This window comes from Cygnus olor, chromosome 4 (genome assembly GCF_009769625.2).
Source record: "Cygnus olor isolate bCygOlo1 chromosome 4, bCygOlo1.pri.v2, whole genome shotgun sequence".
Taxonomy (NCBI): domain Eukaryota; kingdom Metazoa; phylum Chordata; class Aves; order Anseriformes; family Anatidae; genus Cygnus; species Cygnus olor.
In genome coordinates this window covers 37,945,432-38,017,520 of record NC_049172.1, presented here as the reverse complement: position 1 = coordinate 38,017,520, position 72,089 = coordinate 37,945,432, and the positions used below count along the sequence as shown (strand labels likewise).

Genomic DNA, 72,089 nt, shown 5'->3' with positions numbered 1-72,089 from the left:
CAGCTGATCTGACTTGATTTGCCCTGGAGATCTTTGCTTTATGGTATGAGGTTCACTTTTTGCTCGACCCTATGCTTGACCAGATCTGCTCCAGCAGAGCATTGTCATTCAATTTCTCCTTTCCTGTGACCCACCTGTTCCTTACAGCGAACTAGATTTTGTTAGGGAGGGAAAGAAGAATTGCTGGAGAGAGGAGGGACACGTAGCAGAGCTAGACAACTCCACAGCAGACAGGGTACAAGACTACTGTCACAACATATGGTTGTCACTTGTGTTTACGATCACAGTGGTATTGTGGCACACTGGTACTACCGCAGCATTAGCCCACCACAATATCTGAACATAGCATGGTGCAAAATTCAGAACTCTCTAATAACCTGTTATTTGTTACCTCACAGACATTGATGTAAAATCTTTGGTAACGTTCTCATATGTGCCTGGATCAATGATAAAAATATAAAGTTCTCCTGGCCACTAGGATATCATGGCAGAAATGGCATTTCTCATTGATCTCTCCCCATTAGCAACTACATTTTGATACCTGTCAGTAAGCCAGCGTCTCATCCATCTGATGTGTAGCCTATTAATGCTATACAATGCAGTGTTTTTAAATTGAAATGTTATGTGGTACTGAATTAAATACCTCAAAGAAATCAAAGCATCTAATATTGATACAGCTGTCTTTATCAACCAGACCTCTAACTCTGCTGAAAACAAAAACAGCATATTTGTCTGAAAAGAGATTCCACATTGACAAGCCCAATTATATCCTTAGTTTCTAATTCTTTCTTAACAGAGTCACAGAATAGCCGTTTCATTACTCTACCTTGGGCTAGCATCTGGCTAATGGTTCCACTACAGTTCCACCAACTCAGACTTTCTAACCAACAAAACCATCTTCACTGTTCCTTACCATCTTTTTGTCAGCTTTCCAGGGAGTACAGATAAATACCAGGGCAAGACCAGGTTCCTCAGTTCCTTACAGTCCCGTGTGATTTAGGCTTAATGCTCATAACATGCTTTGCCAAGCGTGCTTTTGTCCTCCCCTTGTGCCTTATAGCACATGGTTACAGCCATGTAAAAAGATCAGGTTGGATATGGAAGGAAAGGAGAGGAGGTCACCCACAGGACTAAACAAAAGCAATCATTTGCTTTTCTTCTTCTAAAGCCAAATCATGTAAACTGGGTAGAAGACCCAATTCAACCTAGGAACTAGTTTCAAAGCAATGGACTGGCTTTTGACTTCTCCTAGCAATTTGTCAGCTGGGCTGCAGTAACAGCTCCAGTACCGAACAGACATCCCTGTAATCTCCAAAACGATCCTTTCACACTCATGACATACACACTTTAGCTCCACTGCCAAAATCAGGGCTAGACCTGACGTGTGGGTCTGAGTACTGTTTTTTCCCCCTTTTGTTCCAAGAGAACTGAGGTGCTCTTTCCAACTTTTCTAAAAGAACGTGAAAATCTCAAAGTCCTGTACAAATGAAAATTACCAGTCTCCTGACAGTTCCTAGAATCATTTCCAGCTTCTCTCGCTTAGTTCCCTGCTAATGTTTTAAAAACATTAAAGCCCTGCTCCCAGCTTGTAAGTTATTTTGAAATTCAAATCATTTGACTTTTGAAGTAGAATTGTTTCACATCTGTCACGAAATACAGGGAAGCAGAGTTATTTTCCCCAAGTCACACAATGGTTCAATAGCTTATCAAGAATAAATATTTATTTGTAAGTCAGATCATGATCTTTTCATTCTTTCATACAACTATAGACAGGTAAAAATTCATGTTTAATAGAAAGGATGTTTAACGTGAAGGACTAAGTAAAAATTGAGTAAGTGCTTCAAAATCTGATCAACAACATCAATGTTCATATAATGCAGCTTTATAAAGACAGTGGAGTGTTCATACTGAAAGATTTTATTAGAGTAAAAATATCCTGGTGCTTTCTTTGGATGCTTTACACACTTAAGAGAAAGAAAAGAATCTCAAGAAGAGGAAGTCAACATTTAAACATCTATGCAAAAAGGAAGAATTAGACTTCAGCCTTTGCTTTTCCTGAGGTACACTTCAGGGAAATGCACAACAAATATGCATGTATTTATGCAAATATGCATAAAGCCTACACATCATTTTACACTGCAGCTTTCATTTAAAAATCTGGAAAAGACAAGCCAAGCATCTCTTCACCATTTGCTTTTCCTGCAGCACATATGGGATTTGCTTTTAAAAGTTATTTCACTCTCAAGAAACTGCAGTGTCCTAATTTAACTGTGCCACTGGGAGCCACCAAAAAAACTAATTTTGTCAGCCAGCTTGGTAGCTTTACACCCTACCTCTTAGTGGCAAGAAGTTCAGGTCTCCACTGGCTGCCTGTGACAGCTCTTGACACTCCAGCTCCAGGCACCTCTTTCTACATTCATCATGGAAAGAAACAAAGGAGAGTTCTCACCTCAGACCAACACAAAAAGGATACTCTGTAGTTTGCAATGAATCTGCTTTATATAGCATTGGAACCACATAAAGTGGCATACAGTCAGGTGCAGATTTCCATCATACAAACAAACCTCAGTCAATTAGCCAAAGGAAATTTCCAACAGAGGAAGTCAGGTGGCACATGTCCGTATATCATGACACTGCTCCAGTGTAGCCTTCAGGTTTTTCCCCAGTCAGAAGGATATGCACAAAACCATACTTCCCGCAATAGGTTCTGAAATGAGCCTTACCCACATCTCCTTTACTGCAGGTGAAATGGGAACAAACACTGAGGACATCTGTTTAGGACACCTAGGCATGCTAAGCAGTAAATTTGAGGACAGTGGAAGACTTCAGTATAAACTTCACCTGCTTGAGTCAGACAGCGAGAGTAAAGCATTATAGAACTAGATTATGAATAACTTAAGTAGTCCTTTTATGTGAAGTACTTCTGTACAAGTTGAAGGTTTTAAGAACCTGGTTCAGTGTCTAACGTATATGGGTTCAGGCTCAAATTACTACATACTGCTGAAAGGGATTTTTCTTCAATCTTGCAAGATATTTCAACATTTCTATTTTGTCTCCAAAAGAAACTGACCTTTCAAATTTCCTCTTCTTCCACTGATAAAGATCCAGCACAAAATTGCATGTGCTTCCCAACAGTCACTTCTGAACAGAAAAGACTGAAATGTACATGTTCAGAATTCCAGATTTAAGTCAAACACCAGACTTCTGGCTATTTTAAATGCCTACCCATTCCCTTAGGTTTTTCTTTAAGCATGTTTTAATCCAAAATTCAGTCTTTGAACTGAGTAACCTCTCTTCACAGAAGTTTAACTGAGCATCAACTGGCACATGCTGGGAGAATAAAGGGTATAAATTGAAGTTTTATCCATAAGTTCTGATGAGTACCTCTCACAGAAATCAGTATCTTACAACATCAATATGTTATAAAATTAAATATGGGAGACACTAATCTGATATTCTGTGTTTCAACAAATCCACTCTAGTTCTCAGACATGAGTTTATTTCATGATCCTGAATTTCAAACCATACACAGACTTGCCAGACATTCCCTATGCCCCTTTTTTCTCACTACTCAGAGACCAAATCATGAAACACGCAGGAACCATATAAAAATTGAAGTCTTGAAAATTTTTTCTTCTGAAACTTAAACAAAATCTCTCCAGTTCTATTTGTTCAATTAAGAAAAGCAATATTAATGAAAAATATTTCTCCTTACCTCCAGGTAATGTGGAAACAACAACAACAACAAAAAAAATCTTTCAACCTGCCTTTACCCCTTAAGCACTCAGGTTTTGGCAGAGTTATAGGCTCATTTTAAGGCTAATTAAAACTGCTCGGTGTTTCCTGAAGGTACCTTCCTGAAGGTTTCCTTTAAGAGTACTCCTCCGCAGTATCTTATCTTCTGAAACAAACAGCAGCCAGGATAACAGTTTTACTAGGGATAGAAAGAGCCACCAAAAATGAAGCAGTATATTTTAACTGAATTTAGATTACAAACCTAAGTTCATTCCTCATGACACAGACTGTTTTGTTGTGCTATGAATTAATTTAATTTTTCAGAACTTATACAGCAGAGACTAAACTTTCTTTTTATTTCACAAACAAATTAAATTACCTACTTTCTCTGCATACACTGACTTTCAATTTCATCTGAAAACCTTTTATTCTTTCATTAGAGAAAGGATAACACCTCAGATATCATATTTGTATATAATCTAGTTCATTTACTTTCTAGGTTATAAAGCTCTCAGTTCTGAATATCTCACACATCAGCACACATCTTAAAAAAAAAACTTTCCCAACCATTGAGCCCAGTCCCATGCCACAACTGTATAGTTCAAAAGCACAAAATCTACAAACTCTGCAATTTGTCCAATTTTATGAACTGATAGCATCCCTCCCAGATTCCACAACTGGAGCCATACATTCATGTGCATCAGAGCATCATATAGAGTTTGGGCTGTAAATTCAGAGAAAGATGGAACAGAACGGGAATACCATTTTCCACTACCCACTGATGGTTGGAGATTCAGCTCTCCATCTTTAGGACTGCACCAAGTTTCTCATGTTCTCCCAAGGCAGCAAAAGGCAAGGGAACCCAACTGCACTTGTAGTCAGACTCTACTAAAAGTACTATGCTAACATAGCAGGTCACAATAATCACTCCTTTACCAACTCATTCCCACCTATCCATTTACCTATAATCTCAGAGATGCCTTTAAAAACTCTCATACATAAACAAATTCTACCAAAAAAAGTTATCATCCAATTCTGAAATTCACATCAAGCTGAAATTCACATCAGCTGTATTGTGGAATTCATGCGTTTCCAAGGACACATTAAATTTTGTGTTTCCAAAGCCCAAACGTTGCTTGAAGACCTTTTTTTTTTTTTGCAAGTTGATTTGAACAGGAAAAAATGTAGTCTTAAAATTTTTCCGTGACAGTTAAATGGTTCTACTGTCCCTTGTCCCTGGCCTTAAATACTTTTTTTTCCTTTCTGATTTTAGCCAATTAAGACCTTTTTACTTGTTTAAGTCTCATCTGGAAAAACAAGGCAAGTTCTGTTACAATTTATGAAGCTTTTAATACAATTCCAACCTTATGTCAAAAGAACTGATTTGATATTGATGGAGCAAGTCTAATCACTCAGAGGTTATGACAAAGGAATTTTATTAAACTCCCTTTCTTCATGAATTTCATCATAATTTTAGACAGCATTCTTTCTAAACCTCCAATTCTTCCAAAAGCTCTAGAAATCCAGCTTCTACATACAATTTCTTCAAACTAAAGTTTCTTCAAAATATTTTCATGATTGAAAATTGCATTTATTGTGCACCTCTACTGTTCTTTTTGCTATCATTCAAAATTACATTTCCAAGTCATATTTAGTCCATACTAAATGCTGAATAATTAACTTGCTCTGAGAACTCTTACTTGCCAGTGGAGTCATAGAATCTGGCTCTTAATTCACACATCTACAGTGTCTGGATTACTTGATACACTTGTTTCTCCAAAGTATTTTTAACTTTGTATTCCAAATATATACCATGCCAAGTGCAATAAATAAGAATGGCAGTACAGTTTTCCTCCAAATGTCAGAATCACTACAAGAAAGATCAGACATTCATGCATTATGGTCAGAAAGTTTATTTTTAAAATCTAGGAAGAAAAAAAACACAACATGACTGTTTTGTCTTTCTCTGAAGAGATCCAATTTCCCCTGAGTTCTTTGCTCATCAGTCCTACTGGTGATCTATCAAAGAATATCCTATAGTTCTGCAAAGCTTCCTACAGAGAGCCATACAAGGCTGCACTTATTTGGACAGCATCAGAAATCAGGGAGACCAAACCATGCTCCTCAAAGGCAGACCCTCCAGTAGACCCAAGAGATAAAACTAGCATTCAGGTCTGAAGTATTGGCTAAACTGCTACCACTAGCATTAGCTACCACTAATTAATCCAATCAAAAATACTTCAATCAGTTACTGGGTGACCTCTGAGATATTGTACACTAATTCAAATAAGCACTTAGAAAACTGAAGTTGTAAATGTAAAAAGAACATCAAACATTTCTAGGTAAAATTATTTACTTCATGCCTGAAATTGTTTTCTCTCCTTTTACATCATTTGTCATTGACTCTCCTTTTGGAATGACTCATCAGGTTTGTTTGCTTCAAATAGTGTCTAATTAGTTTATTGTTAGAGTAATATTGCTTCTACCCATGACACCAGTCCAATACAAAGTTAATGGAAGACCTAAACATACCTCCCCCTCTTCAGTCATATTCTAGCTTCTGGGAGAAGGAAATTTGGCCATGCAGACCAAATAGAAGACGGCTAGTCACTCCATCAGAACAACCACAAAAAGACAGACACAGACCTGTCACGTTTGATAAAAACACGTATATAAGTAGCACCACTCCAAAGCATAGCAAGAACACAGCACTTCATGATTTTTACAGAACTATTTTACAGAGCACAAATCTCTGCAGCTAGTGCATTTGTTAACTCAAATTAGACATCAGTAGAGAAAAGAAGTCCATGCAGAGGTATGTGCATTAGGTTATTATGAGATCTTGGCACCACACAGTACTACTTCTTAAATTATACACCACAGTAAAGTTCCCCTTGGATATTTGGGCACATACAGGAACCTTGCAGATACCTTCCTACTCCAGTTGATCCCAATTTCATAACCTAGTTTGTGCTGGTGCTCTTAGACATCTGTTTAATGACTTTATTAATTTAATTAAACATAGGCAAAAAAAAAAAGATTCCTCTCAACTTTCTCTCCACCCCAACACGAAATTTCAAATGACTGGAAAAAACACATTTCTGATTACAGGACAAAATCATTATGCTCCTGTATAATGCCTTTTACTTTTTTGCTAATCATGATTTTCATGTGTGAAAGCTAGATGCTCCAGAACTTATACATCCATACCAAAGAAGAATGGAAAATTTCACAGCTGCTCATTCATTGACAGTTTTCTGAGAGTATGATTGTTAAACAACAAATTGCAACCCTCCTTTAAACTTACACTGGACCCAGACCATAGTAGTATTGTCACAGACAAGACCAGTAATATTTGTACTACCACCATACCACCAATACCACTTTTTTCTCCCTCCACAAAGCTTCTGTTGAAGTGTGAATAAGCTCATCTTGAAGCTGCCCTTGGACTTCTGCAAGGCAAGGTGCTCTACTCCAGCCTACCCTCTATGAGGAGCAATGCAGACTCGTTTTAAACATACAAGATCCAACACATTCAGCTTACTTGTTCTACTGAAGGTTATTTTTCCCCATTGTGAATAAATATTATATAAGATAGGTTAGAAAAAGCTGTGAAAATTAAGCAACATATGGCTCTTAGAGATACAGTATTTAACTTGCGGTGTAGATTGGATATTCTCTAGTGATAGCTAAAGTTTTTTTCCCACTGAAATCCTTAAAATAGAATCTAAGTCCTTTAAACTGGTAATGTTTTTCAAATGCCCAACAAATTGGTTTTTTGGTTAATGACTAATTTGAATACTCAGGGGTAAACTCCCCAAGCACTCTGTATAAACAAAAAAAAGTATTCTCTGTACAGTTCTGTAATGATGTAGTTTAGAAATTTACCCCCTAGCATTCAGGAATATTCAGAGCTTGACTCAGAATATATGTAGAAGCCCTAATGACTTTGTTACCAGTATCATTGCTTAGGAAAAGTATAAGGGGTTGTTCATTGGTTTACTTTCGATTTATCCAGGGGAAAAAAAAAACCACTGAATTTCCAAGGTTTACTTTAAAATCATGGACTCCAAATAAGTACAATCAGAACAAAGTTATTAATTCTCCAGATACTTATTCATTACTATGGTCTTTAACAGAAAGACCAGAAAACATTACAGGATTGGTTAATAATTTTAATACAGAAACACCCCTGGGGAATCTTTTTAGTACATACTTTATTATTGTAATCCAAGAAAATTAGTATCAGTCAAACAAAAGTCCCTGCATCAAACACATCTGCCCTGGACATTCATCACAGATGTGCTCTGCTGGGCACTTGGACTGCTGTTTTTGCCCCATGCACTGCTTTAATTCAGTTTTCATTCCAATTGTGGCCTCAGCTCTGAATTTCCAAGAGTGCTGCTGTGATACAGATCCTCCTTCCAACATCCTCGCAAAGCTGGGAGGCTGCAGCCCAGTTGCCTTTGCTGTCATCTCTGAAGATTCACCAGTGGTGAAAAACCACACCTTTCCCAGAATTCAAATATCATATACCCACTTAGCAGTTCCCTTGAGGTATTCCAATAATACCAGACAAAGCACTGTCAAACCACAAAACACCAAATAGGAAACGTGCCCTCAAACGTTTAATTGGGACATGAACTCAGGTTCTGACCAATTACTCTAGCTTATTTGGAAACAAAACATTTTGGGAGTAAATCCATGTTGAAAAGGTTTCTCAAGCTCTACACCAGACAAATTTTACTAGTGTAAAACAAATTGTTCTTTTCCAGGTGTGACAAGTTATTGAGAAGTACTAACATTAAAAGGCAACACCATTCAAGCAACCTCTACCTTCCTTTGAGTGTCAGTGAACGTCCTCCTGAAGTTTCCTCAGCTAATTAGTGACAGCAGCCAAGTGACTACAGAGAGGCAATTGAGTTGTCATTTTATGAAGTTTATGATCCTCATTCAAACCTACTTTATCCCCTTCCATCAATCACCGCAGTTTACTGAAATCCTTCAGTAGGTGATCTCCTGCTTGCCTAACAGTACTTAGAAGAGAACAGTTTCTGTGCTTGGCTGGCTATCTATGCAAGGATGCCTATCTTGGAAATGTTTTAACACCTCTTACAGCTGAACCGTATCAGAAATCACTGGACTATGATCATAATAAAGTTGTTTGTAACTGGAAAGAATGAGTTGGTTTTTTTCCAAACACATACTTACGATCAGCAAAAACCACTGAAAAGGTTATTCCAAAGAAGCCCACAAAAACACAAAGACCCCCCCCCCAAAAAAAAAAAGATGAGAGGAACACTGATAACATGAATTTAGACTCCCTCTCTCAGTAGTAGGAGACAGTGATGGTAAATGAACGCAGATGTTTTTCTTAGTAGCATCAAGTAACAGCAAGTTATAACAATCAGAAACAAGGAGAACACAAGGCATGTTCTGGCTCCCAAGCTGCCTTTCTATACCTGCTGCTGCTGGATCAGAACCTCAATGCTATTCCTGGTCATTGACCAGAAACAGTCTAAATCTGGCTTAAAACAAAAGGCAATATTGCCATGAGATTTGAAGTTCTCCAATATATTAAGTGTCTGTGACTTGTAACAATATTGGCTGCACTAAATCATAAGCACAGATTTCTATTGCAATCTAGTTAAACTAGAAGTCCCTATTTTCACAATCATGTCTGCCAAATTGTAATGAAAATCAAAATTGTCAAGGAAAATTTACTATCAAAAACAAGTTACTCAAGACAGAATAGGTTTCACAATCTATTAAGTTTACCATCAGCATCCTGGTTAGCTTGGCAGTAAATAAGCTGTTCATCTTTAAGACCTATGTTTAAAAATTCAAGTTCAGCATGAATTTATGCTGTTCACTTGCTAATTTTTCTACACCATACTCTTAACATAAAATGCTAGTTTACTATGAATATGGGCTATTTGATCTTTCTGTATATTCTCCATTCTGGTGCAACAGCAACCCATACATTATTTTGCCTTCCACTGAGTTCCCCGTATACCAACGTCTCATTCTGAGCTCAGTATTACAGATCTTGTTGAGAACTACATCCAATTAGCAGAAGCTTCTTAAACCCTAAACCAAAAGGTTTGATGGCTTATGTTTAATGGGAGGATATCTTGTTTATGCTTGTGTGCTTTGATCAGCTATAACAGTTGATCTCATTTTGGTGTTTTGAAAAGCTTACAGTTGCCACAAAATTACAAGTGATATCTGCTTAAGGTTCTCTTCTATTAAACTTAGACTACAGAGGACTGGACCCTAAATTCTAGGCAAAGTATGTAGAAAGATAGTCTAATTGTGCCTCCTACCATCACATTCAGAATTGATCAATCACTGAATAGGCAAAGACTAATTGAATAGTAAAGTATCTTATTTATGATCTTGACTAGGTGGCTGCTTGCTGCCTTTGTTACATAGCTATTAGAAAATAAGTCTTTCTAATGGTTGCACACAAGTACCAACAGTTGATGGTTGGGTTGTACCTCCATGCTGACAGATTTACTACAAAGGTGCAACAGATTTGAATGTCAGCTTAACTCTAATATCAATAGGAATTTTGTTAAGCAAATAAGATGTATTTCTCCCTCTATGTAATGGATTATAGAGATGGCTTGAAATGCATTAACTATGAAAACATTAAATATATGAACTTTTAGATACCAGATGCTAATCCCTGAGGTCTCAAATCACAAACTCCTTAGTACATTAAGGAACAATCAATTTTATGTTCTTGAGGTTTGTGAACTGAGCCATAAACCTTTAAATCAGTGAACTGTAAACACCGTATCTATGAAAATGAACACTCTGTACCATTTATAACACACTGCAGTCAAACTTCCTGGCTTGTTTTTAATCCCCTCAGACAGAAGATGAGGGAGCCAAGGTTGCGAGAGCAAACAGCAGAAGCGATTGTTTACTTTGTGAAAAGTTCCTCACAAAAATCAATGGGAGCTTGAGAAGTACCTTCTTTGAACATTTTATGTTGCCATCTCAGGCCTTAGGCAGGCCTTAGGATTTCTAGAAGTTCTGCAGACATCTCTTGATTTATGTTGTCATGATCTATGCCTAGACTGTGGGAAAGTGATGCCTGTGCCATGAATCCCAGAGGTGTGGCTGAGATGATCCAGATCAAGTGAGCCGTCAGTTTACTGCAGTTCTTTTTCTACCACTGGAGTCTGGAGACAAAAGAACCACATATTCCCATTGTATAACCTTAACACTTAGTCAGAAACCAGAAACCTATAGTAAATGATATCAGAAATAAAGGGTTTGGAAGGGACAATCCTCAAACCATAATATGCTTGCTTAATCCATAAAAAAACGCCAGGAAACTGAATTGCAACAGGACCAATAGAAGAGAAATGTCTCTGCCCTGAACCCTGTCAAACTTGTTTATTACGAAAACGAGTCTGATTCTGATAGATCACCCTCACTTTCAGCCAATGTAGTTATTTTACTGAACCACCACCCATGAGTCAGAGTTCAACAGTTCACGTCTTTTTGGTCTTAGATTATGCTGCCCAGCTGTCAGAACTTCCCTAAGAATCATACACAAACACCAGTCATTAAATGAAGCCACAAGTGGATTTAAGATCAGTCATAGCTCTGAGCTCTAATACCTTGACTGCTCAGTCCTATGGAACTAAGATTCAGATGACTATCAGTGGGCTTTTATATGAACAAGGAGGGAAGATCTGGCCTTTAACATCATTCTGTCTTCTTAATTAACCTTTAGATAATTCAGACTCATCCCTTTGTTTCTGCAGTCAAGCATAGCAAACAAAAAGCTACTTTCACTATTAGGAAAATGTCACCGTTGCCTTTCAAGGGGAATAGAGTAGGTGCCAGAGCTCTAATTTGATATTAACTGGTCGATTCATAGATCAGTTCAGAAGTTCATCTGGTGTGCTTAATCCAACTTTGTTACCATTCACAAAGAGGTATTCTTTAACACACAGCCACATTATGATTAGTTCTTCATACCAAATAGTTATGATTTGATGTTCTTCTATAGGTATTTTTTAGTCAAGTCTCCTCAGATTGACATTTGTTAGAAAAAGTTTATACTGAGAAGCATTAAGAGGAAAAAACAATGAAAAAATACGTATTTTTCATAATAGACTTTAAACAGAAAGTACTTAATTGAAATAGTTGTCAGCATATTCTTCTATCAGGAGGAACATTACCAAAGCAATTACTGATATAACCACCTGGAAAATGATTTCTGAAGTAGGTATGGCCAGTAACAACAGCTCAGTTTGCATAATTCCATTTTTCACTTCTCTGACTTCATGTCAAACATCTCATCCAAAAATAGCTCAGTTCAGTGGAAAATTTCAAGTCAGCAAACAATGACTTTACCGAAGACCCCATCTGCTTCAGATTAGGTACATAAACAAGCAGCCCACAGAATCAAAGCCAAAAGAGCCATACAGGTAAAGGTCCTCAAGCATGGATTAACTTGTCCACCTGGCCAGGGACACATTTACCAGTTTATTTTATAAAGTTATGAGCTCATTTAATTAGAACTAAGCATACAGTTGAGTACATCTGTTTTAAAAATAATTTTTTTTTTTAATCTGAAAGAATGTAGGTCTCCAGTAACATAGAGCAGAGACATTTAGAGAGAAATCCTACTTCCACAGACTTCCTATGGCCAAGACTGACTCCAAGGGGCACAAAATTTCATCTGAATTCTTGGATGTTAAATTGCTTTCCCAAGCTTGGACTAATTGATGCTGCTGCTTCTACTTCTCTCTGCTCATCTGCAAGACATTTCCTTTTACGTGCATTCACTTTTAGCATCTTGGAAATGCTCTTTACATGCACTTTTTCTCCCATGTGCGCTTTTTATTTCTCAGTGCTTTTACACTGCATCCGGTGACTCCATCTCTTTGTATTCATTGTTTACTTGATCAAGTTCCCAGAGTTACTTTATCTACACTACAGTACTCAAGTGCAACTTTCTCATCTCCTGGTGTGCTCCATTCCTCCAACATCTAGGGTCTTGACTATTTGACACATTTATCTCATCAGGCCTCGATGACAGAAGAATGGTTTTACAGAAGGGGAGCTGAGATGCAGACCCCAAAGGCATATATGTAGCAGCTTGAAGACTTCTCACCTAACTGGAGTTGTTCAAATAATCATTATTTAGCACAAAATCTGCATACTAAATTGAAACAAGTTAGCAAAGACTATTCATTACATATTAAAAAAAAAGTGTTTAAGTGAGATCACTCAGAGATGTCTACCAGCAGTGGGTAACGTAGGACATCCAACTAGTAGTTTGGATTTGGGACCAAACCTATGAAGAAACTGTTGTCTTGATTTCAGTGGATGTCTAAACCACCTTGAAGACCTCACTAAAGGTAATGTTTATCTAGAGATGCAGACAGACATAAGCTCACTCTGCTTGCCATGCTCCAGCAGCTGCATGTGCACCTATTCCTCCAGAAGCCCTTCTTCACACCCTTCAGCAGATGGAAACAGCTACACAGCTGAGCCCTGTGAACTTGGAGCCCAGACAAGGCAAGTGCCAGTCTGCCTGCATGTGTGCTACGCACACTCCCACACATCTCCTAAACCAAGCACCAAGTCCTGGCCTAACTGTAGTCATTTCTTCTCCTTTTAATTTTGTACTGTACATATTGTGTGTTCACACCTAAGGACCAGAACAGTATGAACCGGAAAGGTAAGCCTCAGTGTTTTCCCGTCAACCCTACCCTTGCCACATGCACCAGCACTATTTTTGGCCCTTAAAATAGAAAAATGCTTGGACACCCAAAGATCTGAAGTCTTTTGTCTCTAGTTGCCCCAAAATTGAGAAATTTATTCCAATACATTTGCAGCACTGCATAGTACACAAGTATGGATGACACACAGAAAAGATGTCTCTCAGGAGACAGAGGAGAAAGTGATAATCTCCCTTTTTTTGTGTGGCATACATGATACAGAAGGAGACATGTCTTTCCTACAGGCTTTTTCATTTCATTCTGATTTCTTTTACACTCATTTTAAAGACTGAAATCACTCCAAAGACCTGAGCTGAAAATTAGTAATGTCCCATCTGGAGTTAAGTAATGTAAATAGTAATGTGGGAGAAAATATACAAAGAAAAAAAATGAGAATAACCTTCACACATGACAGAAATAACAGTCCCCATCATATTTCCTATTAAAGATGAAAGACTAAATATTCACCAGCACATTGGATTTTTTTTCCCCTATTCCAACTTTCCCACTGGGAATTGTTAAACATCACTCCCTCAGTATCAGATTGAAGAACCATTACTGCACATAAATCCATAGAGCTGTAATATTTTAACATATCTACTGGGCTCAGAAGAAGGAAAAGATGTAATGTGAATATATTATTAGAAAGGGAGTTAAGCAGCCTTACTGGAAAAAACACATTGGTGACAGTAGCCTGAACCAAGCTCTTTTAGTACTAGCAGGGTTCAGTTTGAGATGAACCCTCAGACTCATTTTCCTTGCCTTACAGTCTGTCCTCACATCTGACTTAATTCCTCAGCAGACCTAGAAGTTTTGCTCCCTGCTCTAGGCTCCCTCCTCCCCATGGGCCAGGCTGACCTTCCACAGCAGACATCCATCTCCTCCCCAGCACACGCACCCCAGGAGCGCTCATATTCACCTACCCAGAGAGCAGCCGTCCTGCTGCTTCTCCACATGCTTTATTTTTTTCCTAGGGCCTCAGATCCCCAGTGGAACAGCAGCAAGTCTTTCGGCTTTAAAGGATACCTTTAGAACAGGCATTCACACGGCGCTCAATTTCAAAGGCTGGCTGAACAGCAGAAAGAAATGCTTCAAGAAGGGGATGGAATGAGAAATTAGCATGTTCTATCTGGTTTAATAATAATGTAAGTTACATTTCTAACCTTTCCCATTTAAAAAATAGGCTTTAAAATACACCCCTGCCATAAACGAATGCTAGCTTAGAGAACAGATATAAAACATCAGCATTTGGAATGAGAGGAAATCAGCGGAGGTTTTATTGCTGAAAGGTCAACAACACTTACAAAGAGATTCAATCTCTAAAGCCCTGCAGAATTTCATTTAAAAAATAAAATACCATGGAAAAAAAAAAGAGCTCTGAAAACAGGAATCTGCAAGTAGCTTCTGACTTGGTGACCCCGTGCCGCAGCACTGTCGCACAGTGTGTGCTCACTGCCACCTACAGACAGAGGAGGGCACACTCCCAGCACAGAGAGAAGCTCTGCCTGAGCCCAGCGTGTCACGACTACCAAACATCAGCCACTCAACAGCCTCTAAGGCGAAGTGCACTAGCTCGGCTCTTGCACTAGAAGGCTGATAAGGCTTTCAGAAACACTACACACGCTCAAGATCGCCTCTGACAAAAGCAGCAAGGAAAGCATAAGAGACTACAACAGTCTTGTACTTGACGTGTCTGCTGGCAACAGACAGCACAGAAGAAAAACAGATCCTCTTAAAATACGCTGAAGGTTTGAAAAAGGCACCTCTTATTTGCACATGTACATAACTGCATTGATAGTTGGTGACAATTGACTGGTCTCAGCCTTTAAAACATCACAGGAAACAGAAACAAGAATTCTAAATGGAGGGAGCTGAAAAGAAAACCGTCAAACGCATTAACACTAACACGTGATAGCACTGATTTTTCCCTACAATCACAGCTTTTCCTTTCCACAGGAACATTAAATGCAACTGCATATAACACTGCCAGCACACATGTAGAGTATTCCTACTGCCTTCCCCTCCAAGCAACTTATTCGATAGCATCATCAAGTTCCATGCAATTTAAAAAGTCTAAGAAATTAGGCCTATGATGAATTAAGGAAGTCCTAATTTTTATATATATTTATATATATACATATGCACACACTCTTGTGGAAGAGTACAATTTATAGTTTTGCCTCCATACAAAGGTGAAAGCTTTGAAAAGCAAATAGAAAGCACAATTTCAAAGTCATTCCAACATTATGATTTTCTCTAGTTAGAAATAAAAAAGTGGGCTAAAGTTTCAGGCAGAAACTTTTCTAACATTTTTAATGAGCTTTTCAAACACACTGCAGAGTGTGCCCTTTTTTTTTACTGTTGTGCTGAAATACTTCAAGGTTCCCCACCTCACACAACAAGCAGTGTTTACATTTTCATTAGGTTAAAATATGTCATTTTAATGATTTTTTGCATATATCAAATAAAAGCAATAGCACTGAATCAGAATTATAGAGCTTTAAAACAGCATAGTTATTGTAAGGATCTTACTGCAAAAACTTTCATGAAGAGGGGTTTTCAGGAATATTATACACTGATTTTTTTTCCCTTTACTAGTAATAACCTAAACTCTATTTGAAAGAAATGCAACACTTGCATCTTTTTTTTTTTTTATACAACAGGACTATTAGAAACAAGTTGAAGATCTATTTCCTTTGAAAAGTCAGATTTATTGAGAACATCTAAGACAACAGCCCTGTTCATTCATAGTCAGCTTCACACTACTGGAAACATGGGTAACCACATAGCCTGCAGGGCTGGTGTGCTGCAGATAGACTGTAAATGCTAACACAGCTCCTCAGAAGCTCTTGACCTTCCCTACACTAGACAGAAGTGCTGTGGTTGTGTAGTAAAGGCATGAGAAAAACAATGGCCAGATCTGAGTCTACCACTGTTGCTCTTCCTAGATCATTCTTAGGTGCAAATGTCCAGACAAATTAGCCTAGCAAGGCTAAACACTGACCAACTCCATTTAATTAAATACTGGTAGCTATATTACTCACTTATTTGCACTTACTTAAATAAGTTAAATTAATTTTGTAGCATCTTCAAAGCGATTTTAAAATAATTCTCCTTCCATACTTTTGGTCCCAAATATGAGAAGAGCCCCTACCCCAAAAAGCTCTACCACAAGCACAGAATGGATGGGCATACATAACTGAATTAACAAGTACAATATGCACCACCCATGGTGCACCTGCAACCATTAAACTTATATTTCCCTTATGTGGGCATTCCTAAGGGTGTGCAATCAGGAACAATCAGCATCAGAGTGCTTTGAGTCACCTGATTCTTGGACTACATAACAGCCACACTTGGAGACGTATACAGATAAGTTCATGTTAGCCTGAGATTGTAAATTTATGCCCAAGACTCTAGGAAGTTTGAAGCTTTGTTGCAGAGAGCCCCTGCTCTATTCAGTCTAAGTTCACTCTCTAAATACTCATTCATCAGGTCCACCTCAGATTTCATCATGGTTCCTGCGAGTAAAGGCAAGGCACTGCTTAAACACGTGTGGACTCATCTAGGCAAAAATCACTCTGGTGTATTCCCTAGATAGAGCAGCATAACTAAATAATGACCAGGTCCAACCTGGATTCATGTTTTCACCAGATAGAGGTCCATCCTTTCGACAAGTTCCTGCTTACATGCAGGACAAAGATATACAAAGGTAAATCTCAAACAAGCACAAACATAACCGTGACAATTCCCCTGCAAGAAAAGGGATCAGTAGGTATGCTGAGACCAAGGGAGGAGAGAGCGTCCTTAGTCTAACTGTTCATGCCGAGGGTTTGGATGGAAGTGAAACATTTGCATTTAGACAAACAGCAGTTTATCAGATTTTAGGAGACAGCAAAAGCCTGACTACAAAGTGTATACAGGCTTCCTTCATTCTTTTACAAACTAGCGTGTTGAATACCTGTTATGTCAAAAACTGAGCTATAAGCTGTGACTCATTCTTAATTTCTTTTCACGTGAAGAAATGCACTGAATCCCATGGGAACATAGCTGTTAAGACCTGGCCAAAAAGCATGCAGGATGTGTAAGATACATTGGAGACAAACCTGAGATCAGTGAGTCCTTCAGCAAGCTTTAAAAACATACCTGCAACCAAAGAAAATTCCAGAAGGCATGAAGCAACTTTACTCAAGTGATCATAGCTTGCACAGCACTCAGTTTAACAGAGTATAAAAGAAATGGTCATAAGATAACATTGTCCTAGGTAGAGGGGACTGTATTCTGTGGAGGAAGGCTGGTAGCATCAGTCTTACACTCTTCAAGTCAGTCTTCAACATGTAATAAAATTGTCAAGCTTTTTTGGATACAGAGAATTCTGTTTCTCATGTCAGTCACTACAACTTATAAATAATTATGGGAGTATGGAGAAACACGTAGGAATCACACACTATGTTGTACCTTGAACAAACTGCAGAGCATTTTTAAGTACGCCCATACACATCAACTCTTTCAGCCCCGTTAAATTTCAAAAACATTTTCTGTTTAAGAAAATTAAAAATATGGAGTTCACTGATGAAAGCCTTAAAACTGAAGCATGCTAATTAACCTAGAGGTGGCTTCTTGCTAATCTGACTGTATTGCTCTTGGAATTTAAACCATCATCTCCCGATTACTGAACACAGCACTGTGCCATGAAGACTTAGGAACTCAGTCTAGCATCTCCAACACTGCACTGACAGCCCAGAAGATGCACACACGTTCTTTTCACACAACTCAAAAAATCAAACTGCAAAAGATCATGCTAATAAACCTCTTGCCATGACCAAATTCCCCATCATGTGCATCACATCCAGCAAGAGACACAAGCATTCGGGTTATAATATACAAGATGCTGTATTAATTCAAGGAAAACATTGAAGAGGTGTTTGGTTGCTTCACCCCCCTGTTCTGTTTGTCCAGACAAGTTGAAGCACATCTTTTTTCTCCCCCCTCTTAACACCAGCATTCTGGGACAGCACTGTATACTACCAGACAACCTTACCACTTCTATAAGGTCATTTTTGCCACTGAACTTGTTGCTTTTTTCTCCAGTCTTTTAGAGACTGTTGAATCAAATTTATTTTGTCACATGAAATCTTTTAGTCTTTCCTTGAGCAAAAGAGTCAAAGAAAAGATTACATAGTATTTTTCTAAGGTTTAGGTTGGTTTTGTTTGTTCATTTTGTTTGTGTTTTTTTTTGTTTGTTTTGTTTGTTATTGTTGTTTTTTAGGGGGCAGGTGCTGGTTGGTTTTTGGTTTGGGATTTTTTTTGGTCTTTTGAAAGTCAGGTAAGTACTGAGTGTTGGAGTATTGAAGTAAACCTCATGACCCAGAAAATATACTTTACACTGATATTTGAATGAGAAGACAACCCTGGCAAATCACCACTGATTATCAAGTGTTTTTGCAGTAGACAGTATGCTAAGTACTCCATATTTTATTTAAATTTATTTAAGAGATGAATCCACAATTCACAAATAGGTATTTTTTGTTTGTTCTAGCTTTGTAACCATTTCCTTGAGAATTCCCATAGCTCCTAGTTCATATGCCTTCCCAAGGCTTCTAGTTGTAAGTTATTAAACAGACAATACTTTCCCAAAAAAACATTTTTCTCACAGGTGCAAAGTACAAAACACCAAACTTTTCATTGCTAATTCAAGCTCTCGTTGCTTAGCCAGAACCTGAGATTAGCACCATCTGTGAAACTGCTTTATTTCTAAACTATCAATATGTAATAGGCTATAATAAATAGCCTGAAAACAACTGTTCAAAATGAACTCCATAATGGAAGGCAGTTCACAACTACAAGGTCATATACTGGTTTAAAGTAAAGGAGGAAGAAACTGTGGCAAGAAAGAAATTTGCTAATTCGTCAGTGAGAATAATCCCAATGACTTCCAAGTAAGAAACAAGGTTACGCATTAGAAGTCAAAGATCAATATCATTTCAAGTGCTTTTGTTGCTAAATATCGTGTTGCCACTTTTTAAGTTTCCAACCCAACATTGAATTTGGAAGGACTTTGAATACAAATTATAATTATTCATAACACTGCATCTTGCTTTAATTGCTGATGAGCATATTTCACACTAAATGTACTGCAGTCATGTCAAGATGGTGAAGTCTTATGAAAAACTTATTAGAAATATTTGAGGACTCAGGTTATCATGTCATTCTCATGGAAGCCAAAGATTCTAAAGAAGCCACCTTCCCAAACTATCGGATTAGAATTGCCAGTATTTACTGAGAAATACAATGTTCTGAAATACCTGCTCTGAGGAATGCAGAGGAAATTCCTACATTGATCCCTTCTCCATGAATCTCAAAAAAAAAAAAAAAAAAAAACCTTTGCAATGATTCTTTCCCTGCTGACACAGAGTGGACAATTTTTCATTCTACCTTTCTATGTTTGTGCTCACCTAGAAAAAAGGTGAACTGGTCTTGAAAATACACCTTACTCTGCAAAAGACAAGCTAGTGTTTTAGCACAGGCAATAAGAGCCTGTTCCACACTGTTAGGGACACAGTGTGAAAAAATAATCATTTTACTCAACATGGTCACTTTTTTTTTTTTTAGCTGAGGTGCCCTGGATGAACCCCAGAAGCACAACAGCCCTCGCAGATGTTATATTCTGCTTCCAATAAAGAGATGTTTAGATTTATTAGACACACAGGTATTAGACATACAGGTACAGGTACACACTCCAAGGAGTACTGCTCTAAACTGTATTGCAGTTGTCACTTCCCTAGTATTATCCCCAGCTATCTGCATCCTGTGCAGCAAGGCTACATTATTTCTTCCAGGCTAACTGCCCACAGGATGAGCATTTAAAAACTCGTACCATTATGACCCTAAGGGAACTGAATACCTTTTTACATAGGGTTTTAGATGAGCGGGCAGCTTTTCCAAAATCAAGATTTTAGAAACTTCAGTTTGAGTACAGCAGATAAAGAAGTTATGTCTATTCTAGTTAGCTTTTAGTCACACATTGCAGTTGTTATATATAGTTGCATGCTGCCTAACTTCTTACTCTCTAGGTTACTCCCCAACCCCTTGCCTGCCTGACTTGACCCTTTCCTTCCTTATCAGATTACAGGAGCTCATGCCAGTTGTAGATGTACATCATGCCAAATAGCTCATTGTGGCACCAAGGAATTTCAGTCACAGATTTGAAATCCCATGACCACACAGCTTTCATAAGAAAAACTGACACCAGAGCAGACTGCCTGAGGTCAGAATAAATGTGAACCTGACTCTATGCTGTAAGGAGAACAAGAACAAAAAGAACAGTAAGTGATGTGCAGATAGAAAGATGAGGGACTGAACTATAATGCCTTGATTTTTATAGCTATTAGAAAACATTTTTAGACTTACAGCTAATTTAAGACTTCTAAATGAGAAAGGAATCCCACAGTTTGCTATTCAATTTACCGGATTTTAGGGATGTGCATAGATGGTGAGCTATGTTATATGAACTGTATGCTCTGCCCTTTTAGAGCTGTTCTAGAATCCAGTTCTGGCCTTATTCAGGAACAGAGCCACAAAGTTTAATAGTTGAAAAAAAAAAATTTATAAATTCTTCTGTTATTCAGGAAGTAAAACCCAGTTCCACATGCAGTTTTTCTGCTGGAGATCTCAGTGAGTACAAGCAAGTTTTTTCAGGTCCTAGAGCATGGTGCAAGGAAATAATGAAGCAGTGTACTGCAGGCTCTTGATTCACACGACATGCTTCTAGGTCTTAGATGTTGACTTGCTCCCAGATTTAAAAAAAGACTAGCAAAATGCCAGGATAGTTTTAATGGTATTCATCAATGAAGATGATCTGGGGTTCTTCTGCAACTGCTTCCTCTTGATCTTGTGCATTCTCAAAATACATCAGGAAGACCATTTTTAATTCAAATTCATAGAAGACATTGTGATAGAGATGTGAAGAGAGACTCCCAAAAAACACTGAAAGACCTTCTTAGTGATCACCAGATGCCTCCCACTAAGCCACTGCGTCTAGAGTTGTATGCTCTTTTGAACACATTTATAGATGGCATTCCAGACACAGGCTGTGGTAGTAAAATACAGTTGTTTACTACTTTCCTACAAGGAAAGTTACAGAACATGAAGGCACAGATGCATAAATCAATGTTGGTAATATCACACCTAAAGATTATGACTTCCAGATGGAGTGAAAATGAGCAAGCATTTCTCTATTACCTAATATAGCACATCAGTAATCATTCATTAGTATTTATCACACTATTTCACACTTCATGAGTCCAAACAGAATCATACACGCTGAAATGACTACTTTCAATTCCTGTATGCAATCAAATCCTTACGACCAGACAAACATTTCCAATATAACATCTAGCAAATTCGTAATATTTTTAGATTTGAAAAAATGCCTATGGTTTAACTGCTGTTACTCTTTTTCTGTATGAGGAATGTTTAGTATGTTAAATATTGTTTGATATGGAGTTCAGTTTTAGATGGAAACTACTAGATATACATTCCTTACAGAGAATAATGGGCTAATATAAGTTACTCATTGCAAGACTTCTCATGTCTTAAGTTTGCTCCTTTATTTGACGTAAAGTTTGAAAACATGTAAGCTTTCTTAGACACCAACAGTTTGCTTAGAAGTTTTCGCCAAACACTAAGAAGATAAAAGCCATACTGTAGCTAGGTAGTGATCTAAAACAGTATGCATTACAAAAACTGGTGATAAAGTCACTGTGCAAACTTCAATAACAGTAGAGTTTATGGTATTTCACCTACCCATTCAAGTATATTGTGCCCATACTAATACATGGTTGCATGACTTCCAGCTAAGCCTAGAACTTCAGACTGCCAAACTTGCAGAGCAAGGTTTTGCCTTACTTATTAAAACAAGAGTAAAATATTTTGGCAACGCTCTTAGGTAGTTAGAAGTCACCTACTATAAGCACAAGCCCTCTGTATACTGTATCCTGCTAATTCCAGTGCTGTATGAAAGAAAGCAAGGCTCAGGGTCAGATACACTACAGGAGTGAAATCAAATTATAAGCTACTGCGTAAAGTAACAGCCAGCATTATACAAGTTTTGTGAGACTAGCTCAAGAAACACTCTAGCACTGGAACGTATATAAGAAAAAATAGTAATGAACCATGCTTTAGCTAGACAGCTGTATACTTCCCCTTTGTCTGGATTTTCTTCTTGTCAGGTTGATTAATGGAATGTCTTCACATTTATCTGCTTTTGGATATCTTAAATCTCAACAAGTCCATTTCATGTTCTTGCCACCAACATTTCCAGTAGATTTCTTCTAGCATGTCAGAATGACAGATAAGTTCCTGCAGCCAACCTTGTAGAGAGCTCATTATTGTTTCAGACTTGTGTACTCACCCTGGAGGTCCTATGTACAAAGGCCTCGGGAGTTTTAGGTCATTTTAAAATCACTGTTGAGTAAAGGTGTCATTTCTCCGCTAGAAAAAGCTTGGGAGCAGAGGTCAAAACTAAGTTCTGCGTTTTATAGTTTGATACCATCGGTCTACGTACTAAGTAATAACAGTAATAACTGCAATAAACTCTAAGTAACTCAACACGGTGCTTACTTGAGATCTATTTATTTATATGGTTGTCTGCTGTATATTGTAGTGATATAAAGTTATTTATGAGATAGTTTTATTATTTTTCATTCCAAATGTTTCAAGCTCTCACCAGCTGCACAGCAACATTATTGGTACACATTTATAATGCAATTGCAAAATGGTGCTGGTTTGAAGCTACTATATAGTAATTGCTTTCAACATTTAAAGAGAATTAATATTGAAAAAAGCACAACTGAAATCCCTTACACTAATTTCAGATAAGTTAATTCCTTCTCTCACTATGGATTTTTATCTGCAATAGTGAACTCAACCAGGCTGTAATGGAGCTGTATCAATAGTGGTGCTTTATTATGATTGTCATTATTTTCACTTAGAGAGTGAATGCGCGAGTGAGCAATGAAGCAGCAGATTGATCAACCACATGGGAGAGATCATATCCTGCCTCTGCTCCACATTGTGCAGTTGTTTTCTTTTCCATGCAGCGGAAGGGACAACTGCCCATTCTGTCTTGCAAGATGTTTTTAACAGCAAGGAATAATACTTTAAGATGATTGGAGTCAGAAATGTCTTTACTTGTCTCCCTTTTCCTTTTACTCCTAACAATGCCTTCCCATATTCTTAAAACTCAATTTTGGATTTGAGCCACAACTCTATACTGGAGGGGTACCAGGTATACTGCCTTGGGGTGGCTTCAAGGGGAACTGTACTCATGGAAACAAATGACTCAGCATGCTCTGGGGAATACAGACCAGGAATTCCTTGCCTTCTTAAGGAGAATGAGCAAGCATCTCTAGTAGCTTTGCTGCACCTGCATATTTTTTTTTTTTTAAATAAAATAAATCAGGAATTGTATTCCAAAGCTTGTGAAAATGGCCTGCAACTTTTGGGAGTAGGAGGAATGGGGAACAAAGATATTTGTTTGTATTTGAATTGTAGGACATAAGAGCAGGCCCTACATATGACATTTCCCATACTCTTTGCTACTGTGGCTTTTTCTGAATATGAAAGCTTGCTTCTTCACACTAACAACACAAGCTGTTTTCTCCAATCTATTTATCCAGTGACTGCTACAGGAAAAAGAAAAAAAAACTTCAACTATGCAGGCCTTCCAATTAATCCAATCAAGGCAAGTGAGCAAGATGGTATCAAATAAGTAAATGCTAATGAAGTTGATATTAACTAATAAGACTCTTCAGGATAAAAGGTAAGGCTACCTTAACGAGCTACACAGTCAGCAGCTCTGTGCATGTGTTTGGAAATTGCTGCATTTAAATCCTGCCTACTACCTAAAATACGTGTGATCCAATTTAAAAAAACTAATCACAAACAGAACCAAACAATGTCATTAATCCACAAGTAAGAACTTTGCCTGTATCCAAATATATAAATGTATTTTTATAAGTATTTCTCATTCTTGAGGGTCATCTTCTGAAGGGTCATCTGCTTTCTAAGCTGTAGCTACCAGTCAGATACAGAAGATTTGTGGAAATTCTGCTTCCCTCTAGCCAGACTTGGAAATACTCTCTAGAAGGCTTTTCCTGCTATTTAAGTAAGAGTCAGCTACAGGACAGTTTCCTTAGAAATCATGATTTTCAGCACAAACCTGAGCTTCCATAGTGAAGAGTCCTTCTCTCTCCTGCTGAGATCAGCAAAGTTCCTCAAAGGATCATCTATTTCAAGCAATATGCTGTTCCCTGCCTAGTTTTCTGAACAGGTTTATGATCACTTGACCAATGCCTTTCAGCCCATGCAATTATAATTTCTGATAAAAAGCTCAAAGCACACTTCATATACTTTAAAATATGAATGGATTCTTCTACATACAAAATGCTTTAGTTCAATTTACCTCCTAAAGCTAGCTGACCGTATACGTTAACGTGATAAATTATTCTTTCTAATGAAATAGTCAGTTTTTCCACTAAAATCTACCTTTCATCAGTGTGGAAAAGCAAATCAAAATCCAATGATACTGATATCACCTGCTAGTCGAGTTTTTTTTAGTTTGTTTTTTTAATGAATCAAATATACCCTTTAAACTCAAACAAGAAAAAAATGATAAACTTAGATTAGGAACATGAAAAGCTAGAACTATCAAATCAAATTCTGTTAAATTTCAGATACTGATTTGTCCCATATCCAATCTGAGACTGCCTCTCCAGTGCCATTCTGGCACACAGGGTGTGCCTAGTTTTTGTTCATTGATCACTATTAACATCAGTATTTCATTGGTATAAAGAAACCCTTAGTTATCAGTTCATCATTTTCCAGTATTAAGGCATGAATGCAGCTTACAAGATCAAGGGACAAAAATACCTGAATTCAAACCACTTCAAACTGCAGACCACTTCAAAACTTGAATTTAATCTAAATTTTATATAATAATCTGGTTGCGCGCTTTTCATCCTCGCTCTCCAGAAAAATGAAAAATGTTATTTATAGAAGTTCAACATTCAGACAAAAATTCTTGCCCTGATGGAGACGGAAAATATTTAATAGCCTTCATTCTGAAATGCTATCACCTCCCAAAGTGACTCATCTAGTTGATAGGACACAGAACACTTGAGCGAGACCATCTGTAGCATTATTTCAATGCTCTGAGGAAAGCACGAAAAGCAATATGTTAGGCTAAGAGTATAAGTAATGGGGATTCTCTCTCTGCAGCTCAGTCAAAAGATGCTTCATGTAGGCTTCTTTATTTAAAAATAATAATAATTTAGAATTCTTAAAGAAGCCAGCTGTTGCTGGCACTCTATGCTATCACTGTGCTTCAAAATCCTTTGTGTTTAGCAGTTAGAAGCTAACATACTTATTCCATTAATTTCAATGTCTGAACATTTCTCATAGAATAATTTTGCTGCATAATGCATGACTGTTCATTCTCTGGTAACATCAGCTGAAAAAAGAATGAGCAGGCTGGGGGGAAAGCTAAAGCGAATGGGCAATTCCTTTGACATTTTTGGCATCAGGATCTGAATCCCTTGGAAAGTCTGAATAAAGTTTAAGAGTATCAGTGCTGCTTTCATAGGACTTAGGTTAACATGCTCCTGCCTAGGTCTCTGAATAGTCAGCATTCCCAGCATTTTGTTTTACGTTAGCCATGGCATCCTACCTTTTTCAAAGCCTGTGTCTATTTACTTCCAAGCTTTAGATCAGTCATGAAGAAGGATCTACAGCAAACCAGTATCCAAACCATGGATCAATCATCTGCCTAATGCTCCCTGCGGCCTTCCACTATGCTCCCTGCAGCCATCAATTCTATGATTCTATGATCATTTACTTCTTCAGAGAATTCAGTTTCTAAAGTGGTAGTAAATCCAGGAAACAGCTTGCTAAATGCATTTGTATTTTGTACTCAAAACAGAAGAAATTTTTATGGGTAAAATACTAATCCTACCCCAGCCTTTTTCTTGTGGTTGCCTACTTTCCTCTGTCTGTTAAAGAAATGGCTTCCTTAGGGTGGCATAAGACTCCTGGCAGTCATATCCGCAGAAAAGGTAGTCATTTGCAGAAGCTACTTTTTCATACTGTAGAGAAACTAGAGCCAGGGGCAATAGACTTGCAGCCATTCCCACATGTTTCTAGCTATAAGCAATCCAACTAATCAGAAACTCCAGCAGAATTTGTGGAACATTGCTCTTCATTCATAATCTATCCGAATAGCTTCTCAACCAAGTCCAACAGAACTGTCAGGTGTAGAAGAGCTCACATTTTAATATCATGCCATACATACCATAATAAAGAAATATGAAAGCTCATAAGCAGAATGAGAATGCACACTAAATTGCCCATTTATTATAACAAATTCATCCATCTAATTTTGCATGCTGAGAAGCCATCTAGAAGTCCTTTTTCTGTCTTCTGCCCATATATTTCTGAACTGAAAGGTTTAACAGAACACACTTAAAATCCCTGAAACATTATAGACCGTGTTTCTGTTTGACCTTGCTATGAATAATGCAAGATCTCCTGGCAGACGTTATCCAGTAGGAAATATCCCTAGACTTTTGGGACATATGAGGTGCAGAAAGCTGCAGATCTAGGCCTCTTGACAGGTCAGCCTGTTGAAAAAGGTTACAGTGCCATGGAAACCCACTAAACATTCCAGTGCTAGTGTTAACTTGCAGAATGGATCACAGGCAGAGAACTCAGAAATGTTGTGCTCTTGATTCCCAGTGTGAATAGTTTCCCTCCCCAGTCTCATTACTCACAAAAAGAAACAGTCCAATATTACAGTGCAATTACAGAATGCTTCTCTCATCTATAAATAGCAAATATCAACTGCCTATTTTAAAAGCAACTTCAGTGTCCCAGCTGCTAGATTTCTGTTTTTTTAATCCAACGTGCTAAGTGGCTGACCCAAGAAATCAGCAACCATCAATAGGCCCTTCATTAACACTGGCATTCCCCGTATCTCTTGGCACAGACACAACAGCAGTGGGAACATCAGGCTCCCATCTGCTTGGAATAGTCTCCCGAGTGCTGTCAGCTCACGACTTTCTGTACACCAAGGCAAGAGGTCGATCAAGTGAAGTAATCTTTGACCAGAATAAATTTGAGAAGACAGCAAAATGCATCAAAACCATCCTTTCTGCCAGGTAACTTTGTAACAGCTAAATCTGAACTGCTTTTGGAAAACCTTTGCAAGACACTTCAAGGACCCAGATGTATAACTTCTCTTCCTATACAGGTAGTTGCCAGTCCCCATTACCCATAATCACAGTGTCAGGCCTTAAGAAAAGATTCAGTGGCAGATCAATTTGTCCGTGGATCAAATTGGCCAGGCTGCTTTGAGTAGCCTGCTCCACTTTATTCCATTAGCTTTAGAAAGATGTAGACACATGGTACATATTCGACTACCAGTAATAGCAGAAAAGAAAACAGAATTAATGAAAAAAATAAAAAAATATTTGAATAGACACTGTATATATTGTGGTAAACACAGGCAGTGTGAGAAAGAAACGAGTTAACTATTTAGAAGGATGGTGAGTGAAAAAACATTATTACATATAAACTGTTTAAAAGACTCCTCACAGCATACACTGAAAAATCTGTACTGGCTCATGTTTGTGTGCAGGGTTTGATGTTTGTTTTTATTTAAACAAAGATAGCAGAAATTCTGAAGAGTTATAGACCTATCGACTCATAGTCATCACTCTAAAGTAGTTCACTGAAGTTCAAAATAATTGGTACAGTATGGTACTAGCTATCGATAGCTACAGACCTGAAAGTCCTCTCTCCATCGAGATTTAATCACCTATTTTTCTGTAATCAGTCTGTTTCTGAAGACAAACATGATTCCATGACTACATACAGTATTCCTCAACTATAATAAACTTTTCCCTTTGATGAAGGCGATTGTCACAACGATGAAATGAAGCACTGTAGCATAATGATTCCACTCTTGATAATTAAACATGAAAACGAACAGGCACCAGAACTGCCATAAGAAAGTCATGAACTGAGGTGACAGCAGGAATAAAATGACCATGTTGTATAAAAGGAAAATACCTAGAGTGCTCAAGAATGAAATAACATCCTACATCAAATATAAGGTGCAACAGAGTTAGTACAGAAATTCTACAGCAAAAGCAGGACTCTTAGCCATGAACAAACAAATCACATGCTCATCAGATGCACAAAGGAAAGATCATTAAAGATAAATTATTCATGAGAGAACACGACATTTAAAACATCAGGAGTCTACGGAGGAGAGAAATTAAAGGTACATACAAATCTACAGCGTATTCAAAGCAAATGGAAAAATCTCTTCAGAAATTGTTTTAAAAACATTCCCATGGAGATGAAGTCTGGAGCCAGACCATTTCATAAAGCAGTAACCTTTTGTAATAAAAAAAACTTGCCATTATGTCAGTACTTCAATATTTCTCACTATTAACACTACCTACAGTGGGCTATATATTTCTGATAATCTCCACAATTCTGTGGATCACAATAGTTATGGTGACATTCATATTTTCCTTTGTGTTTTGGACATTTTTCTTTGAAGATTTTTCCATTCCTTGAGTTGGAGCTTTTCCATTCCTACCATAAAGGAAGTTGTTCCTTAAGAATTATTCTCATAGCTGTGCTAGTACATTTTCTCTAGAAATAGTACTTCCATACGAGCAAAAGTGTTTAGTTCTGTATATTGAGAGGTCAAAATTGCTTTAAGTATTGAATACTGGACTCTATTTTGCCTGAATGATACCAAAATGGAAAGGCAATTCTTAAGTTTTATTCCACATAACAGTCAGTACCTCCACCCCCCTATCTCTGGTCTTGAATACTTCAGATGACTTAAAGCAATTATTTAACACTGAATTTCTCAGTTTCCCTTTCAAAACTGATTCAGTCTGTCATGTTTGTTACCAAATTGACTGTATTTACTGGAAAATAATGTGTTAGCTATTCTCCAAGGAGAATTTGCTTTCCTTTAAAGATACTGGTACCCAGGATTAGAAACCTGTCATTTCCTCCTCTCAGTTTACTACTTGTATTCATCACTACAAATCATGAATCATAGGAACACATTACAAGTCTGGAGATGAGTGTCAGGAGAAGAGTCTTAAGAGGATGACAGCAATTTTATTGCTGTTTTAAATACTACAAAGAAAAAGGAAGAAAAGAAATCTAATTTTAGGCTACATGTCAGCTTACCCACCTGACATAGTTATACCTTTTGGTCGATAAAAAAAGCCAAATATTTGATCCGTAACTTCAAAGTCTACAAACAAATAAGCACCCATACTTCCAGCAAGGACATGAAGGCAGCCTCCGTTACTGTGTTCCACCACCAGCAAGGTCAGCAAGACTCTAGCTTCTGGGATATTTCCTTTCCTGCCACAAACTAAGAGAACCATAAGTTTCAACCACCACTTCAAGCAGATTAGGACTCTGCTGCTAAATTCTGAGGGGATACTGTTTAAGCTTTATCTCAGAAATTTGGCTGTCAGCATGTTACCTACAAATCTTCCAGTAGTTTCAAGATAAATTTCAATAAGAAAGCATGTTTAGCCACTCAGATTCCTTTGTACTGCAAATACTCAAAACTGATGCAAGACTAACAACTAGGTGATACTTGAAATATGAACTTGCTTAATATGGTCACTTAAAACACCAATAAAGATGCATTTTAAACGCCATTATTTCACTATAATTGTCAACCTATTAGTGACACATTATGTGCACTGAAATATTCTTTAAGATTGATTATATTTATGCAGTCAGTGAATTAATCAGTTCCTAGCTAATGATTTCAGGGTGTAAGGACTAAAACATTGGGATAAGTGACCACTTATTTGGGCAATTAAACCATGGCTGCATACGCAGTCTCCCAGGTCATATCTGCCCAAGTCAGGATGCAGCCACATGCCTGAACAAGACCTGGCACTCTCCCCAACCAGGGGACTTGACCCATACATTTACTACTGCATACAGTGCTTGGAGATAAATATTCGCCTCACTCCAGCATGCTTCCTGTCCCTTGACCATGGAGCTATAAAAGGTTTTGAAATGATTGGCAGGGGACAGCATAGCTCAAGCTCAGAACACACTGCCGTATGAAAACATAGGACAGAAGACCAAACTTGGACTCAAGCTGAGCACAGCATCCCAGTGAAGGAGAGCTTTAATCATTGGTTGAAGTAGAGACTTCCAATTCTATCTGGAAGTATAAACATCTGCATTCCAACGTTACAGAAAACCCTCTCTGCCAAGTGCATTCTACCTCTAGAAATGACTCCTGACTAGAAACAGGAAAGGATATTAAGAAATAAGTCATTAGGAAAGTGAAAAAAAAAAAAAGCTACTGCAGTAGAACGCTTAACAAGATCTGAATTAACGGGGTGTGTGGGCACAGTATCTTGTCATAAAATCTCCCATATAGATGCAAATAAAACTAGCAATCGGGATATGCATTCTTTTGGATATACTTTCATAAAAAATATTCATATTTCTGCTGGAATACATACACAAATAGTGGGGGCAGGCTTTGAAAGAGCAGAAGTACTACAGGGCCAGCTATAGGACTGCCTCGCCACAGCAATTCTACACCCACTGTTTCTGCAAGGTGAAAGAAACGTACTCACACAGAATGAGACAGCGACAGACATCGCACAGTAAATTTTCTCAGCAACATCACAGAATTGCCCCTTTTCCACAGGCATTCACTTGGAGCACAAATACATGTAGATGACAGACATGACCTATGCAATTCCCTCAATTCTGGTTTTATCCTAGCAAAGGAAGACAGGCATTGGTTTCCTTATGCAAGGCAGCGATGAGAGAATTGGACTGTCCTTTAAAAATAAAGGATAAAGCTGCTTTTTTCTTCCCACTGGGTTGGAATAGGTGACTCTTTGACTCAAGGCTTTTGAAGGCCTTTCTGACCAGTGGGCCTTTTTGAATCTTAATTTAAATGCTTTTGGAGGAAACAAAGGTTATTTTAGTAGACTTCTCTCTCTGCAGTCAAACCATGATAACCTTCAGAGGAATTCATTGAAAGATGTAGATACTCCAACAGGGGTGACAAAAACGGGTAGGAATGGTGCTATTGTCTGATTTTTCAATTGCTAGCCATGGCTATTAACCTTTTGTATTTTGTATTCTTCATTTCTAAATATTTTCTGTTAGCAGAATTTCAGAAATTAAGTTCAAGTTTTCACAAGGCTGAGCAAAACACAAAGTTCAAATGCAGTAATTAAGGCACTGTTTTTGCAATATTTAAAAACAGCATGAGTAATTAGGCTTCTAATTCTACCATGTCATTATCAAATATAAACACTGCAAATTCCTTAAGATTTCCAAAAGTGATGGGCATGAAACCTGATATACTGTTAACAAAGTTTCCCAATTACCACATAGCTTTAAGATACAAATTGCATTAGCTATAGAAAACTAGATAATGATAAAAAGCCACTGTTCCTATACATCTCACTTCTCTCTGATATTCTAAAAACGTGTCAAGTGTATCAAGTGTAATTTCTGGTGCTATATTCACAGTAAAGATTTAGATAACAGATCTAGTTTAAATCAGCAATACATAGGCACTCATCTGCAGCCTCTCTATAAATCAAGCAATGAGACTCAGCCAGTTAGTTTTATAAATCTGAGCTAGAAACTCCAAACAGCAGACAAGCAATTCATTCTTGCACAGTACAAGTGAGAAGCATAAGATTTCTGTCTATACAAGCAGGCTTTTTTTCTTTTTTTAAGCTAAATCGTGAAAATTATTTTCAATCAAATGCAAGAAAACTCTAGGTTTTTGGAAAGAGGGTGTTCCAAATAAAAAGACTTGAGTATTGTCCTACCGAGCACTGCAAAATCCTTCATGATCCATAACCTAGCTCTGAAATGGAACTAGAGCCCAAGATCCTATATGTTGAATGAGGAAAAATCATGGCCCATACTGCACTTCAGCTGAGATTAACAGTTAATATTCCTCCAGCATAAAGCTCACATGACTGCAGCAGCTGAGAAAACATTTACACGAATCACCCTCATCTCAAAATTGAAGCACAGTATCTTCAGCTCCAACAGCATGTTATAAAGATGATGCCTGTAGTATCTCCCTATTATAGGGGACTTGAAACTAAATGGACCACTGCTCCACAAGAAAGACAAATACAAACATACAAACATTGAAAAGCACCAGGCCAGATTTCTAGCAGGAGAACATGGAGAGTCATTTCCAATTTTTCCCCCTTGGGATACAGAAAACAAACAGAAAATAACAGAAATGCATATGGATAAGGCATTTCTATTTGCATACTTGACGACATTTGCATCTAAAAACTTAAACTTAGATATTGTAGTGCTACCATATTTCAACTTTAAAGATGCCAGTTTTAAATAGCAGGCTTAGACATCCCCGTGTGCTAATTAGCAAGTCACAGAAGCTTAGTTTATCATTTGTTAAGTATTTTTACTCATAACTCCAGTAATGTAGGATTGAGGCTTGCCAACATTAACTGTTTGGTAAAGATTAAAGTAGCAATTACATGGCATATGCTTGCACCTCAGTTTAACATCAGCCCTAAGTCTGCTCCCTTCCAAAATTTGCAGAGTAGAACAGATTGAGAGTTGTTAGAAACATGTTCATTGCCATGTTTAACTCATTTGGTTTATGAATGCAAAGTAACTTACTTTTGTCTTGGCAACGTGAGCATTAAAATGAGTTAATAATAAGCTACAAGCTATCTGTATATAAATCAAAAAGAACAGCTTATCTGCAAGTATTATAGCTACATTTTCTTAAATCAGTGGAAGCATTATGAAAAAAGCACAGAGATGGATTTTATGGGGTTTGGTGTGTTGTTTTTTTTTCCTTTTTTTTTTTTTTTTAAGAAAGCTTCTTAAGTGCAGAAATTGAGAAACAAGCTATTTTTATGCCTTCTTAGACACGTGATGTGTCCTAACACCAAAATCAAGCACTCCAAATGAGAAGACAATTAGATTAAGTCAGGACAGCTAGTCCAAAAATTACATGATTAAAAAGATTAGGTAGTAGGTGCATTCTCAACTTCTCTGCTGTACTTCTATTCAAAAGTATGCTAAGAGCTTGTTTGCATAGGTGTGCTTTGCATTTCATTGCTTCTTATTTCGTTATACAGTGGGATCCTGCCTTGCCAGAAATGGCATTTTATAGTTGAGTGGAGTTTTGTAATCCTCTAATTTAAAGGAAACATACAGAGAGCTCAGCTAGCTCTAGCACTAGCTCATGATTTATTTTACAAGCAGTTTCACACAGCTCTTTACTAAACAGACGTTCTTTGTGCTTTATTACAAGTTTGCTCCATTGAGTCATGCTCTCTGTGGGATGTTGCGTCTATATTTTATTTTACTCTTGCCATTAATTACCTTGTGGGCCTGTATCATGTCTCTCTCAGTCTCATTTATTATAATGGCGCCTGCTAGTGTTGCTCAAGTTAAGAGGCTGTCAGTATTTCCATTAGAAAACCCATCTCTCAGGGGCTTATAAGTCAGCTGTAAAACTTTACTCCTGGTTGATGGTTGGCATACACGGCCAGAGCCAAAAGGGTTCTTTCTTTTCTTAACATTAAATTGAACTGAAAAAATGCAATGTTTTAAAGTCACAGAATCAGACATGAGTTTTGAGACTTTGTTTTTGGAATTCAGAAACAGCTTAATTTCTTGAAGCCAAGTTTTGCAGGCTATTTGTTGGTAACGTAAGTCACTGCTTGTGAGTTTATTTTTATTTTTTTTAATGGATTCAAGCCAGTCTTCCACTTTTTCTATCATTGAACTTCTACCCTCAACACTTTGCATCCAACAACAGACACAGGTTCTACTCCTCTGTAGCTGCTGCCATATGAAACTGCTTTCAAGAATCCCTTCACAAACCTTCCCTTCCACGAGGCCACAAATAAAGTCTCTTCTGATTTTATATCTACATCCACTACATGTCCAGTTCCATTTATTAACTTTGTCTCCACTTGGAGTAAAACTGGAAGTAGAAGACCCATGAGACTTCCATATACCAATATCTGGTGTGTTTTCCCCCTTTTTTTCCCCCCTCAAGCTACGATTCAAAATGGGTGCCAAAAAAACTTTGTAAGGGCTTTGAGGCAAGCCAGTTTGGAAACCAGGGCCCTGAAAGTCCAGGCAAGCAAGGAAAATTCACAAGATTCAGAGATTCAACGTTCACCAGCACCCAGAAGTGGAGTGCTCAGCTAAGCCACAAACTTTGCACCATACCATGCAGGTGTCTAGCAAGACCTGTCTGGACTCCACAACTTTACAGAAGTCAGGCCAACCCTACTGAACAAGTTGACAACTCAGGAGTCCCTAAATGACACAATCCAACACAATCACAGATTTTAATGTAAGCTTTCAATGAGAGGCACTATCCAAGAAAAAAAAAACACAACACCTTGGAGACTAAGTTATATAAACAGGCTTTTGTGCAAGAAGCAGAAGGCTCACAATCTACAGATGTTTGAGCAGTGATCCCTCCAAGGGACAGTATCTTCATGTAATAAGGGTACATATTCACAACTATATACTGTAGTAGTTATAGTAATAGAAAACAATTTGAAGTGGCTGGCCAGCTGTCAACTAAAAGTATGAACATTTTGTGTAGGTCACTTCTTCACAAATAGTCTGCTGAACATAAAGCACAACTGGTTTTCACATGCTGCACAAAATAACTTAGGAAAAATAAGCCTAAGGTATTTAAATACTGGCATGCTGATTTTAATAGGTTATAATCACTGCCTTACATTAGATAAAGTTTAAAGAATTCACACGCAGTGCTTACCATTGATTTGTGCTTCTATTGAAAAACTCTCAAGAGAAGTCAGAATTTGACTGAAGTTGCTAGTCTCAGATTTAGAGACCACAGCATTTTTCCACGTACTTGAACACTTAGACAAAGCACCAGGGAAGCCACCTCTATATTGTTGCTCTTTTTTAAACCACTTAAACCAGCATCAATGAGTTTCATCATATCCTCAAGAATATTGTAACTGCACAAGGGTAATAAACTCCATGTCAGTGGCTCAACATACCCTCACAAGAATGTTTCAAAATGTGTGGGCCGGGGAAGGTGATGAAACAACATATTAAAGCAATCATAAACAGAAAACAAGTTACGGAAAACTAAGTTTTGATTAATCTGTATTTTACACAGATTAACTGTGTAATGGTGGAGAATAAGACAGCTATCAACCAGAGAATAGAGAATTCATTTAATGCTTGCATGAGCTACAGGTAGGACGGAAGTGAACACTGCTTTAGAAGAACAAGGAACAAGAAATGTGATTGTTAAGGACCTAGACACCACTATATCAGCTGAAAAAATTCCAGTTAAATAGAGTCACTACCCTTACAAATCATCAGTCCTTGCCATTAAGCTCCTTCTATTTTTAATTAATTCCCTAGGACGCACATTGGTTAAACTTCTTTGGGTAGATGCTAGCTTGCTAATTTCTGTGCTGTCAGTTAAGTGAAGTGAGTGGCATAACTTTTGGAGATTCATTATCCTCATCCTTATATTTTAAATGGTCAGGATATTCACCCACATTTTTGTTACCTAAAGACTATGGCCAATTACTCAATTCTATTTTATACGATTAATAAACAAGACTATCTACATGTTATGTGGAATGGGAGACAAGGTACAGAAATGAGGACAATAAATCTGTAGAAAATAATCTATTTTATCCAGCTGAAAGAACACAGACTCACGAGAAAGGAAAATATTGCTTGGAACAAGTGGCTTTTAAAGGCAAACCTAGAATCTTGTCTCAACACTCAATCACATTAAATTCAGAAGTTGATCTTGCAGGGTTAGAGCTAGCCTGACTAAATCCAGCCTTTGTGATACCTCCCCCCACACACACCCCATAAGTGTCCTTTCTAGGCACCTTCAGAGCAGTATAGCTATTCACAGCCTCTCGTTCTGAGAAAAAATATAAAATTTTAACTAGAAAGAATAGTTATGTATACATTTTTGGGTGAGTTTGTTGTTTATTTTGTATTCCAAGAATACCCAGACAACATTGTTTTATAAACAATTTAATTCCAGATGCGATCTTTCTCCAATGAAAGCGAGACATTTCAGGTTTGCTAAAAAGAAAATAAGCAAGTCTATGTGACAGGAGAATATGTTCAGAGTAGACTTTTCCAAATCAAGAAAAGGACTTCAAACTTGCTCATCCATTTCTTCAGTGACTCTTCACAGTGATGAGAAACCTATAGAAACTTTTGACTGAAAGTGATAAGTGTTTTTGATGAGTTCTTCACTAGCAAACTCCAACATAAGACATTGGCAAAAGATCCCCAAGCTTTTCTACCAGCAGTGTAATACCTAGCCTAATTACATATAAAATTAGAATGTATCTCAACTATGAATCCTCTGACTTCATGTGTCAGACCCCTGCATTTTCACAAATTTGTTTCATTTTTCAATAAGGATTTCAGTTCTTTGGTTGCTTAGATTAGCAATTCATCCTCTCTGCAACTGTTCAAACGCACCACTCAGAAAAATACATCTATTTATAAAGAACAATATAGGGCAAGGGTTCAACCTTTGATCCCAATTTCTGTTTGATTTTCCATTTCTATTCCCAACTCTTTCTTACTAGATTGAAGTCTTTACTTATTTTTCTCTTCAAAGTTTATGCTGGCATTAAAGATTCACTTCAAACAAGAAGAGGTAGCTCCTAAATAAGATCCACGTTCATACCCAGACCACAGAAAGTTTACTGTCCATAAATCAAATTGATATTTCTCCATAACTCCTCCAAAGCTACTCTGCTCTTTTCTAATCCAAAGAGGAACTGTCAGTCACATTTATGGGTTAATTTTCAGTTTATTACTTTGTTGACTAAGAGTCTTCCTTGCTAGATCTGACCTATACTTACCATTGTAAAACAATTAGAAGTGATGCCTCAAAGTATTTACTTCTGTGGGTTTATTAAATTCAGCTCAGAAAAAGAAGCAACCTGCCTAGCCAAAGATAAAGCCTTCAGTGAGGAAAGGAGTCCTCCCCAGCAATAGACAGTAATGAGCTATATAATCATGATTCTGCAACTTATGTTTATTGTTAAACAATAAAAAATTATGTAAAAATTACTTATCAATATGGTTGCCTCTCCTCCCCTCTTATTAGATCCAGGAGGTAGACTGACATTCAGTGTAGAGCTTTGCTGTGACAATATTCAGGATTGTTTGCACTGGTCCCTACAAAGATAAGTCACAAACAGCATTGCCAGAGACACACCACATTATCAATGTGCCTTTGTTTTCTGCGCCTCATCACTCAAAATAGCTCCAAAAAAGGCAGTGACATACTATTCTTTCCAATACTGAAACTGGTGAGAAAGTAAGTTTATGAAAAACTCATTCAACTTAAGTCTCCTACGTAAACTGTGATAAAAATAAGTAGGAGCAAAAGTTGAGAAGGACCCCTGAATGCTTTCAAAAATAGTTTTGAATAGATGTTATGACATACTTTTGAAAAGCCTGGGACATTAGAAGATGGAGCCATGGTGCACTTTCAACCACTTGTGTATCACAAACAATTTAAAGAGTCTATTAAAGATAAGCATTAAACAGAAACCTGTTTGTTTAGTTTCATAAACTTTTTTTTAAGTGACAGCTTGAGGGGACAAAAAGCTCTTGAACCCACAGCAAGTTTCAAAAACTGCAATAAGAAAAGCCCATCTCTATCAAAGGAAAGATTGTTTGCCTGAAGCTTTTTTTAAAAAATGAAGTTAGAGGATTTATAAAACACTACAAGTTGGTTAAATCTACCCAGGACACATTAGATGGAACTTCTGAGTTGTTTTTAACATGGTTAGCAATGATTACAGAGCAATTCTCTGCATTGCTTTGTGATTTCACTGAGATACGTCATTTGGAAATACAACTGCCACCTCTGAAAGACTGCTTAGCAGGCATGTTGACAAATAGATATCTAAGGCATTATGTGGCTATTGCTAATAGAAAAAGGGAGGCTTGCGGGGCTGAAAGCCAAATGTGGTAGAAGAAAACCTGAACTACCATGCAAAATTGAAATTGATCAATTGATCGGTTCAGAGATAGTAGACTCAGATGCATAAAAAAAATCTGAGTCCTTTTCTTTCAATCTAAAGGCAAACCCATAGCTTTGGACCCAAAGGGTTTGGATCAGAGTTGCTTCAATCTTAGAACTTTCATTTCACTTGTATGTGGTCACATGTATGTGGTACAAGCAGACCTCTTAAGTAGTTTCTACTGCTTATACCAAACCCTATTGGCCCCGAAATACAGATGTACCCAACTGTTAATTCCACCAGCATACTATCCTTCAGGACAAAGTTAGGTTAGTGGGAAAATAGTGTCTTAGGGATCTCTTCCACAGACAACATTCAAACATTTTCACTCATTTAATTCCTTTTGCCAGTACCAGAGAGCATGGGAAAACCGACTTGCAGTGGTAATATCTGCAGGGTTCAATCCCCTACACAAACTACTCAGAGTGCAAATTGAAATGTGGAGCATTCTACTGCTGAAATATAAGATTAAGGGACTGAAGAACTTCTGCTATTAAAGATTTGCAGAAAGTGAGCTAACATGGTAAAATAGTTGAATCAGCTTCTCTAGAAATTGCCCACAAGCCTTACTCAGTGGGTACATTGCTCAAATTACATACATAAAAACACTGAAATTTTTGTTCTGATTTTCATAGTTATAAAACACCAGAAAGATGAATTCATTCTTTATTGTTCTCAAAACCAGTACCCCATAATAAATATGCAAATACTGAATAATGAATTAGAATTTAAACTGCAGACAAGCTGTTATATTTTAGGTAGTGTATTGATTGAATTCTCCATGCCTTTTTTTTTTTTAAGGCACCATTCTCCTCCAGCAAAATGTTTGATTTATGATACAGATACAGTGGAAGTTCTAAGTTTTATCCCCAGATGTCTCAAAAAAATAATAAAGCAAGCTTCTAACCAGGAATGACACCAAATGTCAACATTCCCACAGTTTATACAAGAAATGTGCTATCACGTGGGTAGTGCTGTAGAGGCCCATGGTAAAACAAAGTGGATGGGTAATCCACCAGGGTGAAAAAGCCACTTAGAAATACTATACCACCACCTTTTGGGGGGAACCTTATAGTCATTCACAAAGGCCATTTTTTCCAACCAAGATCAACTTGTCTTTTCCCCCTTTGATTTGCCCTTGTCCACTAATGCACAGACTTCCTGATAAGCAATTTTAAGTCAACAATACATGTTCCATTATTACCTACATTTTTCAACTAGACAAGATTAAGGCCCAAGTCTATGCTTAAATCCTTTGTAAACTGCTATGATCTTTCTGCATATGGAGGGCCTTTGAGGTGAAGCAGTATGACTTGGGTTGTTAGAATTTACATAATTACCAGCTTGAACTTGCAGAACATTATAACAGAGCTGACAAACTATTATTTTGTAACTTATAGTTAATAGCATAATACTTTTAAAAAGTCAATTATTCACCAGCTAAGCAAGCTGGCTTGGATACTCTGGTATCTGGTTTATCTGGTCACAATGCACCAGTTACAAGTAAGCAGAAGCTGTGCATGGGTAAGCAATTCTAGTAGACAGGATGCATGTAACTACTGCAAAACCCTCAGCAAATAAGTACATGTTTCAGTCCATCTGCTATCCAAAGCACTTGGCTAGTAATCTTGGAGATGTCATAGCCTATGCACAAGGAAAATGAGCTTCTCTTAACTTAGTGTGGTGTTCTCGTATTTATAGATTAGCATGGAGAAAATTTATAGATTAGCATGGAGAAACATGCAGTCACTGCCATAACTCCTCAGGAAACACCATGCAGTCTGTAGAGCAGTTGTGTTAATGTTCAGGAAGATGTTATTTAAACATTGAAGAGCAAATCTATTAGATTGTCTGCTAACTTCACAGCAGAGAAATATCTATATGCTCTCTATAGAGAGAGAGCTTAACTCAAGATTTTATTTGTATGCAAATACCCCAAAAATTTTACCTTCTAATGAATCTGACTTTTTTCCAGATACTGATGAGGAAAGAGACATAATATAGAAAGCTGATTGAAAAAAAAATAATCACAATCTAGCAGTGTCACATGAGACTTACAAAGTAGAACATTGCCAAATTTTTATTTTGAAGCAATCAAGACCAAAGTGTTATAGCAATGTCATAAAACTCTATATTGACATTTCCAGGAAAAGTGTCTCAATCTTCCCCCCCCAAAGGTACTTTTTGTTAATCTTCTATTACAGTGGAAATAACACAATATTAAAATTAATTTCCCACTCCAAAATTGCTTTTCCACAGGATTTGATTTTATGGATAACTTGGAATTCTGTGATTTTACATTAAAAGGAAAGCACATGTTGCATCCCTTGCTAAACAACTCCATTTTGCACTCAACCCTTAATCTTACAGTTAAATTTAAACAATGCAGCTCAGTAACAACCAAAAAACAAACTGGGAAAAAAGAATCATACTAAATTGCTTAGGACAGTTGCTCCAGCGCAGATCCCTCCTGCCTGACGGGGGGGATCCCCACACTCTCCTCACCAGAGACTTATGAGGATTCTCCAATTTGCAAATTCAGGGGAAGCCCTCTCAGCAGCTCCACAAAGCTCTTTGCTCTCCACCAACACTTGAACTCTTCATTTTTTACCAGACCTTTCCCATTCTTCTGACTGTACTGGACTTCTGAGAAGACTGTGAAGAGTGCTGCTCACCGCACTCCAACTTAAAAGGCCAGGCAGGAGAAGGACCTCAGCTGCTTGTGTGGAGGAGAAGACTTGTTTCTGGCCTTCAGCAGCTCATAGCATTGGTCAGCCCCAAACATCAAGCGACACTAAGAAGAGTGACATCATATGCAGGGTGATATTTGACGGGCAAAAAAGCCTCCCTGCTCTGAAGTCAAATCATCCAACACTTTTCTGTTGCCAGAGGACAAGAGTCCGTCTTACTGTTTGACATTAGAAAACAAAAAAAAACTAAAGCATTCTAATCTCACAACAGCTGTGCAGTGTGAGTGAAAGGGAGGAGAGAACCACAAACCCATGGAGACTACTTCTCCCAGGCCATATTTCCACAACTCACACCAAAGATTTGAAGAGCAAGACTTTTAGGAAAAAGGAATGAAGTTCACCATTGCCATTTATCTTTTCCAGAGTCAAAACTTGACAGAACAGAGATCAAATAAGCCTCCCAAATCCAAGAAAAAACTATGTATTGGCACGCTTTTTGGACTGGATTAAGAGTCTGAACACATGGCTGTAGCAGGAAGTATCTGTGCCTCAGGCAGCCCAGCACACTCCAGGTGAACAAAGAGCAGAACAATTTATGCCTTCATACCTCAAGTGGTGCAAAACACATCCCCACTAATGCTACTCATTCTGGTCCTGGGGCTAGTGGCAGAGACTGCTGTTTCAACTTTTTCTGACCTTTGGAGAAGCTTGCGCCACTGAGGGTTTCAAGGGTCATGCTTAACATATCCAGAGGTTGATGTTGCACTCAACTACTGCAGCAATAGCTGCAGATGTTAAGTAGCAGAGATTGGTCTACTATGACCAGATATTAGACAACCTATATTTAATCTAAATTTACAGAGCCCAAACACTCAGTTTCATCAGTAACTGAACTAAGTTACCCATTTCCCTTCCCACTTTGAGAGAAGTTATCAGAAAAAAAACTGTTAAAAGTCATAAAAAAATCAGATTCTTTTATCCAGCTTGGAGCTGAGGTGCTCTCCTACCAGAACAAATCAGAAGGGATTTAACAGGTCCTTTGAAAAGAGTGGGTCAAATGTAAATCTCCACCTGCTTGCATTACTACTTTTTAAAAGTGAACTATAATTAGGTTTCACTTTATTATCATCAAAAAAAGAGGATGTCATTAAACTGTTTCTCCAAAGAAGCCTTAGGACTATTCACTAGTTAATTGACCATTTCTACTTTCTTTCCCAAAGAGAAAATGGTGGTCATAACACATTTGTCTTCTGTCCTTGGCTACTGTCAAGAATTATTCAGGGCTTAAAAATACAAGTCAATGAAATACCAATTGAATGTTTTTTTAATGTTGAAATGTCATTCAAGAAAGAGCTTGTTCCAGGCTTTTTCAGAATAGAGAGATACTTTCTTTACACTGCCTCACAGTTAAATCTATGAGCGAGCAACTTGAGCGGGCAAGAATTAAGGAATAAGAACTGCCCACACAGCACAGGAGGATGAGCAATTTAATTGCTACTTGCAGACACAAGCATCTATCTCCTACTAAATACCATCTTTTATTGTAGAGGTAGTGAGCCACATCTATTCTTAAAGGAGTTGTTTTGTGGTAGACAGATGCAGCTTTTAACTTTAAAGAGGAAGAAAGTAATAAATATTTCAAAATACCCACAGGTAGTTTGTGAATAGTAGTTAATGTCTGTTCAAACTACAGAGGATGCTTCAGAGGAAGAAGGCTATAGGCAGTTTGCCCTTCACCACTTGCGCAACTTTTACTCTAAACACAAGATGGCTTCACTTACCTTCCTGTAGTTACATCTGCCAGTATAATTCATGCCTAGAATACAGAAATGGTCCATCATCTCATTAAGTATTATGTGTTGAAGCTTCTGTCGTGAGCTATTTGAAATGCAATTTCTCCTATTTTGCATTAAGATTTGGATCTGCAAATCTGATCACATAAGATATTAAAGATATCTCTATTAATAATACACAGGAGCACATCCAAACTATGCCAAGCCAAAGTCTTTGACATATTCTAAATGGCATGCTCTTTCAAGTTTACCTTATACCCCCATCTAGCTTCCATGTGACTGCAATAATGCCAGTTAAACTTGGGTGAAACTGAGTGGGAGGGAGAGCATTGCATCAAGCAGTCTTCAGAATAAGTTGGTTTACTTCATTTATATTTCCTGTAGAGGTGAGAAATAGTTTATGTTTATAGGGCCTGAAAACTTAAGACAGAAATGGCTGATATTCTGATCTTGTCTTGTGACTCTGGGAATTGATGCCTGAAGATTGACAGCCCACCAAGCATAAGCAAGCACCTAATACAATTTATGTCAATTGGATTTGGTCACTTAAATATTTTGGGAATCTGAGTTACAGCAACGAGGCTTTATCCTGTCCTTGCTCAGGAGAGCAAGCAAGAAATATTACATACTTTTCCTAAAATATCACCAAGTTCTGAGAGCTAAATGAATCTCTGAAATGGAAGAGAACAGACTCAGACAAGTTACAGTCAGGCAAGCTGGAATGCTTTCAGCAGCCCCTATAGTACAGTTGCACAAGGTAGTTTACAGTACTGCCCTATAGTCCATGGACCTGTGTAACTAATGCTCAGGACCCAAACTCAAGGCCAGGAAAGATACTGGGAAAATGGAGACTCTTAAAAGGACTATAACACCTCTGACTTCTGTAAACTTCGCCCATAATGTAACCTACAATTCTGATGTGGTAAAGAAATTACCATCCAACCTGACCTTGAAGACTTGGCTTTCTTAAAATCTCTTACCTAAACCATCCTGCTTTTGTAATAGTACACATAGCACAGAGAGGACCACTGATGTCAGAAGGCAGCGTGTTAAGAGCATACATGCAGACAGACAATGCAGATCTTACTGTTGTAGAATAGAAATAAACATTATTTCCAAAACTTTTCCTTCTAGTATATTGGAGGTTATAGAAGAAAGACCAAAGTGTTTGTCACCTGCTTTTCATCATTTTACTGTGAAATGATAACATGACATTTTTCTAAAATTTCAAGCTGTGTACAATAGCTTCATAGAATTGCATGAGAAAATCTCCCTGAGGCTTTCTTCAGAATATTATATTTCTTTTATTACAACTGTGTTCATCCTAATTTTCAGAGCTTTGATTGTGAGAAAAAAAGAAGGGCAGAAGGGGGATGTGGGAGAAAAAGCAACTGAGTTCACTGCAGTCATCAAATACAGAAAATTTTATGTTGTTTTCAATCTAACAGCTTGCAGTGTAATTTTTGCTTCCACACTGACTACTCACCAAAATGACAGTAAGTGATGTTGACACAAGATAACAAGCCATGGCACAAAGCATCTAACAAAGAAAACCCCAGAAAGGATACAATAATGATAGCTTATCTTAATTCTGAGGTACTGGAGTAATTTGTGAATGGATCCTGTCACCAAGCCACTCTGACTTTTCTACCTCACTTCCATTCTCTTCCCTTTGATCTCTTTCACTCTGAACAAAATGAGATGCAGACTAAAGGGCTCAGTCAGCAGCTGAGCATATTATAAGCTTTAGACCTTAGCTCTGAATGGAGGGCTGCAGAGCATCCCAGATCTACCAGGGCCGTAAAGCAGTATGTTAGGCCAGGCTGTCTGCCCCCTCCAACCCTCCCACAGGAGTGTTCAGCACTTACAGCACACCTCTACACACACTGTATGGGTTAGAGTACAAGCGCAAGGAAGGGTTCCTTTGCTGAATCCAAGCAATCACAGCAGCTGTGGGCATTTACTCATTCTACTATTGATACCAATGACAACACCATAATGAGTTTGGTCTTTAAAATATAAATGCAGAAATGAGACAAGTCTTTCAAAGGGACCAACTTCAGCTCTTCAAAGGCATCTAAATCCTAATGAAGGCTCTGAGGCAGGACACAATTTTGATGAACTGGACCCATAGCCTCTGACTTCAGATGTAAGCTTACATCTTTTACATGTGCTTTCAGCCATGCAGACACCATAAGGCTCAAAAAGCTACTATTCAGAGGAAAAAAAATACTGACAAATTCAGAACTAGGATATTTTATTATTCTATTTCTCTCCTGATACTAGAGTGGAGAAAATCCTAATAGGTTCTAAAATACTGCACTTCTAATAGCATCCGTTACCACAAAGCACTGGAAAAATGCATTTAGCATATGCTTCTTCATGAACACTGCAACTGCTTTTGCACCACACAACAATACAAAGTTAAGAGGAGACCCTTGGTTGTGGAACGCTTTTCCCCAGATGTAAGCAGCCCAGCCTTCAGAGTTTTAGAGTTACATAATCCTCTAAAGCCAAAAGACTACCAGTAATTATTTAAATAATATTTTTGCCTACCATTGTGTACCCACCTGAGCAAAAAACTCCCTATGACTGAAACTTGTTCCGTACTGTAAGTCAGGAGCTTCTAAAGAACCTAGCAATATTTGTTCCTCTAACACTGCCTTTGGAAGTTACCTGTTCAACCATAGATCTAGAAAAGCCAAGATTATATAATAGCTTGTGAAATCTGACAGATCACAGAACAAACTTGGAGGAAAAGCTGCAATTTTTTCCTGACATGAAACAACTGAGGGCATTAAAGGACATTAGTGGTGTTCCTGAGGACTCCCACAAGGACAGAGAACCCACAAAGGAACATTGGTTCTATCTCCTAACAGTTAGAGAAGTATATTATATAAAAATTACAAAAATACAAACCTGATAAAATCAATCACCCCAACCCCCAAAAGCAAACCCAGCTCTAGTTACAGGCCTACAATAAAAATTAGCTGCACTCATATGGCAACAAAAGGACTGAAAAAACAAACTAAAACCAAGATGCGAGGTTTCCTCACCCCTGCACTGAGAGTTAGTCTAACACAATAATTAAATGATTTAGAGAATCACCAAGGCCAATTTGTACTACTCTCTCAGCAGATCAGAGAAATCACACTCAAAGCAGCTTGCTAAGCATTAACATCTTTTCAAAGGCATTTAACAATCTGTTCCTTATACAACTCTTTAGCAGCCAAATTGCACCTATAAAGTTATAGCAGATAACTTGCTCTGGAATCAAAGCAAACATGAGTTGCATGTTTTTATTACTTGGAAGGTGGTTAGCATATTATAGCTCAATAACCACATATATAGTTTTCTTTCACTGCATTTTATGAACAATCCAGCAAAGTCTTTTTATACTGCATTATGAAGTTATTTTTAAATCTGATGCATTAGATATCAGGAAACTGGCATGCACAGAGTAACGAGCCTTGTATTGTCCTGTACACCTAACCTTCCTACAGGTTTTTGAATATCTTCTGAACTTGCTTTTAAATTCCAGGAGTTTTTGATTGATGTGGGTATTTTTGTCCATAAATTAGTGTTTTATTAGTGTTTTCCCCACCACTCACTTTTCCAGTTCTACACTGAAAGGGCAGGATGGGTTTTATACCAATATCATCCACCAACTGAAAGCACAAGCCCTTCTACCCCAGCATTACAGCTGGCCTGGAGAAGGCAGCAATGACCAGAGAAGCAGGGCTTAGGGCATCACTGCCATTCAGTCCATGGTCAAGCACTTCCAGTAAGGCTTCTATGAAATTTCTAGCCTCGGGCACAAAGATGTGATGTAGTTCTTATTTAAAGTGAAATCTGCCTGAAGGGAAAAAGATTCCAATGCTTCCCAGAACCAACAGTTCTTAAAGTCAATCCTTCATTGATACATAAAACACTTCAGCAACTTGTGCCTTAAAATGTTCATTTACATGTGGGCAGCCCTGAACTGCACATTTTCTTACTTTGTTCTCCATTACTAACACAAGCTATAACTGGCTCTTTTTCTTTCATAAAGGGTCACTGATAGCAGTGTGGATAGACTTTTTGCTTCATGACTAATCAAAAATCTATTCTGCCCTGCTACAGACAAAGTGCATTAAGGATAAAAGTCCTTCATCCTATGTGTATTTTCAAGAAAGTTTTTGGTTAACTTCCTGCTGAGTCCTGTATTGCAGTGGGAAACAAATTGTGTTTATGTGCAGATTTGTGGTTATGCGTGTCAGGGGCATGTGGATGGAGAAGAATCTCATAGTAAATTGCCATTTTAAAAGCAAAGTGACCTTTGCATTATTGAAGCTTGTCATACCTGTTCATTCAGCATAAATTATGAACTGCCATTTTTGGAACATCGGGTCACTGTTGGTCCCATACTAATTTGCAAGATAATCCCTGATGACCTTAAGGCATCAGACATTCTACTAAGGGGCTTTTTCCTTCCCCATCACTCAGTATGTGACAGCATATCCATTTCCACAAGTTAGACAGAAAACAAATGGATGCATGGGTAGAAGCACAGGTACTATCTTTGTGGATGAATATAAAATATGCTATCTTTCTTGCATTTGTAACCAAAGTAGTCTTAGAGAGTAGCCATCAGCATCATCTTTTTTTCAGAATCAAAGCCCAAGCATTATATAAACCTGTGCAAGCAAGATACACTAGATATTGTCCACTAAATCAAAGGGATACTCTAAAGCGAAAAAAACATTTCTACCCTTAAGCTGCATCTGTAAAAGGCTTACTGAATTAAAGAATATTTAGGATCACAAAATAGCTATGTTCAGCCTGTTCTTCTAGTTAGGTTGTTATACAGTCCTCCTCAGCATAGGAATACCAAGCCTGGCAGGTGGTCCAGGAAGTCATTGCACACAAGTATGTAGCTGACTTTGTAAGCCAATTCTGTCTAGGTCAAGTTAGTTTCATGGGGTTGTTGAGGACAAAAGAAGTTTTAATAAATGTACTTGGAAAAAAAGATGGAATATGATGAAAAGTCCTTTTTTTCCTTTTGCTAAACTGCTTTTCCTCTGAAAGATAATTTGCGGTTTTTCAGTCTTGACTTCCCAATTTAGACACGACTGGTCTAATATTAATTCATCTTAATAAGCTGCACTCATCTTATTAGATGATTAGATGTCTGTTGAATTACAACAGGAAGAGTCATTGTACTATTCATCTTATTAAGAAGAAAGATTAAAATGGGTACAGCATAAGCCAGAATTTCACTGTTTCTCCCTTGGTTCTGTGACAACTCATTACAGAAACTCACATGGGTCTTTTTTCCCCCCTTTCTTTTGTAAAGTGTTCAGGGGAACGGGATATGGAGGTATACAACTTTGACACTAAGCTGAGTTATTTCTGCACAACTTCGGACCTCTGAGTTTCACATCTATGTTGGGAATCATGAAAGCAGAAGGGTAAATATCATTAGATATCTGGTTAGGCCAGTATCAGTCAGATGCATACAATATGTGAATTTCAAAGTGAGCATTATTATGTGATTAGCAATTTTATTGCTATAGAAGGCATGAATTGCAATCCAACTTTCTGTAGCTTAGGGTATGCAATGCCTTCTAAGCCCATTTACTGCACATGGTAGAAATCTAGCATTAGCTAGCTTTACAATTTCATCCAAGTTGATATTGTTACTGGTGAGGATAAAAAATAAAAGCAAAATGAAAGATGCAATGAACATTAAAATGTAGCTGGACCCTGAGAAGAGAGAGATACAGAAAGTCTACAAATCTGTTTGACAAACACCACTGGACAACATTTTCCCAAAATTAAAATTTTACATTCAACATATTTTTTAGATTTTTGTGTAAACTAGAATTAATGTTTGTCATCAGAACTTTAATGTTTATGGCTGAAACTATTTGATTTACCAGCTGAACGTAGATGCTAAGCTGCATGAGATAAGGATGTGCAAAAAAAGATTCAGATGCTTTGAAAGAAGCCAATGAAAAATGGAAGGAGACAACCACATTACACAAGAAAAAAAGTGTGTGGGGGGGGAACCCATTCCTTCTCTCCCCTGGAAAAAAAAAAAAGGCATTTGTCAGGATGGCAGTCTGTACACACAAGAAGTGAACAGAAATCTTTCTCAGTAAGATGCTTCCCTTGGACTGGACACATGGGAAACATCTGCAGTCTGCTGGGACTCCCATTTCAGAATCTTTCCCCTACACTTCATATTTGAGGCAAGGAAGTCAAGGTTTAGTAAAAGACAGGAAAACAGAAAACACTGCTCACTCCCTGATCTGTCTGTATGCATCCCTGCTAATCACATCAGGGTGACTCATTTCTTGCTCTCGCAGTAGCAAGCAGTTTTTAGAACATTATTTGACAGCACTGCTTTAAACTCTACCACCTGTATGCAGTTTCATCACCTACAGGTCTGAGAAGCAGCATATATACAAAAATAGTCAGAGACTCGTTTTTCCTCTTGATTCAAAAAACAAAGATGTTGCTATGGAACATGTCACTGGCCTCTCGTTCTGCTGTTTGTACTACAATAATGGCTATCACATCCATATGAAAAAGCCCTAAAACAGGAGCTGAGCAAAACAGGACTTAAGTACAGCCACATACCTCAATACTGTTGTCACTCCCTGTCCCTAGGTAATGTCCTGATTCATGCAGATGCCAAGCACATACTCAAGAACATCCAGATTACAGCTTAACATTTAAATACTACAAAGGACCTTCAACTGGCATTTGAAAGTAATGCAGATGCCAGCCTACTGCTTTTAAGGTAAAATGACATTATTGTCATATAATTATAGGTAATCATCATTGAAATTCATAGCCACTATTCTAACATTTCCCAAATATTACTAGTTTTGATCCACCAAAAGATCCCTATCTTGATCCCCTCCCCAGAGGTTTAAAAAAAAGCAAAGGCCATATACAGATTAATTAACACTGTTGCCTGAAAGCCTCTACTAAGCTCAAGATAAGGTCCATTCAACAGACTGCAAGTACTTAAGCAAGCAACATGTTGGTTTTAAATCAATACTCAGTTAAATATTTCCTGCAGTCTTAGTCATTAATTGTTCCACAGTGGAAAAACATTTTAACTGCTTGTAAGCTGGTAACAAAAACCTGTTCCCTTATTTTGTAATTGTTTCTCTTCCTGGGACTCACTTTTTCCTTGGTCTTGTCCAAACATTTTAAAAAATTAAGGGATGATACAATAACATACATAGGGAGGTAAAAATTAGTCTTTTGACCATAAGAATGCATTAGGCCAGCTAACAGCAGGTAGAAAAGTGTCTGAGAAAGTGATAACTTTAAATAAAAAAATGTTACAAAAGGTTTTTGTTCCTTGTCTGGGAAAGAACCTGTTTTCCAAATTTAGGAAGAAAGTTTTCATAACCAGATTTTCAGAATGTTTAAGCTTTTTATATACAGTTCATTACTATACTTGTAACATTAACATCAAAATATTGCAAAGATAGAGTAATGAACATATACCATCAGCCAGAAAGTAAATGTTTTGTATCCAAGTCATCAATACCCAAATATGATCAGGAAAGAAATCGCTTGCCATATTCCTACAACTCTCAGAACAGGAAGAAGTTATTACACAGTACTGGATTTTCTACACATCTTATGAAAAGCATTAAAACATCTGCTCCGTCTAAAATGAAAGGACTCGTTTTTCATTTAGAAACACCATGAACTACCTATGTCATAACATCACCTGTACAAACCTCTGCCATTACTTCATTTCTGCAGAAATCTCACATGGAGGCTTTAATTTCCTCTTTCCCAGAGTGGTGAAACACTCTCCCCTCTATTGCTTTCTACATTCCAGCATGCTACTCACCCCCCAGAGACCCAAGAGAGAAACTATTACATCAACTCCACTTTCAAATATTCCTCCAATAGCCCCTCATTTGTTGAGATTAATTTGCTCTCACTTTGTGAAGCCCAAGTAGTCTCGTATGCAAGGACACCAGCTTCTGTATTTAATCCCTGTCATCCCTCTCTCCAAATCTAAGTTGATAGCATTCTGCAGCCATTATTTAGAATAACCTTTCCACAGCTCTTCTTAATTACATCAATAAAGAATTTGCAAGCTACTTTTAAAAAGACACTATTGCTGTTTCTTCTCTCATGTAGTCCATAAAATGTACAATTAAACTCTGATGATTCTTCATTACAAAGAAGAGTAACCACAATAACAGAGTGCAATGTTATTTAAATAGTTATTAAAAGTAGTGAAAAGTGACAAAACTATTCCATGCAACAAATTAAAGTCCCTAATCTGATGATCACAACTAAGACTTCAACAGGAAGGATGTGACTCATTCTCAGTCTCAATGAATAAAAATCTCAAAATACAGCTTATCCTATTCTATCACTTAATAGACTAGTCTTGTCACACTGCTGCAGACTTAAGCTGTGACACATGCAAAATTCTGCAGGAGTACACAAATCAAGCTTCAAGCACTCCTAATTAAGGCATCAGAAGGCTTACTTGCAGCTGACATCCTTAAAAAAATACTGAAATTCTGCATATCTACAAAATACTCCTGCATTAGTAACCACCAAGTAATTTGCATATAACCATTTGATGAGATATCATCAAGAGTGATCTCAGTGGGAGCAGCTAACAACTTTTCCAAGACCAACCTGACATAGTTTACTATTCATGGTGTGGGTGCACTATTTTTAGCTGCTGCTACCTATTTCTGTCCTAACACACACCCCATCACTGCAATCACATCCAAATTAAGAGAAGGGAAAATTCTACAAATCTTACCTTTGGGCAGCTTTGAAAATACTTACAAAGAATAGAAACTCTATGGTGATGATTAAGCCATCAATGAATTGAAAGTTTGTTTTTAAATGATCATTATAAGAACGTCATGTAGTACACCTTTTAAATAACAGTGACAAGCTGATAATGACAGATAAGAATAAGATCTAACAAAAGCACAAACATTTTGTTTTAAAATTAAGAAGTTTTTTTTTTTTACAGGTGCTTTGCCCTTTGATTTTTAAGGCTATTTCACAATTAATGAGAAATATAGTCATTTAAAAATTTTCACCTACAGGGTTTTAAAAGAAATATAGTAAATTTGGGAGGATGCTTCTGTATAAGTCAAATGCAAAGGAGAAAGAATACCTCGTGTGCTTAAACAAAAAAGTGGTTTTAATAGAGCTCATTGTTGTTAAGTAAATGTGTTGTTTGTATAAAGTTTAAATGCGTAGTCATTGTAACTAGACCTCTCAAACCAAAAAGCAGATACAACATAGGCAACAAAAAAGTTTGCCATCAACAGTTCAAGCTCATCCTTGAGAAAGCAGACAGAAGACATGACACACACAGATCTCTTCAGGACAGATGCTTCTTTACTCTAGAAGACTATGGGCACTTTATTCCCCAGAAAAACTGGGTATACGCATGAAGAATAAGTGACCTCAAGGCTGTGAGGGAGAAGACTAGGAAGATAGTTACTCATAGTATTTCTTTGGTTTTGTAGGACTAGAACAGTATTTCAGGAGTAAGTCCTTTGCATGTACTGTTTCGAACACTAAGGAGCAAAGAGCCCACAGCAAAGCAGTCACAGAGTCACGATAACAGGAATCAAAAGGAACAGCACCCAGGTAGTGCAGAAACACAGGCTTGCCAGAGAAGCTGGCTTCCTTCTTCAGGAATAGCCCAACTCATATGTTCCAAACCAACAGATCCATCCTATCACTCCAAGCATCTCCCAGCCAGCACCACCTGGTTGTACAGGAACCAGAAGAGAAGACACTCAGAGGCTCCCCCACAGTGCTTTACAGCTTCCTGAATCTTTCAGGCACAATAACCTGAGAGAACACACATTCTTTCAAGTAATTCCAAATCTTTCCAGCTGGAAAGGATGCCTTGCAAAGCCATAAGACAGCTTAGTTCCCCTTCACAGCTCCGTACCCTGATACCACAACACTGCAATTTCCTGGAGAAGTCTTATACTTAACTTCTCCATCATTAACCTGATCATAATAATTACCTGTAAAGTTAAAGTCTCAACATCCTAGAACATTACATGCCTTGCCTTTTTTTTTTTTTTGTAACTTCAGCAGTATCTAAAAACAATGTCCTACTGAGCTGACAGTTAAAGTAGTATTTGACCTCAAAGCACTTTTTAATATTGTTAATATATCCAACATACTTGTTTGTCCTTACTTTTTTCCAATCAGTTTTCATTCTGCAGTTCCATCAGTACAGTACCCTGTAATTTTTTATCCTGCATTTTGATAAGTTAACTGGAACGTAAAAAGTTAACAGAAATACCATTTGTCATGCCAGTTCTCATTCATCTGTTCATTTTCAGTCCCTTAATTTGTAAGCCTGAGGTAGAATTCATTCAAGCAAGAATTTACATCTTTTAATAACTGATTAAATAGAAAAGAAAAGGAGAAGAAATCCGCACAGACCTAAGGTTAATTTTATTTAAGAAGTCAAGCTTCATATAGCCAACTAGTTATGCTTGGGGTTAAATTCTAGAGTCATTTAAATACCCCCAGTACCTCCCTAAAAATGAGTGGAAAGCCAAAAAACTTCATCAGTTAGGTGCTGCCACCTGCCAGTTCTAAACAGGATGCCAACAATAAAATTGTCAAGAAGGTAGTGCTTTCATATCTCAAACAGGGGAGTATCTCTAGGATACTCAGGATACTCTTAATCTAAACTCATTCCTTTCCATCATCTATTAGTGGCAGCCTTCATCATTTTTCTTGTGGAAACATTCACTGAATAACAACTGAAAGCAGCAGCCTATTGTCTGAATTATTCACAAAACAGACAGTGGTTAATAGGTTTGTTTGTGGTGTTTTGTTTTGTTTTGTTTTTTTTTTCATATTTGGCAGATAGCACTGATATTTGTATTGATAGTAGGAGCCAAGCTAGTATACCCTTATCCTTTCATGATCAAGTAGTTCTCTCTTGGTTGCTTAAGATGATGAATCAAAACACTTACAAAAATACTTCAGGTTCAAATGTCAGAAATGTGTAAATAAAATTTGTTTTCCTCACAGATCCTCAAAATCCATTAAAAAGGGTTATCAACGAAATTCTAGTATCAAAACCATGTTTATAAATAACATTCTACGCTATGTGTTTAGACTATTGTTGAAATAAGTTTGAGATAAATACCTGGCTATCCTACTGAAGTGCTGAGAAGAAAGATCCAGTCACTGTATTTCAATGAACTTAAAGGAACACTTCTGACAGTAAAGCAACACTCAGTCTAATTGTATAGAGGGAAAAGCTGAGCACTTCAGCAGCTTTTTGTTTGCTTTTGTTTTTATAAGAATACAAAATAACTTTAAAATCCTGAAATTAGAGAAAATGTTTTATTTCAGTCTAAACAGGCATCTTCATTTTGCACTGTCAAAACACATCTCTTCAGTGTGACTTGCCACAGAAGACTTCACATCAGTACTTTTCACATTTCTCTGATGCAGCACAGCCTCACAGAAGCAGTGGTTTGGAAGCCCTGCTCTTTGAAGTGAGCCAGGCTCTTTGCTTACACCACATCTCCCACAAAGCATTTTTTATTACACAAGCCTCCATGATGCAACAGTCTTGCTCCAGGGCCACAGCTAGCATTATGAAGAAAACACTGCAATAAATTATACAGCTTAGATGAGGAGGACCTCCTACTAGGTCTCTCTTAACATACACCCTATTTGGGCACCAAAGTGTAGAGTTTACTGTAGAGTACAGTTTAACCCATCTTCCCCAGGAAGAAAACAATCATTCCAATCAAAAAAATCCAATCAAGTTTATTTTTAATGTAAACATTTCTTTGGCTGAAAAGATATCTGACATAGTGTCACCTATACTTTACTTTTAGTTGCAGTAATCTGTCAGGATAAATGCATCTACAGTTTGGATACCATAGCCACATTTTAAAGACTCTCCTCTTATATAAGTGTTACACAAGTAAAAACTTTTCATCACAAATAGTTTTACCTGTGTTAATACCAGGAGGAAAAAAAACACTGACTAGAACTGCATGCCTCACACATGGCCCAACTTTTACCTAAAATACAACAGAGGTAACAATAAATACTGTAGAAGCTAAGGCAAAAAAAAAATCTAGATTATCAGTCCTAGCCCCATTGGCTTTCTCTGGCCATACACAGCAAAAACAATGTTTCTCTTAGTATAAAGCTTTTTGGATATCTGTCCATGCTGTATTAACTCCTACTAGTCTCCTAGATCCCTTATAACAAGTTTAGCAGTGAGCTTTCACCATCTGCTACCCCTTCCAACAACTTGACCACATGAAATTAAATATCTGTGCTTCCTCAGAAGCCAGATAATCATTTCAGTCTCTGTTACCTACCAACTGCTTGCAAAGTACACCCATGCCCACCTTCCACACAACTGATTCTACTTAGTAGTGAATCCTTAATGGGTGAACCCTAAATGGTTTGCCTTGCAGGACCAGTTTGCTACACACTGGGTCTTTGGACAAGAGTCTCACATCACCAGTAGGGTGCATGTACTATCATCAGATGTACTGCAATGACTTTTATTGCCAACATCAAAGCATGAGTTTTCCCAAGAGATCCTTTAGCACAACACAACTGCCCAGCTCATTCAACTCCTGTCTACAGCAAGAAATTGCCAGTTCTCCTCTGCAACAGAGATAAATTACTTCAGTTTGTGGCACATTTGTCTCATGGAAGTAACTGAAGTAAAATGTTCCGTGACACTCTCCCTCTGATCAGGAGCCTGGTTTCATAGCATTTTACAGCTAGTTTTGATAGATAAAGAAATACAAGAATGAAGAAACAGATCTCAGTGGCAGGTGTCTAAAGAACACAGGAGTATATCTGTAAGATATTTTTTGCAATGCATTTTACTAAGTTAGAACAAAAGGACAACAAGCTGAGTTAGAACAGATTCACCACCAATACCAAGAAGAATGGCACAGGAAATCTGGGCAGAAAGTAGAGTTTGAGGTTTAAAAATCATCGATGTTCACAAATACTGTACGTATTTCCAACTAAATAGCCATTCGACCAATTATCGCTAACTTCAAAACAACCAATTATCACTTCAGCTTCAAAAGCCACAACATATTCATAGCACATGCGTTTATACAACACATTATCATTGAGATAAACTTGCCAGGGAGAAATATCTCCGGCAGCTTTCAGGATAGTCCCACAATGGAGAGCAATCATACCATGTTAATGCAGACTATATCTATGAAGCACAACCAGAACAGTGCTCCAGATTTGATCTAAAGAAGCTAAGCAACTCGTAGAGGTCAACATTCTGGTCATCTCATTGACAGGACTTATGTTTCCCTGAGAGCAGACAACACTTCTTTATTCTGGATACCTCAAAGCCTACCACCATAATCAGCTTTAACTCTACACACTGTAGAAGAAGTTGACTAGATGAAACAAAGGGCATAATCACATCCCAACCTCAGACAAATTAATAGAGGTAGACAAATGCTAAGTTATACAATACCCTAAGGCAATTGAAATCACTGAGGATACTCACTTTAAAAACCCACTCAAATTCGGTACAAATTTGAGCCCTGAGACATCACTAGTGACTACGTTTCTAAACTATAGCTGAACAAGACTTTTCTGCTGAACAGTGGCTGGCCTCAGATTGATATCTTCCCTGGTGACCACCCAGGAACTTGAGAACTTCTTCCCAAAAGTGCTTCCTTAACAGAGTGAACATTACAACAAACATAATAAACAATTTAATGATTTCCCACTGTACCTCTTGCTTACAGTGCTGGTGAAATCTATGCCATAACAGTACTCACCTTCTCTCACCATCATCATCTTGATGCATAGCCTGTAAAGGAGGGAAACCAATGAAGTTCAGCATTATTTCTTTCTGGAGCAGAAACAATACCTGAGTGAATAGGTGTCCTCTGAAGCTTTATAAGCTCCTCCTGTGGATTTAACCACAGCCATGAACCATCAACCCAGTTTACTGATCATTTTACCTAGCCAATTCAAAAGCAGAGACTATTTACTCATTTAATTATTTAAAACTATACAGGTGCACTGTGTCAGTGGACTTAGTCCTTACTTCAGTGAGGGATGGGAGAGAATAATTAGCCCCTAGCTGACCAGCAGAATCCATCAATTCTGCTGAAGACCACGCAGGAATCACTTGTTCAGTTTGATTATGTCAGGAATCTTACTGCTGACAGAAACCTTCTCATGAAATGTAAGAAAGAGAGAGAGGAGAGAGAGAGAGAGAGAGAGAGAGAGAGAAATTACCAGGTGCTATCTGAACTTCTGGGGTCATCTGCATACCTACTTTTCAAATAGTGAAATTCAACCATCTTAAAACACAAACCCACTAATTCCAGTTCTCTATGTCACTGCTCATCCTCATACCTCCATCAAGTTCCGGTCAAAAAAAACTTACAGGAACATGGAGTTTAGCCTGCAGCTTGTCATGAGGGGACACACAGGGGAACTGACCTCCTAGACTGTCTTTCTTGTCATTACCCCTTAAAGCTCACAAGTTTCAGAACATATTAGCTCCCTCTGGAGTGACAGACAAGCTCTGCCAGGCTGTTGACACTTTGATGTTGCCTGCAAACACCCCAGGTTCTGGCTGTCAGTGGTTATTTGTTAGAGCTGTCAGTCATCCCACAGTTGTTTGGATGGTATACTCTGTTTGGATGCTCTTCTAAGCAACCTTTCACCTGTACATTCACATTTACTCTTTAAGAAGAACAGTGGCATCTGCTCCTCACAAAAAGAAAGTGTGGAGTGGGTGATGCTGTAAATGCTCATCAATTTTTTTCTTCACTGATTGTTAAAACAAATTTTCTTGAAAGACAATTTAAAGCTAACAGGAACAAGAATAACTCTTAAAATCATGGGGATAAAACCAGTTTGGAAATTCCACCTTTTCCTTCATTGCTTCAAAGTTCATTTATTTCACATTTACATAGAGAATCAAATTAGGGAAGTTATTTCTAATGCAAACATTTTACCTGTTCTTATACCTTCTGCTAACTAATGTAACTAAAATTGAGAAAAAAGATGAGGAAAAAAAGTATGGTTCCTCTCCTCATGCATGTACTTTGCATTTCTAAAATGTTTGTACTAAGTCCTTCAAGCTTTAGCTTTTTCACTACTGATGATTTTTTATATATTTGAATTTCAAGTTACATGTATAAGGACATGTTGTGTCCACAACCTGTGAGGGTCACCAGACCCACAGATGTACAAATTTCACAACTGTGGGTGTGTAAGAATCTATAATGCACAAGGACACAAAGACCTAGCTTCCATGATTTCCTTTGTTACAGACTACTACTAGCAAAACAAATATATATTTACAAGTACCACAACATTACCACTAGGAAAGCAACTATATATTAGAAGAGTAAAGCAACCATACATCACAAGTTACTACAGAATTCTAACTAGTGAAGCAAGTTCATATTTATGACCATTTACCTGTATGCACACCCTTACATACATAACTTATTTGAGGTGTTACTAGTATGACACCCATTTTTTGCGTAGATGCATAAGTGGGCATAGGACTTCAGTTCCTAGAACTCTTGTTTTCCTGCTGACCCCTGTTTTCCTTGGAGGTCAATTCATTACCACATCTTCTTTGTTCCGAGTCCATCAAGGTTTCTTTGTCCTGCCAGCTACACCTCATCACTGAGGTTTCACTGAGTTTATCAGGGATGTCTTGGTGCTCCCAGCTAGTTAGACATCCTTCTCTGGCATTATGTTTATCGGGTAATCTTTGTGGCAGCTCTGACAGGGCAGTTAAGGGTCATCAGTGAACTGCTGGTAAGTTACTGTCTTGCTCTTGATTTGTGAATGCAACAATTTCAAGGCTTCTTTTATTTTTGGACTGTTGATAAACTGTGTCGAGAATACATTGATTGTATTCTCTTTGTCTAATCTGGGAAAATCAATCTTTGTTTTGTAGACATGGTCAAGAGAGAAAACACCATTCTCTTTTCAAAATAATCTGTTTAGAGATAAGAAGCAACCTCAAAATCATTGCGGACACACACACATGGAAAACCTGCTGAGGATGTTATGATGTTCTTTTTTCTAGATGTCCTAGTTGCTCCATTTTGGATGGAAGCCACCTACTCACCAGGCCAGTGCTTAGGATCCCAGCAATATCCCTTGCATAATCACACTTTCTTCTTTGAGCATTGAACCTTGTTTATCTACAAAAGTAAAAGAATAAATTATACATAAATAAATCTAGACTATACGGTGACAAAAAGCACTCAGTGTGGATTCATTAAAAGCAAATATGTACCAAAAAAAAAAAAAAGAGAGAAAAAGGAAATTTTTCCCTGTAAAGAAGATGCAGACAGCAAATAATAGATGTATGTGGTGGGCTGGAAATAAATAAATTTGAGTGGAAGATAATGGGAAGGAATGTTTCCTACAGGTAGCTGGAGGAATCCTAGTGGCAATAAATAGTAGCAGATTTCCATTCTGTAACATCTATTAATAATCCCCCAGGAAGTTATGCATGATAAATTAACATTCCCATTTTCTAGAAAACTGAGAGGAATTGGTAAAACTCACATCACCTCAATCCAGCGTCCTTTGTTACATAGTTTCTGTTTGAATTAAGATAATAAAGTTTGGACTTCTGCTAAATGCATTAATACTTTCTTTACGTGAATAGGCCACATGAAAGGATAATGACTGAGAAAAGTAATGTATATAAAAGAGCCATAAAAAGAACCTAAAAGGATGGTGTTCTATGGCAAAAAGGAATTGATCAAAACAAAACAATACAACAAACAAACAAAAAAATAAAAACAAAAGCCAAGACTAAGTTGTAGCACTCTTCACAATGAAAAAGAGTTTCTCTAGCATAAAATGGGAAGCTGGGTCCTTTAACTGTATATTAGTTTGGGTAACTACATGCTGCTTCGCTATATCTTCTGGAATCTCCATTCAACTTTTTGCATTGAAGCGTCGTCATGTTTTATTCTAAAGAAGATCACATTTCAACAGGGATGATAGTGTAGGTGTAATGTTTGCAAATCATTTGGGGTTTTTAAAGCTCTGTGGGGCTAGCTGATCATTTGTTCCTCTGCAGCATCCAGGTATACTTTCTTTGCTCAAGGAAATGTCCCCTTTACCACAATGACGGATAGTGGTAAAACAAGAACATTATTCAACCTTATGAAGGACTGATATTAAAGCTGGCAATTATATGTTAAAATCTGAAATGTGAAAGGCTTGGAAAATGTCCATTCTTCTTTGCTTTTTAAATGATTTTCTCAATAATCTTTCTAATATAGCTTGTGGCAAAGTAATACAAATAACATAGCCTTAAGATTCTAATAGTTTTATAAAAGTCTATGCCATGTCAGGTCGCCTGCAACAAGAGGAAACATCTTTGGAATTTTCCTTTGTAAATGAGCCCTTACTGCTCAGTAACAGCAAAAAATTTGCTATCCCATATTTTGCAGAAAGACTAGATTCTGACGCTATGATTCCTGCCAAGAACTCCTTCCTGCACAAACATTTACTGACTTGAATGCAAATCCTTGAACCAGCAGGCAAACTCTGGTATGTAAAGAATCTCTACTTGAATCAATTACCATTCTTACATGTAAGCATAGGCATAAATTGGTTGTTGAAGTTTGCCTAAGATGATAGTCATGACTGAACAAATTCATTAGAATTTTATTTGGAAGAATCTAACCAGCCATTAAAAAAAAATAAAAATTAGTAAATAAATAAATAAATAAAATCTTAGTGTTTAGCTGTGTTTAAGATAGTTTGTTTTGACAAAGCATCCATGTCTGGTTCTGACAAAATCTGATCTTTTAAATGTATTTTGAAAATGTTATCGTGATCCCAAATTTAAATTTGGAAAAAAATATGGTGATTTCCAAAGACTGTTCATGTAAGTAACACTACCTGAGCAATGCCTTGTTCATAAGTAGTAATTACACAAAATTCAGAAAAGTATATGAAAGGAGGCACATTCTTTGTCTTGAGGGCTATTGAATGCACAAGCTAAAAACTGTATAATTTGGTATTAGCAGAATTTCCCTGTGCTCCAGATTTCCCTTACAAATTAAGCACCACTGATTTATAACTAAAATTTTCATGAAAAGTAGGATCAATCACTTTCAGACAGGTGCAATGGAAAGGTGACCCATAACAACAAGGCAGTGTGTGAGCATGTCCTTTTGACTCATTTCAGGCTGAATGTGCAAGTCTGAGAACATTTGCAAGGTGTGAGGGTCTGCAGTTGTAACAAACAAAAAGAACAATGCAACAACAGCGGTCAACATTTTTATAAGTCCATGTTCTTCTGGTAGCAGGGCATTTTCTGAAGAAAATACTTGACTTTTTCCCCACGGTTACATGGTTAATACATCTAGTCTCTCTTAGCTCCACAAGCCCAAGTCTTCCTTCCTTGCTCAGCGTAGAGTAGCCTGTACCTCTGCCAAATGCTGTTACTGAGGGAGTGACAGGGAAATCACAGACTTAGAGACCACTTGCAGTGCCCCAAGGCACAGCACAACATGAGACAAGAGAATTTAAGCCACTGAATCTCTTATTAAGTCCAAAATATTGCAACTTTTAAAATTAAGCTTCTGCATCCACTGGCCTTGAAACCTAACCAAATGGTTTTATCTGGTCAGTGCTCCCTGGTTCTCGCTCCTTTAATGTGTGATGCTCCCCCAGCAAACAGCACATACCAAGGAGTCCCTTAGTTTACACAATGCCTGTACTAACAAGCAATTGCAGAACCAAGGATGACAGCATATATACTCAGTTTCTGAGTCACACACTGTTTCTTTCTGAGTTTTGACCTTCGAGCTCCCCATTAAAACTGTTGCTTTTGGCAGACGCAAATGCTCTTGACCACAAAATAAGAAGGAGGAGGGAAAGGAAGCAGCAGTGATGAAATGGAAAAAATCAGGCATCTGCTCAGAGTTCAGACTGACTGAAGAATAACATTTCCAAGTAATTTTTCCCACCAGAAATCAGGGAGGGACAGGCCATGATAGCTTTTGAAACTGAGCTACAGGAATGGTGGGATTTGTGGTCACAAAATTAAAGAATAATAATAATAACAACAATAATAAACCAGTGGTACTCATCTTTCATCCAATGCTCTCTAAACTTTGCATAAAATGGAGAAGTGTTATTCTCTTGGGGATACTGAGAAGATGAAGTGATACGCTGAAACAAGTCTGCTAGACAATTCTCCTTCCTGCCTTCTCTTCCCCTCCGTACCCTGCTGTGCACCCTCGGTTCCCACCGCAGCCACATGAGCTACGTTTCTCAGAGGAGAAAGCTGGGAAAGAGGAAGGGAGGGAGGGAGTAAAGACACAATTTTAAAAGATTGTTGGTTTTCCACAGCAGTCGTTAGCCTGTTTTGCTAACCTCCTTTGACTGCTGCTGCTGTGGTCTCACAGCAAGTTCTTCTCCCCTGGGCCCTACAGTGCACACTCACTGCTTGGGATGATGGCTGTGGGTGTGTGTGTGTGTGTGCACGCGCATGTAGCTTCTCCTTTTGTACCATCATGGCAGAAATCTACTCTCTCATTTTTAAGTGTCATGGGGCAGGGCACAGCATCAGAAAAAAAAAAAAAAAAAAAGACCTTCCAGCTAAGGAGGATCTTTGGAAAGAACAGCTTTGGAAAGGAATGGGCCATGCATTTCTTTGAGTCTGGTACTGCCTGAAGTTAACAGCTCACATAAGAAGAATAAACTGGTGCTGCTGTAATTGAATTTTTATGGAAATAAACAGGTGGCAGATTTACTATGGCTGCGGGGATAGCAGGGGGTGAAATGCAGCAGCAGCCACATTAACCTGTTTAATTTAATAGTCTCTCTACTCCAAGAGAGAGCGAAAAAAAAGTAGATACTGTGCAGTTAGTTCAGTCAGCTGGATGCCAAATGTAAATAACTACAATTACCCTACTATGCCCATGTGCTGGATGAGAAAGGGGCTTTGTGCCAACTCTCACTTAGTTGTCGTGTTTCTTAATTAAGCTCCTGGAAGTTTAAAAAACAACAACAACAAAAGTTTTGATGAAAAAACATGACACAGAGGAGGAGCGTGCATATGGCAGCAAGTGCAGGGTTTACCTCGGTCTGCTCTGTGGTATCTGCTAGTTAAGCCCCATACCGCATCCTCCACGTGTGACCCTACTCTTGGAGGGAAGATGTGACCGAGCGAGTAGCTTTGCCTCGTGCTTTTACCTACTGGGCTGTTGAAAACCAGTCAGCATTTAATAGCAGCCTTTAACACTCACAGGAACCCACATCAAATAAGCACAGGGATCCAAAACCGTTATGTATTCATAATCAAGGTAATTGTATGGGGAGGGCTGGAAATATTGGATTTAGCTTCTTTCCCCTTAACTGCTGATGCAAAACAAAACAGGCTGAGGCATTAGCAGCACTGTATTTGCATCCTGGCATGTTAGAGGTATACGAAAGAAATGCTGCTATAATATTCAAAGAGGGCTCCAGGGCAGCCCAATAAAATTACACATTAAGGGAATGTGGAAGCTGTACTGTTAGGCAGTCGCCAGCCAAAATTGAGTTCCAGGGCTCTGCCCCTTGTGCATATGGATGATGATACAGTCTCTAAGTATATGATCAGTCTTTAATGCTGAAAAATAATAACACGTTTCCTGGTGCACTGCTCTCAGTAAGCTTTTGTAAACTCCTACACCTGTAGATAAATAGCCATTAAAATAGTTTATACGTGGTACTCCTTTCAGTTCAAGCCAAAAATGGTCTATCTCATTGAATGTACTTCTCCAGAAAACTGCTCTGCTCGAGGAAGGGAGTCAAATGTTAGTGCATACCGGCTTTAATAAAGCTACAGCAATTTATATGCATTGAAGATCTGGTCCAAGTGATCATGTAATTGAACACAGCACTGCAATTGCATCTCATTAGTTTGGCTGAGACAATGCTTTAATTTGGTCACTACCTGCTTTCTGAGCAGTATATCTGGGCTTTCAACATACTCTCACGGTTGGTCTTTATGTAATTTCCTAGCTCTCTTAAGAAGAGCGTAATAACAAGAAGATCCCATAATTTGAAATACTTCAGCAAGACATGACTGGAAAATGCACACTGACCCATGTCTTAATCACTGTTCTCTGTGCAACACATAAGCTGAACACACAAGCATCCTTCTTTATTCCCCACTAATCTTCAGTATGCTATTGCCTTTTCTCATTTATTCATGGACATAAAAAAAATCCTGCTGTCCCCCTCTGAACATTGAACAGTTGCTACTCAACTTACTGGACATCTTCAAAACTGTCCTTGTTATACTGTTTTGGTATACCTGCCACCGTAAACGACCTAAAAAAGTCAGGGGGACAGCAAAAACAGACGGCAGTTTTTAAAGAAAAATGTCTTTTGAAACACAACAGGTAGTACTTGGGTTGGGAAATTTAAGTCATTTTTTTTTCTCTTGTTCTAAGTATTCTCTAAATCCCAAGAAAAAAAGCAGGAGCCTGCCCTTCTGGCTCCATTTTTACACTGCACTTTGTGAAGGAATACTCATTGTGAATAGCTGTGGTGATAAAAGCATAAAACAGCTGCAGAACAAGGGCCAGGTTTACTGTCCCCAGTGACAGGTCTCACCAAACAGTAAACGCCAGCTTCTGAGACTGAGGTTGCAAGCTGTAATTGCTAAAATAAAACTTGTTCTTAGACATCATTAACGGGTCATAAAATGGGTCCTCCTACACATCATGAGCTGACTTAAATATCGCAATACACAATGAGTAAACTGAGGGCAGAATTACCCTGACAGAGGGTATAGTTATTCTCTCTCCACCCTGATTTCCCTCAGCAGCCTCCAGCCGCCCCCCAAGGGAGTTCTGGGGCCACGTCCCAGCGACAGCCGGCTGCCCGCGACCAACCCCTGTCGCGACAGAGCCGCAGGCGCCAGGCCGCCATTTTGCAGGCGCGCCCTGCGGCGCTGGCGGGGCTTTGCGGCCGTGCTGCTGCTACCACCTAGCGGCTGCCGGCGGGGGGAGACCGGCACGCTGCACCTAACAAACCTGTAATTGGGCTTTGTAATTGGTGAGGAACGGGCTGCAGGTTAGCGGTCGAATGGTGTTTGAGTGTTCCCCCCAGACCAGAAGCGAGAATTGTTGGGAAATGTCCTCCTTGCGCAAAAATCGAGTCAGGAGTCCTGAAAAGATATCAGTACTCTGTCAGGTGCTGATAGCAAAGGATAGTCTGTGTCTTTGGACAGTGAGACACACGTCTGAAAACCAAAAACGCAGTACTTCTTCATATGGTAGCTGAAATAATAATGCTCTGAAACACTATCACTGCAAATGGAAACAACATAAGCTCTCTTTATTGACATCAAAACTGAAATCAAATACAAAAATACTAAGTGTTTCCTTTCCACCCTGAAGTTCTCTTAAGTTTCAGGAGTGTTGCTGTTCTGGAAAAAATACCTTCAGGGTCCCCAGTCCCCCACGACACTAGGATTTAACACGCAGGGAGAAGGCATTTTTATGGGCAAAATATGCAAAATATTGCTCTGATGGGGAACCTTCTTCCTCCGAAACCTGTGTCTAAACTGGCCACTACAAGCCATAAATGTAGGAAAATTATGTTGCTCCTCACAATGGTATAGTATAATGAAAGTGTCAAAACCAGAAAAATATGATACAGGTATACAAGTACCCTGGGAATCTGAAAATATCATAAACCACTCATGCTTTTCTCTTTTTACTATCAGAACCCTATAATGCCTACACAGTGTTTTATCACCAGTTTTTCCTCAGTTGGTTCTTTATATGTAATGGATACAAATAACACTTACAAATAGTGGTGTACTATCCAGTTATGTAGTACCAGTAACCTAAATACTCAGATTTTATTTTTTCTTTATTAGATCTGTTTATTTAATCCAGGTTACTCCTTGGCACACCTGCAGGAGAAGTTAATATTCATTTGACTGGATAACAAATTTTGCTAGCTATTAAAATAAATTTGGAAGGATTTGCCCCTGGCAGGATGACAAATACTCCAAGGAACCCATTTCTATGTATTTGCAGCAATTTTACAGCTGTTCTGGTACGCATTCAAGAATGTAAGTGCAAAACCCATTGTAAAAATAAAGGCCAATGAAATTTTTGTGAATATATCTGCTTATCACATGCCCCAAATCTTTTTGCATCTTCTATGGTCTCTTTGTCTCCTCTTCATTTTATTTTGTTGTTTGTTTTGTTTTGTTTTTCTATTATTGTCATTCAAGCATCTCATATTTATTTCTCACAGCAGTATTTTCAGGACATAATTATATGTGCAAATTATATTTAGATCTTTTGATAGTGATTCTTGCTTTGGATTGGGGGTTTTGTTTTCTTATTTCCACAATTGCTTCCTCATGGTATTGTGCTTCAAAACATGCCACAATCTCCCCCATAGAAATAGATCATCCTGTTTACATTTTGATGGGTGCAGGAGCTCCGTAGAATATTCTTCATTCTTTCATTTCAGGACTGCTAAAAAATAAATAAATTTTAAAATGTGTTTTGGTTTCCCAGAGTTTTATGCAAAATTTTCCTTCAACTCTAATCTGACTGGGTCAGATTATTCAATATCTTTGAATTTTACTGCTCCCAGCTATATCAGGGATCTGACCCCAGTGAAATTCTATCTGAACCTGAGTTTAAACTGAATTCACATCACCTCCATCCAAGCTCTTTCTTAGTAATCCACATTTAAAGTCCAAATTTAGTAGTCCACATTTTAAATCAATTGAAACCCAACTCACATCAAACCTAACAGCAGTTCCTGGTCATCTAAAATGTTTGGGAAGCTCTGATAACAGTGAAACAAGCACAACCTCACTTACCTGTAAGCTGTAACATAACTGGAATAGCAGGCCAGGATAAGTCCCATGGCTCTGAAACTTATTTTACAATCAGAATGTGAAACATCACAATTGACACACTGCTGCAACTTGCATGTTTCCATTAGTTTGTAAATACATCACACTGTTTTTTTATTGAACAAAACCAGGTGTGTGAACATAGACATGTGAACTCAAGGGGCCTGGAATCTCTGCTTATGAAAATCAGTTGACATCAGTGGAATTGGTTAATTTACACTATTTAACCATCTGGCCCTCTGGCATTTTCTATCAAATACAGCTAGAATAATAGCTGAGTAGCTGAGCATAAACTAACAGATAGTGAATGCATGCATAACAGTTGTAAATGTTGTAAATGGAAAGTAAGAAATAGGTTTTCAGATTAGACTTAGCTCTCTGGCACTGGAGGTTCCTTGAGACCTGAAATTTAGATGCTAAAAATATTCAGCTTTAGTCTGACTGTTGGCACTGCACAGAACAAGTCTAGGCTGGACCACCCCACAAACCTACTTGGCGTCGGTGCAGTGGTAAATCCCTCGCAGAACTCATAAGCAGGCATTACCCTCACCTGCACCACCTAGAGGCAAACTGAATTCCCACTTGTGAAGTGGCTCCACTTGCAAAAACAGATTCAATATTAAATCAATGAGGAACTTCAGCCCTGTGTTCTGGGAGAGTGTCTCCTTCTCACATTGTTTGGTAGGACTGAGGGAAACTAAACTCCCCTCAGGCCCTCAGAGCTACACTGCTAGCCTCTCCAATACTCATTCGCCTCTGTTATTTGCTTGTTTGTTTGAAGTGGGGAGACGCTGACCAGCCTCAGCATGCACCTCGTAGCCAGCTTTCACAGCTGCAAGCCCTGAACAGAGACCTTTCCCTCCCTCACTTCTGGACAAGGCATCTAAACTCTTTTCTGCTTTTCTGCTGGTCAGGCTAAACAGCTCCCTACTCAAGAATCTAGCTTTTAGGTGTCTTGGCCTTAGTCTGTACCTGTGGCAGTGTGCAAGTCAGTGCAGGTGTCATAAAGGCCATGTTGACACAGTGCTTGCCAATAACCAGGCAGAGCTTGTCCAGGGGGCCTGTTGATCTAACACAGCCATGCTCCTTCTGGTGCTCAAGTCACCCATCAGCTCTGAGTGACGCCAGCTGCCTCTCCCTCTGCTTTGTCCCTGGGCTCGGAGGTTTGATAGCACAGCACTAATACCACCCACTAATCTCAGATCACCTAATCCGAGTTTTCTGTGGCTGGAACCAGCTTGTTTCCCTGTTCATGTGGCAGTATGAAAACTGATGGTTTTTGTGTGTGCATCTTTTGTGATTCCGAATCCAGCCCTACAAACCTTCCTCATGCTCCTCTCACTCTGTAAAATCCGTTCCACATGTCTGCCGAAGCTGTTTGTCATTTGTTCCACAATGACACCAAAATAATGCAGTCATTGCCCAAATGCCAATTGCTGCCATGTTCCCAGGAGGAGAAAAAGGATCTTTGATCTGAGCTAGTTATTCATCCTGCCCCACACCTACTACTACTGTTAAAAAACATTGCACACTGGAGGGAGATTGTGCTATATTTCATGAATGCTCATTGCTGGCGCTAAGGGACGTACCCATCTGTTATTTGCTCTCAGCTTTGCTTACTGATAAAACAGGAAAGACAGCTTGCTGATGGGCTCTTTGATGCAAAAAGCTTCTCTCTTTCTTACAATTAATATCTTTAAATTATTATTTTTTTCAGTAGACAGCAGGCAGCCTACCTCAAACCAAAATGACTTCTACTAAATCAAAATTAAATATTCTGTACGTTTTTTTGCATCATGTGACTTTGACTGACGGAAGTGGCTTGACTCTTTCAAATCACTGAATTGGACATTTTCCCAGCACAATCTAGCTCTGTGTTATCTGGGTTTCAAACATACGCTCCAGTGTGTGTTTCAGCTATGCTGCCATATAAAAACACACCAGGGAGGTAGTGTGTTCCAGCTCAGGGACCCAAGGGAGAATTAAAGGCAGAGGACAGGCAGGAGGATGCAGCTGCCTCTAGGATGGAGGCTATGACAGATACCAGGCTATGTCCTGTCAGAGATTATCTCTGTTCATCTTTATGGCCCTCGAAGGTCCCAGCAACATCCCAATAGCAAAGACTGGTTGCCTGTTTGCACAAGTGAGCGACCTCAGTTGTCTGACACACTACACAGTCGCTCCTGTGGCTGCTCACCGGGACTGCTGGAAGTTGTCCTCCACTTGGGGCTCTCTCACGCGGAGGCTTGGGTCTTGCCACAACGCTCCTACCAGTTCATTTCTAGCCATCTTGCTGACCTTTCCCCTGCCAAGTTTCTGCCTGAAAGAGTGTAGATATGTACCGTACAGAGAGCAGACAGAAAGGCATAAAGTTCACATCTCACCCTTGGCTGTTGTGCTCCCACTCTGCAATCGCACAGGCACTGCAGAGAACTCAAACTTCTTCAAAAAGGCAGAATCTGAGAGAACTGGTCCCTCCTTTCTGTTACTCAGAGTAATTAATACATTGTCAACCACTGCTAATAAGTGCATCAGCTCAGATTTAGCTGGAAGAAATATTAAAGGTCCCCTAGAAAACTTGCAGTTTCACCACGCAAACCAGTAACGTGACCATGATCCATCTAATGCTCAGCATTTGTGCCACCCTTTAAATGCTGCCAGTGGCCTGCCAGCCAGGCATGCGCCTGCTCTTTGTTCTGCATGGAAACATTTGGCAGTGACAGTTCTGAGAAACCGAAGCAATTCAATGGAAAGGGACACCAGCAGCAGAGGATATACAGCTCCTTTTGATATATGATTCAAAGCAGCATTTAAGGCTTTGTGCTGGAATGTTAATTTTCTGACATTATAGTGCCTTCCAGTGTTATACAATCAGGAAGCACAGACAAGTGATCCCCTTTGATTCAGTCAACTAGTTCTGAGGTTTCCAAATTTAGGTGCACTCTCTAACGAAGTGCAGTAGTTAGCAGCATGCTCTGTACACTTCTCAAGATATCTGAGAAAAACTCATTGTTCTGACAAGGTCATTTCAGCTGCTTGGACCAATTAAGCCTCTTAAAGAGAAAAAAAAAAATAGATTGTTAGCACGGAAAATTCAGCTGAAGATTCAAGATACTTCAATGTGCCTGCACTTTCCGTAGGTCAGAATAAATCACCTTAAAACACTGTAACAAATCAGCTAACACAAACATCACCGCACAACCACTTTCATCTCGCTGAGGGTGGTCACTGCTGCAGCGTGCAGCTTCATCTGGTTTGTGCTTCAAAGGCGACTGAAGATGGAAAGCAAATGTAGGCAAATGCCACGCCAAGCACAGCCACCCTCCTGCGTGCCTCTGGCTATAGGAACTGGTGTGCCTCAAACTTTCTGTACCGGGGGTCATCTGGGCACAGCTGGGCTTCGGGGAATGTACAGGTACATGCAAGCATGTGCAAAGTCAGGGGAATCTGACAGAGAAAAAATCCCACCTGTGTTCCTGCTTTGCCTGCAGCAATCATTGCCATCTCTTCTGGAAGAGTATCTGTCGTTGTTGCAGCTAAACATAATTACAATAGCTGTTTGCCTACACTTTGAAAAAAAATCAGTAGTTTGCAATGGTGTGACCCCCCTCTGCCACAGACTGTCTTGACTCCATTGTTTTCCTCCATACAGCATGTTAGCCACATGTTTGTTTTCTAGTTTTTTTTTTTGTTGTTGTTTTTGTTTTTTCCTTTGGGGCAGAGTAAATGAAAAAAAGCAGATAAGAAAACATCCACCAGTCCCGAGGCCCTTAAGCTTTACTCAGGCAAACTCCGTGAGGTGTGCCTCTGTTCTGAAGGACCAGCCTCTGCCAGTAGAAAAATGTAGATGCAAAGTGGGCAGAAATCCACATACTGATGCATTATTTATGATGGATTAGCAAATGCATTTCATCTCTAGTCATCAAACGCATCCAATCCTTTAAATATATTTATATATGTGTGTGTATGCGTATACGTGTTTACATATACACATATTTCTTGGCATAATTAGCCTGTTTTTTCTGTCGTCAAGGGCCTTCTAGTAGAAATGCTAGGGATTTCATGAATTGTCTGAACTTTTCATTCCTTCCTCTCAAGCAAGGTCTACAGATTATTTATCCATTCCTGAACACATTCTGTCATATATTATTACATGACCTCCTTAGGGACTACATAATGCAGTTAGATCCCTTTCCGTCACCTTGTTTCTAGGCCTGGAGGCGTTATAATCTCCGAACCTCTCTCATACTTAACACATTTATTTAATTCCCCACAGTACAACTTTTGCCCCTCCCTGAACTCCTTACAGTATCATCCTCAAACTTTTATTATGAGCATAGCCAAGAAAATAGCGCACACTGCACAGGAATTAGTCCAATTTTTGGAGACGCTCTAGAGATGTTTTCTTTTCATTGAACTGTAGCTCTTCTCTTCCTGGTCTTGTGGCAGCTCAGTCCTTTGAGAAAAGGTGCCTCAAAAGCAAGCCATTTCTAAAGACAGCCACAGCTCGTTGCTTTCTCTGGTACACTTCAGTCATTTTCAGGGCTGTACTGAGTATCCTGGGTTATATGATTTCCTTTAGCTGGAGTGTGTCATCAGCATCTCGATTCTGTTCTGACTGTCACAGTCAGTATACAAACAGTGCAAGCAATGAATTTCAAAATAGATATGTTGGAAGCTAAAGGGCATTTTCTTAGTTTTCAAAGTGTTGTCACAAAGTGCTAAAACTTTGAATACCTATCATAAAGAATGAAATATCTGCTTAGAAAAGAAAGGTTATAATTTGTAACAGCAAGAATTTCTATTCTAAAAAATAAAAATAAAATAAAAAAATAAAACCAAAGGAAAAAAATATCAATCCTTCATCAAGCAATCCTCTTGAGAAATCAGCTATCTCCTTACAAGCAATACCACTTATGAGTGAAGCATTCTCCACTTTTCTTTCTCAAATGAATTCTGTGCTCAATAAAAACATGAACATATGATTACATTACGCT

The 72,089-nt window shown here is 38.2% G+C and overlaps 1 long non-coding RNA gene across 1 annotated transcript; it reads right to left on the bottom strand.

Annotated features, from left to right (window-relative positions):
* Positions 1-39,248: 39,248 nt before the first annotated feature.
* On the bottom strand, positions 39,249-57,119 carry LOC121069998. The gene is made up of 4 exons (XR_005819815.1): positions 56,981-57,119; positions 56,789-56,875; positions 43,134-43,168; positions 39,249-41,456 (listed from the first exon to the last, which is right to left on the bottom strand). It is a non-coding gene; the product is annotated as an uncharacterized LOC121069998 (long non-coding RNA).
* Between the last annotated feature and the right edge of the window lie 14,970 nt (positions 57,120-72,089).